Source organism: Carcharodon carcharias, chromosome 6 (assembly GCF_017639515.1).
Source record: "Carcharodon carcharias isolate sCarCar2 chromosome 6, sCarCar2.pri, whole genome shotgun sequence".
NCBI classification, from domain to species: domain Eukaryota; kingdom Metazoa; phylum Chordata; class Chondrichthyes; order Lamniformes; family Lamnidae; genus Carcharodon; species Carcharodon carcharias.
This window is the reverse complement of record NC_054472.1, coordinates 33263470-33335558: the sequence shown is the minus strand read 5'-3', so window position 1 is coordinate 33335558 and position 72089 is coordinate 33263470.

The window sequence follows — 72089 nt, the reverse complement described above, 5'->3', positions numbered from 1 at the left end:
TGTTGAATGGAGAATGGCACTCCAAAATGGCAGTGCTGGTGTCATATCAACATTGCTTGCTGATTTATCTGCTTGCTTTGCATACTTCTATGCTTCCTGTGGACATTAGGTGTCTGTGCGCTAACCTCTTACCAATATAGCACTCGGCATGCTTCACATCAGAAGTGTGTACCTGTGCAAATGTCATTTGGAACCCAAAGGGTCTTGCAATTCCCAAAAAAAGGGTGCAATCGAGTGCAATTTCCTCCCCAACATTTTCTGTGATCTGTTGATATGCTTGTCTCCTCTTTTGCATAGTTGGGGTTTGCCCTCCACACCTAAAAGGTCCACTGCAGAGTTAACAAGCATTTGCAGATCATTAAGATGTAATTTTCACTTCTGCTGTGGAGCCATTCTCTAGTTTAATTACACACCCCACAGCTAGATTAATGAACTCGCTGACATTTTCACTGGTTAAGTGGCCCACTAGCTGTTCAATTTGCAGATGTATCAAGAATGGATGCAAGTTTTTTTAATCAAAAATGCACCCTCAAGAGTCAACCTTTCAAATTATGCATCACCGAATGTTTTAGTGGCTTGTTAACTTTGATAAAAATACAGACAGTCATTTTACCTTTTGGAAACAAAAGTCGTTTCTGAGACCCTCTAATGCAGCGGTGGGCAACATGCGGCCCCCGGACCCCATCAGGGTTTTGAATGCGGCCCAAGAGGCATTTTGTTGACCATTGTCCACTCGCAGTGCTGCCAGATTCTGCTGGTTTCCATCCACGTAGTTTTTTTATGTCCACCGGTATTGCTAACGTGATATGCACGCAAAGCTAGGACACATGAAGTGAGGTGCATGCTGATTACGCACAATGTTGACTGTGACAGCCGTGTGCTCCCTATGTGTCCAATCAAAGTGCCGCTACAGTTCAGTTGGCACCTACCCCCCCACAAATCCCTATTCATGGGGCCATGATTAGTGCACATGCCCGATTTCAATCCTGCGGCCCACTGAGATGAAGGAGAGCCACTTATGCTGCCCACTCACTAGCCTAGGGTGCTCATCACCGTTCTAATGGTTAAAATTTTCCATTAACTGTGCTATTGTCGCTTCTATTGTTGTGTTTTGTACAATTATCGCACAACTTACAAGTAATTCTTGGTTTTCAAGATTGTTAAATATGCGTTCAATAATTTCTTGACAGGGAGCTGGGTAGTACCTTCAATGCATGGCTCTTGCATTTGTCTGTGGCTGCTTTTGCCTATTGACTGAATCTACTGTAATGAATTTAATCCCTACAAGGCTTGCATTCAGAATGAACTTTTTGAATCAGCATTTATGGGCGGAAACTTCCCCCCCATCGGGGGGGGTTGTGCGGGGGCAAGCCAATTAAGGCTCGTCCAGCGTGATGCGTGCCCGGAAGTGCTAATCGCTCCCTGTGCAGATTGGGGGTGGGGATGTGGATTCCCTGAATGTCTCCCTGCGCTCTTTCGCACACGTGCACTCAATGGAGTGCAGAGATCTCCCTGAGGCACCTCCGTGCTTCAGGGAGATTGCTTAACCTATGGAAATTTGAATAAAGGTGGGAAAAAAAAATTAAGGACATATTTCCTCATGAGAAACTGTCACATGAGCTGGGGCATGTCCATTACTTAGTTCAAAATTTTTTATTTAATCAATAAGCCCTTCGTGAAACCTCATCCCGCCCATGGATGAGGCTTCATGAGGAATGCAAAGACCGCCTGGGCTCCTCGCCCGCCTGCCAAACTTAAGGTTGGACGGGCAGCTCAGTTAATTGCTCTAATTACTTTTAAACAGGCCTTAATAGGTCTTTGACAGTTGACTATGCGCCCGCCGAACTGACAATCTAAATGACGCGCAGAGAAGTCGGGACGCAACCCCAACATCACCCCGCATCATTTTACGTCTCGGTGAGTGGGCCCCATCTCTCGCTCACCGACCCGAAAATTCCGCCCTATATTCTAAAGTCTCCAGTGTAACAGAGTGGTGCTTTCATAATGTCCAAAATCACAAGATGTATTACTGCTACTTGACTTATCCTCAAGATCTAATTTAATACAACCGGCTGTGTATGAATGTGCAAATAAAAATCTCTCTGCAAGGTAGTGTGCAGCAAAAATGAAAAGAGCTAAACTTAATACCTTCTTGTTCAATTATGCTTTTCTACTGGTACTCTAACACATTGTGTCATATTGATGGTATTAGTGGTGAATACAGTTGTTTGAAATTGCTTTATCATTACTTGAACAGTGACGTTTAAATTAAATCTATTAACAATAAAACCTATTTAAAATAAATAGATTTGTTCTGTCTCTGTAAAACAGTGGACAACGTTAAGCATTAGCAATCTTGAGGTAGCCCTTTAAATGATATTTACAAGGATCCTCAGTTCCTGTCAGGTAAAGCTGTACAGAGCTTCTGTAGCCATCTTCTTGCAGAAGCTTCAGGACTTAAAGAATTTGAAAGCATTTGCAGTTGCTACTCTAGACTCTGAACTGTTAAGGGACTTGTAGTATTGCAGTTTTTTCTTGCTGGTTGGAAGGATTAACCAGGGCTGCAGCTGGATGGAAAATAAATTGAAATGGTCATGCTTACAGGAATCATTACCCTCCCAACAGAGATTATAGGCCCACAGCACAGAATCTGTGTCATGTCAGGGATGTGCTTACTTACAGGTTGCTCAGGGCAATTTTCTACCTACCAGGCAAGCGAGATTGCAATCCTTAAATCTCTGGCAAATGAAATATGCCAATCCTTCACCTGGGATGCCAATTGTTAGGGAATGAATGTTCCTATATATAAACGTATAAATAATTACAGAAGATAATAGGTTTCAAAGGCATCTATTTGCAATCATAGAAATTAAATATAGCAATAATAACTATAATTTGACAGTAATTACACATACACTTTTAAGCATTACTTACAACCGTACTTTACAAGTTTGTCAAAGTCTTTACATGTTACAGTTTCTCAGCATGAGGGAGTTCATTGGTTGGTCAGGCCTCATCAAATTCTGAGGTTTCTTCCTAAACGCTCAGCTTTTAAACATTTCTTTCACTCTGGCTTCATGACAATTCAAGTGTTTCTGCATTACCTCAACCAATTAGTTGCAATAACTTCAGTTCTAACAAAAATCAGACTCCACACATTATCCTGACTTCCCCTTGACTGATCTGTCACTCAAATCATTCAACTGGAGACAGTTGGCAACGTTCATTATCAATGTTTTCACAGGAGTTGTCAGGCCAAACTATTGAAATTCTAACTTCTTGAATTGATGGTCAATCATGTCACTTACCTTCCAGCTGCAAGCTCTATGGGCTAAAGCAGCATCTCCTAATGTTTTGCCTCTGCTGTATTGAATCAACGTGTTCTATATCAGTGCAGTAACTTGTTAAAACCTCAAGCTCTCTGACTGGAATGCCTTTTTATTTAATCTGTACTTCTAACAAAAACTTAATGAGCAGACAAAAACTAAAATCAAATCTAAGCAATTACAATGACCTCAGTATGATCATCCCCGAGTGATATTACTGGCATCTCAGCCTTTGGCAGGGACACGACTCAATTGTAAAGGCTATTGAGATGAGAACCCAATACACAGTTAACTGCAGAATGTCAATGCTGTGTATCAGAACTCTACACAAAATGGTAGCAGATTCCACCATATTATTTGACTTGTTCTGGAAACTACCTGGCAGGCAGTGCAACGTAATCATCAACTGCTAGCACACAGAAATCATCTTTCTTTCAGAAGTGAAGACAGGCTTACACTTGTGAGGGTGTCTAAATCAAAGGGCCACAGATATAAAAATAGTCACCAGTGTTATACTCCACACAGAAAGGTGATGAAGGATAGAACAGGAGCCAATATTTACACACTAATATCAGTTTTTATTGACAGAGAAAAACATTGCAGACATGCAGCTCCTAACCTAGCCCCCACAGTTTCGGTCTGTTCCTATTTATAGGAGCACAAGTGAATCCCCAGTTAATGCCCACCATCTGCATGTCAATTAAAATACAATTAACAACCAATAATTTTAATTAAGCAAATTGGTTAGAATATGGAACTTTCCACTACTTGGAACAGTTGAGATAAATATCACAGATACATTTAAGGGGGAGAGAGATAAGTGCATGAGGGAGAAAATAATGTAAGGAAATAATAGTGAAGTGAAATAAAGTAGGAGGAGTCTTGAGTGGAGCATAAATACTTATATAGACCAATTGGCCTGAATGGTCAGTGCTGTAAATTCTACATTATGATATATAAGGGTTGACGACTGCCTAAAGTATCTGGGTGGAATCTTCTCACCTTAGCCCCTGCAGGATTGGTGGGACCATTTTTGGGTGAGGACCCTGACTCACTAATTTGCACATCCAGCCGTTGCTCTTTCACAGAGCGAGCTAACTCTCATGCTGCCTCAGGGCTCCATGACCAATCAGAGACACTCTATCAAGGAAGAATTTCTACTTTCTACTAAAAAGATTGTCGCAAGGGTGATAAGGGCTCACCTGTACTTGAATTTTGGAGGTTGCAGCAGCTACAGGGATGGAGGGGAGACCTGAGAAAGCTGCTCCCCAGACATCTCACTCTTATGTGAAGGTCCTACTTCAGGATCTAAGAGGCTGTAGTGAAATGATCTTTCCCAAGGACGACAGGACGAGGACAACCTTGCCAACCTGTAGACAGTGCACCAAGAGGATCTCAAACCTCAGGAAGACAATGAAAGTGAGTGGCAGAAAATGTTCAGGTGCTAAGCCATACAACCTCATTTCCTCAGCATTCTTCCACATAGAACTACTCAGAGTAACACATTTTACAGCTCTACTCATTTCCTCTTTCCAGGCACCTCACAACCTGTTCTGAACAGGGAACACTCTCACTCACTCTCAGCTTATTGCCCTTTTACACCAATGCCTCATATTCACCCTACAAAAGGAAATAGATAAGTTAGGTGAGTGGGCACAAATCTGGCAAATGATGTATAATGTGATGTTTTGGCAGGCGGATCGTAAATGCCAAACTACTCAAATCTGAGAAGGAAACTTGAAGCAGCTGCCACAACTATTTGCAATTTGCACTTATTTCGAGATGCAGGCTTTGAATTCAGGAACAGAATGGTACTAAGTCATATAGGTTTCTCACAAAACTAATTTAAACCTTTATTAATACAAGAAAAGATTTTGAGCACATACATAGATCTACAAATTACTAGTATGATAGCTTCTAAATCCCCTCATTAATCTTAACCTCAGTTACCCCTCCATTAAGGCAACAGTGAGACACATAGGTTTGAAAAGACCCAGGCAAAGTAACACACAATACCCTAAATAGTCGAATTCAAAGTGAGTTTTTCTCAATTTTAGTTCCTTGCAGACAGCAGCTTGAAGCTTAGATGCTGAAGGCTTTTCAGACTTGTGTTAGACCTTAGAATGCTTGCCCTTATAAACAACCTACGCTCCTTTATACATATTTTCCCCTTTGAGTGCAAATTCCCATTTTATAATTACGAGCAGAATTTCCTGGCTGGTGGGGGGTTGGAGCGGGAGCGGGTGTAGGCAGGTGCAGACCTGATCATTGCCCACGATCAATTCGGTGCTGCCATTTTATTCGGGTGGGCCAATTAAGGCCCACCCAGCCTGAATCACGGCTCCCGAAGACAGAGGGAGGGGGCGGGAGGCGGCGGGACTGCAATGACCACCGGGTCCAATAGTGACAGGAGGCCTGTTTTAAAAAGCTGCTGCAGCCTTTCAAAGGCTGTGAATCATGGCCAGTGGAAGGGCTTTCCAGAGCGCTGCTGGTGAGCAGGCCAGGCAGGAGGGTAGGGCAGGGGTGCATTTTGCCCCTCATTTATCGGATGATTGCCTTGCTGCCCTCCTCGAGGAGATAGCAGCACAGCAGGAGGTCCTCGTACCTCAGGATGGGAGGAGGAGGCCCCCCCCCCCACATGACAAAACCTGCCTGGGAGAAGGTGGCGGAGGTGGTGAACTCCCGTGACGTGGTGCGGCGCACCTGGGTCCAGTGTCGCAAGCGCTTCAATGACCTGTTGTGCTCAGGAAGGGTGAGCACCATGTTGGCATTGGTCACTTAACCCAGCAGGTAGGCTTTCCCCCCTGGCGCCCCTTTACTTCCCACCACCCCCAAGTCTGAGTGTAGTGACTGCACTGAATCACTGACAGCATTTGTCCTTCGCTGGGTGGGCCAGCAGATATTGCCCATGCCGAGGTCACCCTGAGAGGGTGGTGAAGAGATGGGTTCTACACCCATAGCATGTGTTACACTGAGACCCACATTACTGTTTTGGGGGAAACCTGGAGGAGCTGCACCTAGGCGCAGTGCTGGAACTCCAGGATATGTCAAAGTCAGGGTGATGACATGCTGGGAGGGGAGCTTCAAGGTGGCATTGGCACCGATTGATCTGCTGTCCTCTGCGGTCCACATGCTTGCGCCTCCTTATAATGGAAAGTTAGGCCGTGTGGCGCCTAATGTGATATAGGCAGCATTTGGCCAAGGGGGTGGGTTTGGGGTGGGGGGTGGGGGCTACAGGCCTAGCATCTTTGTGTGAGTGTTGGCAGCAGCGGGGTGAGGAGACGCTGGAGCCCTGCAATGTTCCACTCTGTGTGTGGTGGGCCGTCCGCAAAGAGAGTCCAGGTACAAGTAGCACTAATCAATGCTCTTCTCCCCTTTTCAGGAGAAGAATGCACATAATGCCACCAAGCGGGTGAGGACTGGCAGCGGGCTGGCACATTTAGCAATTCTCAGCTGGTCAAGCAGGAGGCCCTAATTTTGGAGAGGCGCCATACGACCAGGTCCGCCGGTGTCAGTGAGGCTGGGGTGCCACGGGCAGGTATGTTTGCCCAGCAGTGAGGTCACCATTGTTCTCTTGTCAGTGCCGAATGTTCAGTGATTGAAGTTTGCAACATGGCTTGACTATTGCTTATGGAAGGATGAGCACATAATGATCCAGGGGACAGGGATGCATGTGGACATTGTCTCCACGTTAACTGATCCAATGTTCTTGTTCTTCCTTTCAGCATCAGTGGAGCAGCGCCGGAAGGGGGAGCAGCAGAGGCCCCCTCTCACACCTGAAGGCCATGAAGTCTCACCAGCGTCATACCATCTCTGCCAGGCAGGCACCAACGCACCTCGGTGGGAATTAGAACATCGGCTAGTGTCCTGGAACACAGCGGTGAGGGCATTTCACAGTCGCTGGAGGAGCTGGCAGAGACAGAGAGTGCCCATGGTGCCAGCAGTCGGAGGATTGCAGGGGACCAGGCACATGCTCAATTGGTGCCTGATATTGTACTTCTGGAGTCGTCCGCAACGCAACAAGCGCAGGAAATATGGCCAGGTGTGCAGGACCATCTGGTGGAGATACATGAGGTTTTGCTTGGCTTAGCATCCGTGGCGGAGGAGTTTATGTGGACTATCGCCGAAGCAATGAGCCTCATGGCTGAGCACCATTCGTCCTCCTTGGAGAGAGTGGTGACTCTCGTGGAGAGGCTCCTCCAGGATACCCATCAGGGCTTGCTGGGGATGCGCTCGGACCAGCAAGCCCTCACATCGGCATTGACCTCAGCTGGACAGTGCCAGTGAGGGAGATGGTGTGGGCACCAAGTTTCCCAGCTCGGTGCCCATCCATCCACGGTGAGCAGGGAGGTCCAAAGTAACCTCATGTTGGTGCAGCAGCTGCCTGTCGTCTCTGCGGGCTCCTTTCAGGGGGCTCCGGATGAGGGCAATAGCTCCTCTGCGCCTTTTCCGGTGACCGTGGCATCCCCTGAGGTTGCAAAGACTGGGGAGATGCCAACTGTGGAACTGGCATCTCCCTCCGAGATGGGACCAGCGCTGGCTCTACGGGCCAGAGGACGGCCACTAAGTTCATTGAGGCCAAAAGGACAGCAGAGTCAGCAGCTGTCTCAGATGCCACTCCCAGTGAGGAGGCAGCATCAAGACATAGCACCCGGAAACGTAAGCATAAGGCACATTAGGCACACCATAGGTTTATCGCTGGTGCTTTTGAGTTGACCCACAAAGAGGTATTTATGAGCTGGTGTGATTTTTAACACATTTGCCATTTTGGTTCATCGTTTCTTTGGTTGTAATATTAAATTCAGACATGTCACCATGGCTGAGGGTGCCTCTTTTCTTCTGCAGGTGGATGTAACAATGTAATGAGTGTTTTGTGGGACATTCAGCTTTATTAATAAGGCCCTTAGTTAGTGTTCCTAACCAGGCAGATTTTGCACTTAGGTACCGAGTATGGAGCCTGCAGCCCATGCTTGTCCTGGAGATCCATATGTATTGTGCTAGCTGAAGGTTCATTGGATTGATGGCTTCCAGGTGTCCCTGCCTCCCTGGAGTATGCCCGGGTCAGCGTCTACCCTCTCAGCATTTCCCTGTGCGTGCTCATCCTCGGACTCACTGTTGGACTCATCGTGTGCAGCCACAGCCATTGCGTTGATGTCTTCATCGTCCATAGCGTCCCCCTTTCCAGCACAAGATTGTGGAGAGCGCAGCATGCAACCACTATCACCGACACATGATCTGGGGGATACTGGAGCGGTCCAGGTAACAGAAGTGCATCTTGAGAACACTGATGGCTCTCTCCATCACAGCCCTTTTGGAGGCGTGGCTCCTATTGTACCGCTGCTCAGCTTCTGTTCTTGGATGGCGGAGAAGAGTCATGAGTCACCTTCTAAGCCCTTGTCACCTAGCAGCCATCCATCCAGCCGGGCTGGAGCACTGAAGAGTCCTGGCACCTGGGAGTGTCTGAGGATGTAGGCATCATGGGAGTTGCCTGGGTACCTTGCATAGACTTGGAGAATCAGCATCCTGTGATCACAGACTATCTGCACGTTCATGGAGTGGAAACCCTTCCTGTTGACAAAAGCATTGGGTTCACCTACTGGCACCTTGATGGCCACATGTGTACAGTCTATAGCACCCTGGACATGGGGGAAGCCAGCAATGGTCGCAAAGCCTCTGGCTTGCTGAGTCTAGCTTGCTTGGTCCAACAGTTGTGGATGAAGTTCAATGCCTGAATAGGGTGTCTGTAACCTGCTTGACACATTTGCGTACAGCTGGTTGGGAGACACTGCAAAGATCACCCACCGACCCCTTGAAGGAGCCAGAGGCATAGAGGTTGAGGGCAGCTGTGACCTGTAGAGCCACTGGCATGGGGTGTCCACCCGCACAGTTCGCAGAGACCTCAGGCCTAATCATCTGACAGATATAGTTGACTGTCTTCCTTGAGAGACAGAGCCTCCTTTGGCACTGCACCTCAGACATATTGAGGTAGCTGCTTCACCGCCTGTATATCCTGGCAGCAGGATAGTGGCATCTTCTGTGGCCCCTTCCACCTTGGGCTATTTCTTGGCCCTGCACCCCTTGTGCCTGTGCCTGACCTCCCAAAGGTGGTTCCCCTGAAGGTTGAATGTGCACTCCTGGCCTCCTCCCCCTTCTAGCGCTCCCTTCCTCCTCAGAGGAGGTGCCTCCAGTGGACAGTTCAGCTGCCATTCCCAGGTTCGGGGAAGGCTTCCTGGAACCTGCAGGCCCAAAAAAGATTCCTCACTGCAGAGTGTTGACCTGAAGGTTGTGAGTCCAGACCAAGCAGCTGATTTGCGTTTTGAAGTATTGCAGATCACACAGGCAAGTATCAGTAACTTTGGAAAATCAATATCTGACAGAGCACACTTGCAACCCCACTGCGCCCTCTTATCACACCCGTGGATGAGATTTATACAAATGTGTCCTTCCCGCCTGCCTGTTGCGCCCGTGCGCCGAACCGAAGATTGCATGGACGCCGAAAAATCGCCGTCGATTGGCGCTTCAAGGGCCTTAAGTGGCCGATTAATTAAAGGTGGGTGCGCATTGGAGATCAACGCATGCCCACCCAATGAAATATTGCAATGGCGCACGGTGACATTGAGACTCTCGCCGAATGTCACTGCATGTAATTTTATATGTATGCATGCGGGGCCTGCCCCTGCTTGCCAGTGGGAAAATTCTGCACTATGTCTTTGGACTTTACTTCTCTAATAATAAAATCTATCATAGTACCAATTTTACCAGTGATCTTTGGGAAAAATAAACACACTGTTTCTTAACTTCTCCTGGCTTGGTGTAACATTTCACTGCCTCCTTTGAATTCAAACTAGTCTGGTTTATTTAAAAATGTAAATGTTCCCTTTAAGCCTTACATTCAAAAACTTCCCCTATATATACCTACTTAACATTTCAAACCTAGCTTTATCTTCTGATACATCAAAGTCTTCAGACCAGCTGCCTTTAAATAAATTAATCCACACACAAACACACATGCACACACACACACACACACACACACACACACAAACACAAACATAAGCACAGACCCCACTATTACTGTATTTTACTATAAATTCCAATAACTTTATGAAAATTATTGTATCTTCCAGACATGTGGGAAAATGTGAGGTTGCCCGTTTTGGAAGGATGAATAAAAAAGATGCATTTATCGAAGTGGTTACAGATTGCAGAGCTCTGGAATGCAAAGGGATCTGGGTGTCCAAGTGCATGAATCACAAAAAGTTGGTATGCAGGTACAGCAAGTAATTAGCAAAGCTAATAATTGTGTATTGCAAGGGGAATTGAATACAACAGTAGGGAGGTTATGCTTCAATTATACAGAGCATTGATGAGGCTACACCTGGAGTACTGTGTACAGTATTGATCTCCTTACTTAAGGAAATATATAAATGCATTAGAAGTAATTCAGAGGAGGTTTACCAGATTAACACCAGGAAGGTATTATGGGGAGGTGATGGCGTAGTGGTATTGTCGCTGGACCAGTAATCCAGAGACTCAGGGAAATGCCCTGGGGATCTGGGTTCGAATGCTGCTGGATGGTGGAATTTGAATCCAATAAGAATCTGGAATTAAAAGTCTAATGATGACCATGGAACCACTGTCGATTGTTGTAAAAACCCATCTGGTTCACTAATCCCCTTTCGGGAAGGAAATCTATCATCCTTACCTGGTCTGCTCTACATGTAACTCGAGACCCACAGCAATATGGTTCTCTTAAATGGCCTCACAAGCCACTCAACTGCTCCAAAGCCACAAAAAAGGAATGAAACCAGATTGACCTAGGCAGCAGAAATGACAGCACCAGTCTCAGCCCTGCTGACCCTGCACAATCCCCCTAACTAACATCTGGGGGCTCGTGCCAAAATTAGGAGAAATGCCTCATAGACTAGTCAAGAAACAGCCTGACATAGTCATCCTCATGGAATCTTACCTTACAGGTAATGCCCCAGACATCATCATCACCATCCCTGGGTATGTCCTGGCCCACCAGCAGGACAGACAAAGCAGAGGTGGTGGCACAGTGGTGTATAGTCGAGACAGAGTTGCTCTGGGAGTCCTCAACGTCGATTCCAGGCCCCATGATGTCTCATGGCATCAGGTCAAACATGGGCAAGGAAATCTACTGATTACCATGTACTGCCCTCCCTCAGCTGATGAATCAGTGCTCCTCTATGTTGAACATCACATGGAGGAAGCAGTGAGGGTGGCAAGTGAGGATGTACTCTTAGTGGGGGACTTCAATGTCCATCACCAAGAGAGGCTCGGTAGTACCACTGCTGGTCGAGCCCTAAATGACGTAGCTGCTAGACTGGGTCTGTAGGTGAGGGAACCAACAAGAGGAAAAAATGTACTTGACCTCTTCCTCACCAGCCTTCCTGCCACAGATGCCTCTGTCCATGACAGTATCAGCAGGAGTGACCACTGCACAGTCATTGTGCAGACAAAGTCTGGCATTCACATTGAGGATACCCTCCATTGTTTTGTGTGGCACTATCACTGTGCTAAACGGGATAGATTTCGAACAGATCCAGCAACTGAAGACTGGGCATCCTTGAGGCACTGTGGGCCATCAGCAGCAGCAGAATTGTACTCAAACACAATCTGTAACCTCATGGCCCAGCATATCCCCAAGTCCACCATCACCATCAAGCAAGGGAATCAACCCTGGTTCAATGAAGATTGCAGGAGGGCATTCCAGGAGCAGCAACAAACCTGCCTAAAAATGAGGTGTCAACCTGGTGAAGGTACAACACAGGGTTCTTGCAAGCCAAACAGTATAACAGCAAGTGATAGAGCTAAGTGATCCCATGACCAACAGATCAGATCCAAGCTCTGCAGTCCTGCCACATTCAGTCGTGAAAGGTGGTGGACAATTAAACAACTCCCTGGAGGAGGAAGCTCCACAAGTATCCCCAACCTCAATGATGGAGGAGCCCAGCACAGCAGTGCAAAAGATAAGGCTGAAGCAATCGCAACAATCTTCAGCCAGAAGTGCTGAGTGGATGTTCCATCTCGGCATCCTCCGGAGGTCCCCAGCATCACAGGTGCCAGTCTTCACTTTACGTGATATCAAGAAACGGCTGAAGGCACTGGATACTGCAAAGGCTACAGGCCCTGACAATATTCCGGCAATAGTATTGAAGACTTGTTCTCCAGAACTTGCCGCACTCCTAGTGAAACTGTTCCAGTACAACTACAACACTGGCATCTACCTGGCTATGTGGAAAATTGCCCAGTTATGTCCTGTACACAAAAAGCAGGACAAATCCAACCCGACCAATTACCACCCCATTAGTCTATTCTCAATCATCAGTAAAATAATGGAAGAAGTCATAAACAGTGCTATCAAGAGGCACCTGCTTAGCAATAACCAGCTCACTAATGCCTAGTTTGAGTTCTGCCAGAGCCACTCAGCTCTTGACCTCATTACAACCTTGGTTGAAACATGGACAAAAGAGCTGAACTCCCAAGGTGAGGTGAGTTCAAGGCAGCATTTGACTGAGTGTGGCATCAAGGAGCCCTAGCAAAACTGGCGTGAATGGGAATCGGGGGAAAACTGTCTGCTGGTTGGAGTCATACCTAGGAGAAAGGAAGATGGTTGTGGTTGTTGGAGGTCAGTCATCTCAGCTCCAGGACATCACTGTAGGAGTTCCTCACGGTAGTGTCCTAGGCCCAACCATCTACAGTTGCTTCATCAACGACCCTTCTTCCATCATGATGTTAGAAGTGGGGATGTTTGCTGATAATTGCACAATGTTCAGCACCATTCACAACTCCTCAGATACTGAAGAAGTCCATGTCCAAATGCAGCTTAACCTGGACAATATCCAGCCTTGGGCTGATAAGTGGCAAGTAACATAAGTGTCAGGCAAAGACCATCTCCAACAAGAGAGAATCCAACCATTGACCCTTGATGTTCAACTGGATTACCATCACTGAATCCCTCACTAACAACACCTTGAAGGCTACCATTGACCAGAAACTGAATTGGACTAGCCATATAAATACTGTGGCTAAAGAGCAGGTCACAGGCTAGGAATCACGTGATGAGTAACTCACCTGCTGACTCCCCAAAGCCTGTCCACCATCTACAAGGCACAAGTCAGGAGTGTAATGGAATACTCTCCACTTGCCTGGATGAGTGCAGCTCCCACAGCTCCCACTGAAGAATCTGGGCATCATTCAGGACAAAGCAGTCTGCTTGATTGGCACCAGATCTATAAACATTTACTCCCTCCACCACCACAGCACAAGAGCAGCAGTGTGTACCATCTACAAGATGCACTGCAGGAATTCACCAAGGCTCCTTAGGCAGTACCTTCCAAACACAAGACCACTACCATCTAGAAGGATAAGGGCAGCAGATGGATGGGAACACCACCACCTGGAAGTTCCCCTCCAAATCACTCACCAACCTGACTTGGAAATATATCGCCGTTCCTTCACTGTCACTGGGTCACTGTGTCAGAACCACTTCATCAGAGGACGGACTCCTCTGCCTCACGTACAATTCTGTTGAGGCCCTCTGTTGCCTCTGCCTGATATCCCCCCTCCTCTCGCTTCATCTCCAGCATCTCGCACAGGGCCAATCCCAGAGGCTCATCATCCAACTCAGATACCGCAGATGCCTCTTCCGCAGCTGTCCTCCGAGTGCCGGTGAGCTTGGCTGACCCTGCCTCCTCCTGCTGTAGACATGTGTTCATGCGGTGACCTGCAGAATGTGAGACCCGGCCTGAGCTTGGTCTAGTAACCACCGAGGTGCATGTCTCCGGACTGGTGGAGGGTGAAGATGACTGCTGTGACGTCTCTATAGGTGCACTTTCTTCCTCCTCCCCAATATCTTTAGTCCTCTTTGGGCTGGAGGTACTGCTGGACAGTGCTTCTTCTTCTGGCCTTCCCCTCTTCCTGCTAGCTGTAAGTGAAAAAGGACAGAGTGACTGCATGTGCTGCCTTCAACATGGAGGAACACATGACTCTTAGATTTCTATGTGACTATATTATGCATGGATTCTTACTGGATGGAGGCCGCCTAGTGACCTCCCCATCTGCACAGGCCCAGTCCAATTCCTCCCTTCCCAACTTGGCTGCCCACTCCTCAAACTCTGTAAGTTTCCTCAGTACAGATGCACTCCCTCCCAACTTCTCTCTCTTTCTCCTGTTGTGCTATAACTTTTCCTGCGCAAAGAGAGAAGATGGGGTTGAGAGCAACTGGGTTTCAGGTATCTCTCTCATGCTTCCAGTTTCACAAATAACCCAATGGATTGCCTGCTATGTGATTGATGCACTGCAGGTTGTCCACATGGGTCCTGGGACAGCATCCTCCAGAGCAGTGAGCCCATGCAGATAGAAGGATAAGACTCACAGAGGCATGTCATTGGCGGTGCTTGCTGGTGCCCTCAAAGCCTAGCTGCCCTGCCCCTCAACGCAAGTACTGGTGAACACACAATTGTAATCAGGAAGTATAACTATCTATCTGTTTTTTAAAGAATTCCCCCAGCCCACACAGACACACACGCAGAGACGAACAAAGGACAAACAGGTAGAGTCTCTCTGCAGAGATGGGTTTTAGAGGATGGGCATTATAAAATAAAGGTTAAAATTTGCAGGGTCTCGACACTGGCAACCTGGAGTTCCCTCATGTGAAGACGGGCTGCTGGTCCCGCTGGATGTCTGGATGTTCTTACCAACTGGTCTCAGCTTTGCAGGTCTGAATATAAAACAGTTACACTCAGATGAGGATTCTTTGCCGACAGGTTGATAGCCACACACAATTTTAGGCAAGGTAGAGAGACAGAGCCAGTCAGGATAGCCTTCCTTCCTCAGCTTGTTCCCCAATAAGACTGTCTTCAAAACCATCAGGTTCAAAACTTACTTTTTTTCCTCTTTGCCATGTGATTTCCAGCAAGTTACTAACCTTTGCTTTTCTTTAGTTTTTTTTTCCTCATCAATTAAAGTGATTGCTGTTCGAAACCAACAACCAGATCTTCCTCAAGTACTATAAAGGTCAGGTGATTTCTTGGAGGGGGCATGCTTGTTGAAAAATTCAGCGTTCAGAGATATGATTCCAACACTAGATGGACTGCAATGGGGCTATGAGACATCATGTTATTATGTTGAGTAGCTGTTTTATGAATGGATCACATGGATGGTGCCCTTGCTGCTAATTCAGTGAGATGAGTGATAGCAGTTGAGGGTTCACTTACCCTGGCGACATGGATGAGATCACTCATCTGTTTCTAGCACTGCAGGGCAGTCTTCCGGTGGACAACATGGGCACTCACCACTCTAGCGACCTCCCCCATGCAGGGTTGGTTAAATGGCTCAGCCTCCTCCTTCCATTCTTGGGGTCTCCACTGCATTGAGCAGCACGTCGAGGGAAGCGTCACTGAATCTGGGCCGGAGCTCCCTGGGATCGACGGGACACCTCCTTCTTCCATGGTGGGTTCATGACAAAGAAGTTGATGCCCGGGTGCCTTTTAAATATAGTGACCGGATATGATGATGGGGTGCATGTCATCCAGCCCATCCTGCCATGCAATACGTTGGGAAACCCCTGAATACATAATTAATGAGCCCAGCATTGCGTAGCTTGGCTCGAATTCCCACTGAGTTCCGTGGTAGGAAACATTCCCGGCTTCCACCACAGGAATTAGGCCCAGAATGGAAAATCCCAGCCATCATTTAACCCACATGGGCTATCAATTTCTATGTTGATTCTTTGTAAGTTAAGAGCAAATGTTGGTGCAACACATTCATGATTATCCTCATCATTCTTTCACACCCTTGGTACTGAGTGCTGCTCAATGTGTTCCTGTCTGAGTGGGTGCCTGAGAGAGTTGTATACGAATAATTAAAGGAGGGAAGATGCCAACAAACCTCATTTTACCAGGCCTCTCCTCCATCATCACCATCTCCAATGCTGGTTGTTGTGCGTCTTCCAGAGATGTCCATGTTGACTTCCTCCAGTAGTATCAGTGTTTGTAGTGCGGTAGCACCTCTTACTATGCTGGTTGATTTGCTCCTGCTGTGTGACCGCTGCTCTTGGAAGTGGGTTAATATGTGCCCTGGGCATCTTCCCGTAGTGTTGATGATGACAAGGAGCAGTAGCGAGTGTGTTCAAAAGGGAGAGATAATTGTGAAGGTGGTAACACCTTTGATCGGTGTGAATGCAAGCAGAAAGTGTAACAGGAAGGAAAAGATTGTTCATGCTTAGACAGACAAAAGCCCTTGGTGGGCTACTCAGAATGTAGGAGAGATGCGAAGGGGACTCTTACTGTATGGCACTCCTGGTGACATCATTAAATTTCTTTCGGCATTGCAGCCAAGGCTGGCAGAAATGCTGACATCAACTACATTTTGTGTCATCTCTTGCCAGGCCCGCTCATCAATTTACCAGCAAATCTCTCATCATCTCTGCGGAAGAAGACCCACTTTCCATTCTTCATTTGCTGCATCAAGATCTGCATAGCTATACTCTAAATCTCTGGGACCTTTGCAGAAAGGTTGCCCACAGACACTTGGTGTTGATTCCCTCTTTAATTCACAAAGTAAACCCTTTAATCTACTGCAGGCCTTTAAAAATCTACAGCAGTGTCTGATTTTGGCACCTGCTAATTGGTGAGCTGCATACGAGGATTGCATTTCAGTCTGACAGCTCACCTACACTATGCTAATGAGCGGCTGCCTGCGAAGCTGTTATGTGTCCCCCGCCAACTGTTTGTGAAGCCTTTGCTGTTGCCTGTTAAACTCCCATCCGTTTCCTGCTGGGAGGCCAAAAACGCCCCGAATTTCTTCGAAGTGGAATCTGCAAAAGTACAGCAGCAAACTGGTGCACAGAAAATGAATAAGTAAGAAATAGTTGAAAAAAAACATTAAGAAGTTGAAATATTCTTGCTTGTTTTACTGGAACAGAGACTGTTGTTGGAGGTAGATATTTTCACAATTGTGAAGTGTTTTTTTTAAATTTCTCATTAATGATTTTACAATTTTTTCTTGTTAATCCACCCACTCTACGGGATTTCACAATATCACCTTATTTCCCCTCCCATTCATTTAATTTGATGTATTTATTTGGTATTGTTCCTCATTTTTTACTCAGAGCTCTGCATCTATCCAAATTTATATCCATTTGGTCACTCTGCCGGTTTTGTGCAAACGCGTTTTTCCAGTTGTTTTATTTAATTGGAATGTCACCAGAGTAACTTTTCATCTTTAGCGCTCTAGGTGCAGAGCTTCCTGTACTCAAAGAAAATCCTGGAAAATTCAGTGCTTGCTGTCATCATTAGAAAATTTACTTCACGATTTAGCAATATCGACGTTATTGTAGCTTGATGAGATAATCCAAAGATGTTTTGCTATATTTTTCTCTGCCTAGGCTACAGTTCTCTTGCACAAAATTCATAAATATTTCAAGCCTTTATTAAAAATTGTAACCTCTAAGATGAAGTATCCTTCTCTCTAATTATTCCTAGCCCGTCTCCTGTGTGTTGTAAGATTTTCCCAATGTCCCTCCCGCTACACCATCTAAACATTGATATAAGTTCGATAAAGGTGAAGCCCATCTTTCCTGTGCTCCTTTTGTCACCCTAGAGCTCATTCCAATGTCATACAAATCTGAAATACTCCCCTCCACTTTATATGTTAATAATGCGCTAAGTGTTGAGTGTGCTTCTCTCTGACTGTTTGGCATTAGATGTAGACCCTTGTGGGAATCTGAGGTGCAATACACCTTTAAGAGAATGTGAGCAGGTTGATCACGTGACTGTATTACCCAATTGCTGTGTAGCACTGGCTACAATGTTAAACAGTAGTTTAGAATAGGGTCTGGTTAGAGAAGCACCACGTGTTGGTGCCCTGTTACTTGTGTAAATAAACATCAAATGCTTCATCTTACATTGGTCTCTGTGTCTGCAGTATCTTATTTACCAACTCACTCACCAGCAGATAGGCATGCAATTGTGTTTACTGAGCAAAGCAGCCCGATAGAAGGAACATAACAACTGGGGACAAGGCAAAACATGACCAGTCAACAGCACCAAAGAAAGCCATGAAAATTAAACAGAAGTAAATCAGCCCTACCTTGTGAGGTGATTGTAAGTACAGCCTTCATCATAGTCACCTTAAGTTATCTCCCTCCAGTATGCCACAATTTGGGCGTATTGAGCCATTTGATCAGATCACCGATGATTGGTCACATTATATTGAACGCCTTGCGTTCTTCTTTTTGGTCAACAACATAGCAGGGGAAGAGAGGAGGCGAGCACTCCTCTTATTGATGTGCGGCCATAAAACATAAGGCCTAACTCGTAGTCTAATGACACCCAATGCCCCAGATTCCAAGAGCTTTGATGAGTTGGTAAATCTTGCGAAAAGCCACTTTCAGCTGAAACCCTTGGTAACAACGCAACGTTTTAATTTAATTCTCGGTGTCACTCCCCTGGAGAGACAGTCACTTGCAATGTAGCAGCTGACAGAGCACTGTGAGTTTGAGATGTCGATTAATGGCATGTTAAGAGATCAGTTAGTGTGTAGGATTAATGAAGGTTAAAAAAGGTTGTTGTCAGAAATTAATTGAGACTTCAGCAAGGTGCTGCAGTTGGCGCTCGCAGTGGAGAGCTCAGTCAGGGACTCAGAAGCAATCGAGGGAGCACAAAATGGTGCCGTCTTTCGCATCAGGAGGGAAGTACTGGTTAGAAATGGTCAGAAGTGCTGGGCTCCGCAGAAAGGCGGGAAACGGCCACTATTGTCAGACCAGTAAAAAGAAATGGTTTAACTGAGAAAACCCACAATAATAACAGCAGAAATGGAACCGGACAGCCTCCGAACAAACAACAATTTAAAAGAACCGAATATTTGTACTGCCATCGCAATGGGCACATTATGTGATATTGTAAAGACAGATTAAGACAAAACTTTAAACAAGAAGGTAGAAATCGTGAAATCCACATAATAGAGGAACTAGAAGAAACTGAGTCAGATATTTACTCACTATACAATCTATGTGACAGTGAAAATCAACGCGGAACTCATCCGAATGGAGGTGGATATTGGAACATCCACAAGAGTTTTGGGGAACATACATCCAAATTTCTGAATGGAGGAGACCACTGAATAAATCTGGAAAACTCAGATGTTAAATTAAAGACATATACTGGTGAAGACATAAGAGTATGAAGAAATGTAAGGTTCCAGTACAAAAAAAAGTCTTTTAATTTATCCCTGATAGTGGTAGCAGGGGAGGGTCCAAGTCTACTTGGTCGGAACTGGCTTAAGGAAATAAAGTTGGAGTGGACCGATATTTTTCAACTCAGAATGAAAGATTTGCAAAAATTATTACAGAAATATGCCTCCATTTTCAGAGAAGAACTTGGGAAGATTCAGGGGCTGCAAGATAAAATCCACCTGGGCCCTGGGGCAACCCCCAGATTCTTGGAGGCGAGGCCAGTCCCCTATGCATTACAAGAATAAGTTGATGTTGAATTGGACAGGCTGGAAAGGTCGGGAGTCTTACAACCTGTACAATTTTCTGAATGGGCAGTGCCCATATTTCCAGTACTAAAGCCTGACCAGAGTATGCAAATATGTGGGGTCTACAAGTTGACCATTAACAAAGTGGACAGACTTGACAGGTACCCTATACCGAAAATTGATGAATTGTGCTCCAAGCTGGCAGGGGAAACCACATATATGAAACTTGACATGAGCCACACATACCAGCAAGTCAAGCTAGAAAAGGCCTCTCAAGATTTTGTGACTATCAACACACATCCCAATATAATAGGTTACCCTTTAGAGTCTCATCGGCATGTGCCATTTACCTATGGACAATGGAAAATTTACTTCAAGGTCTGCCCCATGTTATGGTTTATCTCGATGATATCATAGTAACAGGACTAACTGATGAAGAACAGCTGGCTAATCTGGAAGAGGTATTGAAGCATTTCTCATAAGCCAGAGTATGATTGAAAAGAGAAAAATGTATCTTCCCTGCAAAAGAAGTAGTTACATGGGACATAGGGTCGACTCACAGAGTCTTCACCCAGTAGAAGACAAGGTGAGAGCTATTCGTGAGGCACCGGCAATGAAAAGTACCACAGAACTCAAGTCCTTCTTGGGAATGATTAGACTACTATGGCCGTTTTCTACAAAATTTGTCAACAGTACTGGCTCCATTATATAATTTACTCAAGAAGAACCACAGGTGGACTTGGCAAGCTCCACAACAACAGTCTCTTACAGCAATAAAGCAATTGCTACGTTCATCATCCCTGTTGGTACATTTCGACCCAAAGAAAGAATTAGTTTTGACCTGCGATGCATTCCCTTATGGAGTAGAGTCAATAACTTCCCACTGGATGGCGGATGTCTCAGAACAGCCCATTGGTTACATCTCAAGAACAATCAGTGTGGCAGAACGAAGATATTTACAAATGGAGAAAGAAGGATTATCCTTTGTATTTGGAGTTAAGAAGTTCCACCAATACATCCATGGTCACCATTTTACCATTGTATCTGACCACAAGCCACTACTAGGCTTGTTCGAGGAAGATAAGGCAATACTCCCAGTTGCCTTGGCACGCATCTAAGCATCTAAGGGTGGGCACTGATTCTAGCTGCTTACGAATGTACTTTTATCCACTGGCCAGGAAGCCAGATTGCAAAAGCCAATGCACTGAGCAGATTACCTCTAAACTAAAAGACAGTACTGTGAACGGCCCCATTCCTCAAGAACTTGTCGTGATATTAAACTTCCTGGATTCATCATCAGTACATGCCAAACAAATAAGAAAGTGGACAGACTGTGATCCAGTTTTGTCTCATGTCAGGGATGGGATGGTCTAATGATCCAAAGTGAGACCAAATGAAGCCCTATTTTAATAGGAGATACGAGCTCACCTGCCAGGATGGCACCTTGCTGTGGGGAACGAGAGTCATTGTGCATCCGAGAGGAAGAAAGCCATTATTGACCTAATTGCAGAATGCTCACCCTGGCATCTCTCGAATGAAAATGCTGCTGCGCATTTACTTACGGTGGTCAAGGATGGATACAGAAACTGAAAACTTAGTCAAGAGCTGCATGTAGTGCCAACAGGCACAGAAATTGCCCCCTTCTACTCTATTGCATCTCTGGGAATGGCCAGGAAGGCCATGAGTCCGCCCCACCTTGACCACATGAGAGTTTTTTTGGGCACAATGTTCCTCCTAATTATAGATGCTCACTCAAAATGGATGGATGTATACAAGTGAGATGACCCACATCTGCTGCCACCATAGACAGATTGAGTCAGAGTTTCGCGATACACGGATAACCGGAGATAATGGTGTCCGATAATGGAACGGCATTCCCTAGCGGGGAATTCTAAAGATCTACAAGTCTCAATGGCACAACACATGTTAAGACCTCGCCATACCACCCTAAATCCAATGGTTTGGCTGAGAGGACAGCCCGGACCTTCAAGTTCGGAAAGAAAAACCTGGATGGAGACTCTGTTGCAACTCGATTATCACTTTTCCTAGTTAGCTATAGGATGACGCCATACGCGAGCACCATTGTTGCTCCCGCAGAGCTATTGGTGAAGAGGTGTCTCAGGACATGTTTAAGTCTCATAAGGCCAAATTTAGGGGGGAGGGTAGAGAGGAGTCAGGAGGCCCAGAAAAATGGACATAATTACCACAGTCGTGAAAGAAACTTCACTGTTGGAGACAAAGGGCGGAACTTTCCAAGCCCACTGGTGGCAGGCGTGGTAGGTGGTGTGCACGGAAAATATGCCGGGGTCCCACTTCACGACAGCATGAAGGCAGCTCGTGATCTTCCGCTCAGTCCACCCACTGTCGGTCGGCGGGGAGCTAATTGTAATACGTTAGCATATAATTGAAAGGCCACCCCGCCATGGTCTTGGAACTCCACTATATCATCCGCTCACGTCGATGGGAAAGCATGCCGACATGTTTCACAACAGCACACAGACTACGTGCAGTTGGCGGCTTTCACTTTGGGGGAACTGAGGTGAGTCAGCAGAAGCGTTCTCCACAGCTCGCCTGTTATTTACAGGTCTCAGGGGTGCTGGGTAGTAGGTCAACTGATGCCTGGCCCCACAGGTGACTGCTGAGGGTTGGGGGGGTGATGGTGTCCTGAGTAAGTGTGGGCAAGCTCGGAGGCGACTGCTGAGGGTGGGGGGGGGGGGGGGGGGGGGGGGGGGGGGGTGGGCAGGTAGGGACAGAGGGTATGGTCAAGTGCTGCCCTGGCGCTGACTCCTGTGCATAGGTGGGGGGCAGGGTAAGCGAGGGAAGTGTCAGCATTAGAGACACCTGTATAAACTGAGCATGTCTCTGCAACTGAGACAGATCAGGCGCAGCCACAGTGATATGATTGGGGTAGGGCTCCTAGCCTGCCCGCCCATGCAAGCAACATGGAGGCACCATATGGCCACCAAGCGCTCCATACCTTACCCCCACCCCCACCTCCCCCCACATCCCCCCAACCCCTGGCACAGACATCGAGTCTGCCACCACTTTATTGGACTGCAGAGCAGTTGGACTGCATACTGGCCATGTAATAGTCACTGCTGAAGGTGCTCATAGCCCCTCAGCCCCTTGCAATCTCAGCATCCCGGTTTGAACCAGTGTCCCCCATGTCACAGGTTGACAGGGCAGCCATGCAGCGCACTCACCTCTGGCCATCTGAGAGGTGACCAGCACTCTCCGAGAAGCATTTAGGAGCAGTCAAACAGGGCCAGGAAAGGTGCTAAGTACAGCCATGATAATCACGTCCCTCTCTGTTTCATGCTGCAGGAGGACCACAACAGGATCATGGATCCTGGTGACCTAGCTGTGTGCCTGATGGCCTACAGAGACTGTAGAAGACGGAGGAGAGAGTGACTGAGGTTCCTGGCTGCGCAAATGCAGGAGCAGGAATCTCATGAAGAAAGGGCAGCCGAGGCTCCCACACACACTGCCCAGGAGGGACAGCAAGCCATGGCTAGTTGGCGCCCAGCAATAACCAGACGCTGCCTGCCATTCCTGCAGATGACTGAGAACCAGTGTCGTCGATGACTGCGGATGTCTAGGGACCTGGTGGCTCACATCTGCCACTTACTGCAGGACAAGGGGACATGGAGGGCATCCACTGCCAATGGCTGTGAAAGTGACCGTGGTGCTCAATTTCTATGCCAGTGGCTCCTTTCAGGGCTCCACAGGTGACTTTTGTGGGATTTCACAATCTGCCACCCACAACTACATCTATGAGGTCACGGATGCCACCTTCTCCATGGCACAGAACTTTGTACATTTCACCCAGGACCGGGACAGCTAGGATGCAAGGGCTATTGGATTGGATTCGCCCTGATCTCAGGATTCCCACAGGTACAGGGCATGATTTACTGCACTCATGTGGCGCCTAGGTCCCCATCGCTACACGCAGTGACTTCATCAACCGCAAGGGCTTCACTCATTGAACGTGCAGCTGCAATGTGACCACCAGAAATGCATCCTGCAGGTGTGGGCACAGTTCCCAAGGACTGTGCATGATGCCTACATCCTGAGTCGCTCACAGATCCCTGTAGTCTTCCTGGGTCCACAGAGGCTCCAAGGTTGGCTCCTTGGGGACAAGGGCTTCCCGCAGAGACCGTGGCTGATGATATCCATGCGGCGGCCTCAGACTGCAGCAGAGCGACACTATAATGAGGCTCATGTAACAACTTGCAACTTGGTGGAGCAGACCATTGGGATGCTAAAGATGCAGTTCCATTGCCTGGACCGGTCTGGTGGAGCCCTGCAATACAGTCCGCAGAGGGTGTCACGCATCGTCGTCATCTGCTGCGCCCTTTACAACCTGGCGCTGCAATGGGGTGAGGGGCTGGCTGAGGAGGAGATGGCGGAGCTACATGTCTCCTCCAATGAGGAGGATGCCGACGGGGATGAGGGTAAGGGGGTCCTCGGTGGTGACGATGATGAGGATGAGGCTCTCGCACTGGCTAGACAAGGCAGGTGCACTTGGGAGACCATCATAGTTGCCAGATTTGTGGGGGGTGATGATGATATGCAGTGAGGTGTCCCCATAGATCCTCATATCGCAGTTGTGAACTTTTGACTCCACTTTGGCTTATCGTAATGCCAATACTCTCTGTGAGGATGCTTCTGTCATGGAGATGCAGTGTAGGCCCTAATAGTCACTCAATCGCAGGAGGATGATGACGACATGCAGTGAGGACACTCAATAGATCTTCATATAGCCTCTGAGAATGTCTGACTCCTGTCTGGCTGAGGGCAGCTCACTTTCGCTCCATGATCAGGGCCATCTCAGATGCAGCCAGTTTCATTTAGACGCCTCTGATGTTGTGTCTGCCTTTAGCGCCTCAGCCCTTCCGGAGCTGGTCACAGATGCTGGTGTGATGAGGGCCAGCCCCACCTTAAAAGGTGCTGAGAGCACACAGAGAGAATGAGAGAACTCTGTGGTGCCTGCCCTCTACATTCTGGCAGCAATGACCAGCACTGCCAAGGTGCGGGCATCAGTAATGTTTCCAGGGAGTGTGAGGCTGGACCTTCACTGTGGTCAGAAGGCTGCACAAAACATAGGGAAGGGGCCCTGGACTGAGACACCTGCCTTTTATCTTGTGCAGAAGGTTTTACATCTGAGTGACAAGAACACTGCTCATCAGAACAAGGAGCCATATGCAGGGAGACATCCTTGGGAGATCATTGACAGTTGTGAACATTATGTAGAAGTGATTAACACGCATGCCCAGGCTGTGCAACTAATTCTCCTTAACGTTCCTAACCCTGCTGCTACATCTTGCTGCTCCCTGGACATCACAGTGGAGATGGAGGCAGCCTGCTGACTGTGACATCCTGTCTGTGATGACTTTGGTAGGTGTTCTCGGAGGGCCAAGACTTGGAGGGCCCCGGCCTGCTTTCAGGATCCTGCTGTGTGCCAGTGGCACCCTCCTCAGCCTGTGAAGCTGGAGCTGCGAGGGTCACAGGAAGAGCGGAGTCAGATGGGCTGGTCACTCCCAGAGGCACCTGGGTGGATGGCCCTGGAGTATGCACCTGCTGATCCTCCTCCCTATATATGCCCGACTGCCCCTAGCTGACTCCGTGAACTTGGTTTGGAAGTACTTGTAGGATCTGTTGAGCCTGAGAGAGTTGAAGAGACCAACTTACAGGTTCCTCCTGGAGGCCTAGTGGACCACCCGAAGTTGTAGAGCTATGAATGCGACACGTTTGAAGAAGCCACCAGAGACACTGAATTGTAAATAGTTTATTTATGTAAATATTTGTTATATTGTAAAGATTGTAAATTGAGTAAAGGGGGAGGGTTGTGGTAATCTGAGGTGCAACACACCTTTAAGAGAATGTGAGCAGATTGACCTTGTGCCTGTATTACCCAATGGCTGTGTGGCACAGGCTACAATGTTAATCAGTAGTTTAGAATCGGGTCTGGTTGGAGAAGCACACATGTGTTAGTGCTCTGTTACTTGTGTTAATAAACAGCATGTGCTTCATCTTACATTGGTCTCTGCGTCTGCAGTACATTGTTTGCCAACTCACTCACCGGTAGATAGACATGCAACCATGTTCGCTGAGCAAAGTGACCCGATAGAAGGAACATTACCCAGAGGATCTGCTTTTTAATCCAACACCTGACTTTCAAACTCACTTTTCAAGTTCTCCATCCTTCTCTTGCTCATGCCAAAGGTTCCCATGTGAACCAAAATGTTGGCTCCTCACCATCCCCTGTTTTCCAGGTCTGCATCACCTGGTCCAGTAAATCTTTATCTCGCAACTAAGAAGCAGCAGATCATCTGGAACTCCTAAGGCTGCTGAAAAGGCAATCCATCCCGAAGAAAGAATACCTCAACACTAACGCTTGATGTTTCCTGACATTAACATTTATCTTCCCCTGAATAGTCACATGCTTCTTGGTGCTGTGACAATGCTTCCTAGTTAGTGTCTTTAACTGCCTTATACTCATCCAACACTAAATACTTATCAGACCACCAGAAATTACCTGGACTGAATCTACGTGAATTCTCCCTCATCCGTGGTAGATGCTTACCCACTTTCTTCAATGTACCTTACTGTTCCTGCCTTGTCCTAGCATTGCATATTGAAGGAAATCTTCTTCCTATATAGTGCAGTGTGGTTCCATCTCTTTCCATGTTCGGCCCATCTAGAAGCACTTGTGACCTAAATGGCTGCCAGGAGCCGAGAGTTTCCAATTACTGATCATCTGTCTTTTGTATCACCTTTAATTATGTAATCTGTAGTAAGAAATAGACAGAACCTTCATTTAAACAAGTATTTGGAGGCATCTCTATGCTGCAGCTCATTTCTTTTTACATGTATGCTAACAATACCTAACTCTAGCACTCCATTATCTCTTGAGCCTCTATGTTTTCAAATTGCTTTCTCACACCCTCCAGCTTAGATCAAAACCACCAGCTTTGGCCCACCACAAGACTCATAGTCTAGCCACTGTCTTAGGTTGAAACAGTTTGTAAACTCCACACCCTATTTGACCCTAAGCTGAGATTGTGACTCCGTACTCTCTCCATCACAAATACCATTACCTCCAACTCCATAACAGTGTCTACGTCCATGCCAATCTCACTTGCTCATGCATACCTTTATCACTTCCTGACCTCACTATCCTAAAGCTTCCCTGGTTGTCCTCATGTGCCTCCTATCTCCTTTCACCTCACCATTGGTGGCCAGGTCTTCAGTTGCCCCGCTCAATGTTCTGAAATCCTTCCCTAAACCTCTCCTCCTTCCCATAAAGCCCATCTTTTGGATCAAACGTTTGGTTACCTCACTCTTTGGCTCAGCACCCATTCTATAATGACGCTCCTGTCAAGTATCTTGAGGCATTTTTCAACATAAAAGGTACTATATAAATGTTTGCGGTTGATGTTGTTCCTGTCTCTGTTAGTTCTGACCTTAAGAAGCAGAATCACACCACACAAACCTGACAACTACAACTGCTAAGTTCAAACCAACAAAGTCATTTCAGCTAAATAATTGAAATGTCCAAGTGCACTGATTCAAACCCCTGTCTAATATCTAGAGATTTAAGCACCATCCTCCTGTTGGAAAACAAACAGAAGGCACTTAAAATAAGGACAGCATTTTACTCCTCCTCAGGATTTTCCATGCTGCCTCCCTGAAAGATTATGAATTAATCTGCTGTTCTCAGCAGGCACACATGACACCTGTAGGAAGAAAGCAGGGTGTTGTGTTATTATAATGATATAATAACATGAGTTTATTTACTGTACGAGACACAAGGCACTAATTGCTTATAAAGGAGTGGGTAAATGTGTTGTGGGTTCACTTATTAACACTAGGTACATGAGAACAGTTACACATTGGTATAAAGCACAAAGACATCAGAGCTGTGTGGAAGCTCTGTTCAAAGCAAAAGTGAAACCAAGATTGGATCACATGACACATTACCTTTCTCGTGATGTCATGCTGATATCTCTTAAAGACATATTGCAACACAGGGTCCTGCTTTAACTATGCAGATTAGGTACCAATGACATTGTTGTTCAACTGCAATTTTAGCCTGAGGCCTGAGCGGCTGAACAGTGGTGACTTTCCTGCCTTTAATGTGAACATGGTGTAAAGTTGGAAATACGTTCATTCCCAAATAAAACCAAGACGAATCCCAGGACTCCTAATATCGGAAATGTATATACAGTATGGAATGTCACCTTTGTATCCTGGGTGTGGCTGTAAACACACTTTGTTTTGTATGTTCAAAAATAAGATTTGCTGCGTATGTTTAAAATAAAGTCCTGTTATGAAATAAATTCAGCCTAGGCATTGTAAATTGCAAATCTGAACAGAGTTCGATTGCTGTATTAAATATAACCTTTAAATAGAATTGTAAAACCGTAAACGTCTCGTAAAATTCTTCATTGAGAAGTAAGTATTACTTAGCACTTCTTCTGGAGCAGTGCCTTGTGTGAGCAGAACAAATATTGGGAATTTGAGTTCAGAGGTTGACACTGCACAATTTATATCTATTCATTTTAATGGGTGAAAATACAGCAACTGGCATGTAAATCTCGGAACAGGGATCTCAGGTTCATAAATTTTACTTCAAAATAAACTCACGAACCAATGCGCACAATAAGACCAGAAGAGACAATTGTAGTCCAACTGGCCATGCTCAGTGACAGGTGTTGTGTTTGTTGGGAAATTGGGCCCCAATCACATATTGTTTATTTGCAGCAGAGCCTTCCAGGCACAGATTGGACTGAGCAGTCATCAGTGTTCCTACCAGAATACTAGCATACACTCCAGATGATGAACATGGCCATCTTTGTCTCGAAGTATGAACAAGACCAAGAACCATATCAGATAGTGACGGTCGTGAATCACAGAAGCACAGAATTGTTACAGTGCATAAGAGGCCACCTGCTCTCTGAATGAGTAATTCATCTAGTGTGATTCCTTCACATTTTTCCCTTAACCCTGTTTGTTCTTCCTTTTTAGATAACAATCTAATTCCCTTTTGAATGCCTCATTTGAACCTGCCTCAACCATTCTCTCAGATAGTGCATTCCAGACCTTAACTACTCACTATATGAAAAAGTTTTTCTCATGTCGTCTTTACTTCTTTTGCCAATTAATTTAAATCTTGAGTATTGTTGAAAAAAGAGACATGTTGTCATAGGGAAAATGTTAGAAGCTATTATTAAAAAAGGTATAGCAGGGCACTTGGATAAGTTCAAGGTAAACCTTCTCAGAACTGCTTCCAATGCATCTACATTCTTCCTTAAATAAGTGACCAATACTGTACATAGTCCTCCAGATATGGTCTCACTAGTGCATAACCTCCTTACTTTTGTGTTCAATTCCCCTTGCAATAAATGATAACATTCTATTAGCTTTCCTAATTACTTGCTGTATCTGCATACTAGCCTTTTGCGATTCATGCACTAGAACACCCAGATTCCACTGCGCCTCATGTTTAGCTGACTTATTGGAGTTCTTTGAGGAAGTAACATGCTGTGGATAAAGGAGAACCAGTGGATGTACTGTACTTAGATTTCCGGAAGGCTCTTGATAAAGTGCCACCTCGGAGGTTATTGCGTAAAACAAAAGCTCATGGTATAGAGGGCAAATTGGCATAGACATTGGATTGACATATTGGATAGACATTTGGCTGGCTAACAGGAAACAGAGAGTAGGCATAAATAGATCTTTTTCAGATTGGCAAGGTGTAATGAGTGATGTGCCACAGGGATCAGTGCTGGGACCTCAACTGTTTACAATTTATATAAATGACTTGGGTGAAGGGAAGGATGGGATGGTTGCCAACTTTGCTGATGATACAAAGACAGGTAGCAAAGTAAGTTGTGAAGAGAATATAAGGAGGTTACAAAGATATCTGGCGAATGGAGTATAATGTGGGGAAATGTGAAATTGTCCATTTTTACAAGAAAAATAAAAGAGAGACATATTATCTAAATGGTGAGAGCTTGCAGAGCTCTGAGGCGCAGAGGAATCTGGGTGTTCTAGTGCATGAATCGCAAAAGGCTAGTATGCAGATACAGCAAGTAATTAGGAAGGCTAACAGAATGTTATCATTTATTGCAAGGGGAATTGAACACAAAAGTAAGGAGGTTATGCACTAGTGAGACCATATCTGGAGGACTATGTACAGTATTGGTCACCTTATTTAAGGAAGAATGTAGATGCATTGGAAGCAGTTCTGAGAAGGTTTACCAGACTAATACCTGAAATGGGCAGGTTGTCTTATGAGGAAAGGTTGGACAGGCTAGGCTTGTATCTGCTGGAGTTTAGAAGAGTAAGAGGCGACTTGATTGAAACGTATAAGATCCTGAGGGGTCTTGACAGGGTGGATGTGGAGAAAAAAAAATACAGAGATAAAAACAAAAAACTGCTGATGCTGGAAATCCAAAACAAAAACAGAATTACCTGGAAAAACTCAGCAGCTCTGGCAGCATCGGCGGAGATGTCAACTCTTTTCTTCTGCCAGACCTGCTGAGTTTTTCCAGGCAATTCTGTTTTTGTTTTGGATGTGGAGAAGATGTTTCTTCTTGTGGGAGAATCTAGAACTAGGGGCCACTGTTTAAAAATAAGAGGTTGCCTATTTAAAATGGAGGTGAGGCGAATTTATTTCTCTCAGAGGGCTGTCAGCCTTTGAAACTCTCTTCTTGAAATAACGGCAGAAGCAGAGTCTTTGAATATTTTTAAGGCAGAGGTGGATAGATTCTTGGTAAGCAAAGGGGTGATAGGTCATCAGGGGTAGGCAGGATGCAGATTTGAGGTTATTATCAAATCAGCCATGATCTTATTGAATGGCAGAGTAGGCTCGAGGAGCCGAATGGCTTACTCCTGCTCCTTGTTCATACATTCGTAGAAAGCATTTTTCTTGCATTCATCAAGGCAGATTCGCAAGAATACCAAATCTCAAAGGGAACAACAATTTATACTACACGAGGAGAGAGTGCTGATTGGTTGGCAAGTGGACTTTGACATGTAACGGTGTTGTCATGGAGAATGCACCAGGGAACAGTTTACTGCCAAACTTTTGTTTAAATTCTGTTAAATTCAATTCTCCAGTTGTTAGAATGTGCAGCCAACATACCTGATATCACACCAACAATAAAATTCATTTCTCACATTATTCATTTGTGTAGTAGGCAGAATTACCACACTTTTTGGCTTGGCAGTAGCATCCTGTAGTGGAGAATTTTCCGTTAATACTGCATAGCAGCATCGTGAAATGGCTAGCTTCACCAGTTGCTCAAATGTTTTGAAACACTTTAATCTTTCAGGGTTACCTGAGGTAGACTGGGCACTTTTCAGGACCAAGATTGGCAGCTTTAGGCCCATTCATGAAACCCATCCAATTGTGCAAACAGAAATGAATTAATCACCACTTTGCCTGTGGTGATTAAGGTACCTTAGTGCTTGTCTTGCAGGTGTCTTTACCAGTCCTAGTGCTCCAACACACTGTTATCCAAATGGCTGTATCACGACTGGTGGAAGGCAGCTCACTTTCAGCAAGGGAGATTGCAGATTGTCTTCAGAACAGCCTTGAGCTGCTCTGGGCCTTAAGGGCTCGACTTCAAACTCCACCACCTCAGTACTGGCTAACTGTCTGAGAAGCAATGGCAAGGTCATTGGTGGAGTGGCAGTGATAGGAGCACAAATGCTTTCACCCTCAGAGAGGTCAGTAAGTTTGGGTGCAAATGACATTGGACAGATGCATCACCAATCCTAGTAATCCATTGGAGGACAGCTTGCTATCAGAGCCTGCATGCCCCTCTGAGCACTAAGAGCCACAGCCCAGAGATCTGCAGCCATGGTGGCAGCAGTTTGAGCTTCATGGCATCTCGTATAGATTTCATGATGCTTCTGCCTGTGTTGTACTAAAAGCTGAAATGGCAGCCTTTAGACATTTCTTCATGGCCACGCCAGCAATGTTCTCATGGAATTGGCCACTACTTCCACGGTGGAAAGGATGGGCTCTAAGGCCTATGTAGTGCTCACTGCCATGCTGGAGTTGGACTCCTCCATGCTGCTGAACAGTGGCAAGAGGCTGTCTTGAAGGCACCCGAGAATCAATGTGTGATTCTTCATCGGCGGAGGCCACCCCATCAAAGTTCTCATTGCAGATGAACTCATCTGCAATCTCACTTTCCAGAGTGCTGGCACAGAAACTAACCTTCCTCCCTGACCTGGCTGCAGCCCACTCGTGCCCAGTGACTCATCACATGCTGACCCTTGACTCTATACTAGCTTTTAAATTTCACACTGTTGCTGCATCTGAGTTGGTGACTGCGAGTATCAGATCAATTGATGGTGCTTCATCATCAGTGCTGTGTTCTCTCTTTCTTTTTCTTGGAGCTGCTATGGCTGGTCGGGCAGCTGTTGTTGACTTTATGTTAGTAGAAAATCAGAAGGAGAGGATCAGGTTGAGGGAATGAAGGGAGGCGAGTGGGATGTGAACCAAGAGGTCCATGGTTGCATTATTTGTTGCTTAAACATCATGCCAGAAACCAGGCTGAGGGTGAGGTGTGATTACCAAAGGGTTATAAGGCAGTAACATACCATCATCCTGAATTCTCTTGCCAACATCTGATGCTGCGTATAGATTCTCTCGCAGTCACACATGATGCATGTCACCGTCTCCTGAGTCGGGCTCAGGGAATGAAGGTGTGACTGTCCCCAACCAGTGTGGTTTTGCTTCCTTTCATTGTGGGCAAACTAGTCCAGTAAGAAAGAAGGTAAAATGATGGTGTTTCACTGTGTTTGAGTGATGTGCCTGCCAGAAGCTGAATAGCTGGGAGCAGTGGGAGGTTTTTGAATCCTGTGTACTACAGAATGTTAATGGGTGAGTGACGGGGCTGTGCCGCAGCATGAGCAGCTGGTGGTGTAATGACTGACAGATGTCCTTTGAAGGTGCATTCATTGGAGTGAGGTTATCAAACCTCTCCCACTACTGCTGCCGGGTGCTTGGGGCCAGATTTTGAGGGTTGACCTGAATCCATGGCCACCTGCCCCCACCCCTTTTGGAGAGAGTTTCTTGAGGGCCTCCAGGCCCAATGCAGAACCATGACATCACTCTCCATGTCAAACTCCAAGACTAAAACCTCCAGCAACACATCAGTGAACTGCAGAGCCCTGTCTCTTTCTCTCTCTCTCTTTCTCTCTCTGCTGGTGCTCCATTTCTCTCATCTCTCCAATCACAGCACTGACAGTCAGCAGCAGCAGCTTGTTTTTATTCAAGGTAGCTTCCCTTTAAGAAGGACTACCGTTAGGAGCTGGAGGCTAGAAGATAGAACATGGGCTCGCATGCTGTTAAGTCCGTTGTTGAGCATACACCCAGCCAGAAATGTGGGTCAGACCAGGCTGAATGCTACAATTAGACAAATGAGGAAGCAGCACAAAGTTTATATAATGCCTACCTCAACAGGATTGGTCATAGGCAGATTGAAAATAGTGATGCCCAAGCCCAAAGCAGATGAGAATGAAGTTTTAGCCACTTGACTTGTGTAAAACGAGCAATAGTGAATCGACATCACCTATCGTATCTCAGTGATTTTTATTTCCATTGCTGTAAGACTTATGATCTGGTTAAATTTTAAATCCAATGTAATCACATGTCACATGACACTGACCTTCTTAGGACAGGATTAGAGTCATGGTAGAGAGGGAGAGGTGTAGTCTAAAACAGTTCTGACACAAATGCAGAGATGAAAAGCTACGCAACTAACAGATGCAACCTGTATTGAAACAAGACATAATGGCCCCTGGTGGAGGAGGAGGGGGGTGGGGAGGGTGAGTTGGCAGGCAGGTAGGCATAAAGTTGGGTGCCATTGGCAGCGATGCCATACCCACCACTGATCTATCTATCTGTCTGCCCCCAGCCTACAGTTATTTTATCCATGGCCATTAAGAGACTCGTCCCCAATCGCTGAAACTTTACCATGTCGGGGGATGCCAATGCCAAATGTCCAGGCTGCCCAATAAAGCTCATGTGCCCAACAGAGCCCCAACCCCCTCCCAAGCTATTTCACCCCCTGCATTTTCTCTCTCTTTGCCATATCAATCCCAGCACCCTCCACATCCTTGCCTGGACCTTGGAGCCAGGCCCAGCAAGACCCCAGGTTTACCTATAGCACCTAGCACTGCTGAGGCAAAGCAGCTGCTGGCCATTTGATTGATGGCAGCTCTCAAAAGTGTGTCTTCCTCCCCGATGGGGCAGAAGGTCTGTCTCAAGCCAAATAGAGACCTGGTGGCCTTTAAATGGTTGCGGAGAGAGCCAGCCAAGGTCAGGGGGGCCTGCCACTGATTTTTACACTGTGGAGCCAATGACCCTGCTCCCCGGAATAAAATGCAGACCCATGAGCTCAACACAGGCAAAATAATTAGAAGCAAAAGTGATCCTCCTGTGATAAATCAGTCTGATGACACTTAGGGCCAAACTTTGGTTACCGAGGCATGTAGCTTGCATTGGGAAATTTCCTTACTCAGCAAAAAGTGCCTCGAAACACCCAATTTTCATTCCAGGGTTGGAGGTTGTGGAACACATTGGGCTTGTCGGCCTTGGAAGTAGAGTGTGGTAATTATGGTTTTATGTAACATGTAGAATACCTTTAAGAAGGATGTTATAAAGGAAGATAACATGATCTTATGTAACCAATAGAGGACTAGCATGGGCTACCATTTGTAGTCAGTAGTTTGTAGTTAGTATGGAGACAGGGTTGAAGGCACAAAGTGTAGCTGCTGAGTACCTTTGTAAGTAAACAGAATGTTCCATCTAAGAAGAGCCTGTTGATCAACTCTGTCTATTGTACCAACTCAGCCACCCCACAACAAGCATGCATTCAGGATCCATAATGAGCAACAAACTGGTGACTAGGATCCAACATCAGGTGATGAGGAAAAAGCAAGAAAAAAATCAAGGATAAAGCGAAGATACAGTGAATTGGCTTCGAGAATAAAAAAAGTTAATGGAAGGAATCAAGAGAAATGAAATCAGGCTGTATCTTGCACGGTAATTGTAAGTAGAATTTCCACCCTCATCTTCGAAGCAATCCCCTCGCAGAATACTGCAAATCGGAAGAATTGATCCTTTAGATCCAGCCACGGACGGTTGGTCTCATTATATTGAACGGCTCACGTTCTTTTTCCAAGTGAGCGACATTACGGGGGAAGAGAAGAGGCTAGCAATCCTCTTTTCTACATGTGGGAGTAAAGCCTGTGGCTTGATTCGAAGTTTGATGGCACCCAGTGCCCCAGATTTGAAAAGTTTTATTGAATTGGTGGACCTCGTGAAGGGTCATTACCAGCCCAGGCCCTTGGTAAAGATGCAATGGTTCAAATTTAACTCAAGAAACAGAGCCCCTGGGTAGACAATTGCTTGTTATGTGGCAAGTTTGAAACAGTTAACAGAATATTGTGAGTTTGGTACATCTTTAAATGACATGCTCTGAGTTCGTTTAGTGTGTGGTGTGAATGAGGACAAGATTCAGAAGAGATTAGTGTCTGAAACAAATTTGGATTTTAAGAAGGTGCTAAAGATAGCACTGGAATGCGCAGCAAGGGATTTGAAAGCCATACAGGGAGTGCAAAATGGCACCGTCCTCCACAATGGGCGGGAAACCCCAGTCAAAAAGGGCGCAAAAATGCAAGACTCTGTCGAGAAGCGGGAAATAGCCACTGCTAGCAAAAAGAAAAGAAACGATTTAGCAGCAAAAACAAGGAGTAATTACAACAGAGGTGGAAATAATCAACCTTATAACGATTGGCAGTTTAAAAAACTCAAATGTTTTTATTGTCATTGAAATGGACACATAATGAGACAGTGCAAGGAAAGAATCAGGCAGACTTTCAAACAAAAGCAAAAACCCTGTGAGGTCTCCAAAGTAGAAGAGCCTGAAGCAACAGATTCAGATATTTATTCGTTATTTAATTTGAAGGTTGGCAAAACAGAACCAATACATGTAACACTGATGGTAAATGGCAGACCTATTAGAATGGAAGCGGACACAGGAGCTTCTACTACAGTAATTGGTGAACATACCTTCAAATATCTGAATTATGGTGAGAATAAACTAAATTTGGAAGAAACTGATGCCAAACTAAAAACTTAGACCGGTGAAGACATCCAAGTCAAAGGCATAAGCAGAGTTACTGCCCCTTACGGAAGCCAATCAGTGGAACTACCCACAATGGTGGCAGCAGGTGAGGGGCCAAGCCTCCTTGGACAAAACTGGCTAAAGGAGATTAAGTTAGAATGGGCTGAAATTTTCCAGCTGAGAGCAAGTGGGTCACCAAAGCTACTACAAACATACACCTCAGTTTTCAAGGGCGAACTTGGAAAAATCCAGTGGCTGCAAACAAAAATTCATGTGGATCCAGAGGCAACCCCCTGATTCATGAAGGCAAGATTAGTGTCTTATGCGCTGCGGGAAAAAGTCAACACTGACCTGGACAGATTAGAGAAACTGGGCGTTATACAACCTGTGCAGTTGTCAGAATAAGCAGCACCAATAGTCCCCGTCCTTAAACCCAACCAAAGCATTCAAATTTGTGGCTAAGCTGGACACACACCCCATACCAAGAATCAAAGATCTGTATGCTAATCTGGCAGGTGGAACCACCTACATGAAGCTTGATACGAATCATGTTTATCAACAATTAGAGTTGGAGAAGGCCTCCCAGGACTTTGTCACAATTAATACACACAAAGGGTTGTACCAATATACCCATTTGCCTTTCAGTGTCTCCTCAGCTTGCGCCATATTCCAGAGAATAATGGAAAGTTTACAGCAGGGACTGCCCCACATTATGGTTTATTTAGATAATGTTCTGGTGATGGGATTCACTGAAAAGGAGCATTTAACGAGCTTAGAAGAAGTCTTAAAACATTTCTTGCAGGCTGGAGTGCATTTAAAAAGAGAAAAGTGCACGTTCCAAGAGAGGGATGTAATCTATTTGGGTCATGGGTAGATTCACAGGCCCTCCACCCAATTGAGGAAAAAGTGAGAGACATAAGAGAGGCACCTGCGTCAAAGAACATCTCCGAGCTCAAATCATTCTTAGGTATGACCGATTATTATGGGCGGTTCTTACCCAAGTTGTCTACAGAACTGGTCCCCCTCATTAGTTACTCAAAAAAAACGAACATTGGTCTTGGGAGACACCACAGAAAGAAGCTTTCATAAAGGTGAAACAGTTGTTGCACTCATCTAACCTATTAGCACATTATGACCAGAGGAAAGAATTGGTGTTGACATGTGACACATCTCCCTACGAAGTGGGAACAGTGCTCTCTCATCAAATGGACGATGTCATGGAACGGCCTACAGGGTATGTATCACAGCGGAAAAGGGATATTCACAGATAGAAAAAGGCCTGTCAATCACCTTTGATGTCAAGAAATTTCACCAGTACATACAAGGCTGTCATCTTATTATCATTTCAGACCACAAGCCATTGCCAGGGTTGTTCAGCAAGGACAAAGCTATACCACCCATAGCCTTAGCAAGAATACAGTGATGGGCCCTGATCCTGGAAGCTTACGAGTATACCTTCATCCATAGGCCTGGAAATCAAATTGCAAACACTGATGCACTGAGTTGTTTGTCCTTACAAGAAAAATATGAAGATATCCCAATTTCACCAGGACTAGTTTTATTGTTGAATTTCTTAGATTCCTCGCCAGTATGTGCTAGACAGATCAGAGCTGGACAAGTCGAGACCCAGTCTTATCCAAAGTATGAGAACAAGTACTTCATGGTTGATCACAAGAGCAGGTATCTGATGAAATGAAACTGTACTTTAACAGAAGACACGAAATAACCAACCAAGATGATATCTTATTGTGGGGAGCACAAGTGATTGTTCCTCCAAATGGAAGAAAGCCATTGTTAATTGAACTACACAGTGCACATCCAGAAATTTCCTGAATGAAGACCATAGCACGTTACTTTCTATGGCGGCCTGGGATGGATGGAGAAATAGAGAGTTTAGTGAAGAATTGTGTGTAATGTCAGCAACTGCAAAAGCTACATTCAACTCTATGACACCCTTAGGAGGGGCCGGGAAGGCCATGGGTGTGGTTACACATTGACTATGTGGGACCTTTCATGGGGATAATGTTTCTGCTCATCGTTGATCCCCACTCAAAATGGATGGACATATTTGAGGTGAAGCCACCAATGTCTTCTGCTACAATTGAGAAGCTAGGTCAAAGCTTGACCATTCATAGACGACCAGAAGTGGTCATGTCTGATAATGGCACGGCATTTACAAGTGCTGACTTTCAACGGTTTATCAGCCTCAATGTTATCACTCATGTAAAAACTTCACGGTACCACCTTCCTCAAATGGACTCTCCAAAGGAGTGGTTCAAACGTTCAAGCCAGGCATGAAAAACTTAAGTGGAGATTCCTTAGCCACAAGCTAGCATGTTTTCTTTTTCATTATAGGACCGCCCCTCATACAACAGGTGCCACACCTGTGGAGTTATTGATGAAACACCATCTCAGGACGAGATTAAGTTCATTAATGCTGAATTTAGGGAAGGTGGAAAGGAGTCAGGGAAGTCAGAAAGCTAGACATGACTGACATAGTCATGACAGGAAGTTTACCATGGGAGAGACGGTATATGTGAAGAACTTTTGAAGAAGGACCAAAATGGTTACCGGGTGAAATAAGTGCAGCGACTGGACCTCTATCTTACCACGTGAAGGTGGAAGGCTGAATCATACGGAGACATGTGGATCATCTAAGGAAGAGAGAAGTAAATCACCAAGAAGTGCTTCCACCAGTGCTCAGAACCGGGTTAACATTTCCTGTTGAGAGAACTCAACCTATTACAGATATGTCTGACGTGTCTGTTGTACCTGCAATTGTTGAAGAAACAGATTTGCAGCTGCCCACTAAAGAACCTGATGTTCTGGCAACTCCAGAAAAGGAGGTTCCTGACAAAGCATCTGAAGTTCTAGAGCTGAGATGTTCTACATGCATAAGGAAACCCCCAGAAAGACTGAATTTTTAAATTACTTATCTGTGTAAATAAGTTGTTATTTTGAGAAAATTGTGCTTGTAAATGTAAAATGTGTTTCCGAGTAAAGGGGGAGGGATGTGGTAATTATGGTTTTATGTAATGTGTAGTATACCTTTAAGAAGGATGTTATAAAGGAAGATCACATGATTTTATGCAACCAATAGGGGAGCGGGCTACCTTTGTAGTCAGTAGTTTGTAGTTAGTAGTCAGTAATATGGAGACATGGTTGGATTTGAAAGTACACATAAGTAGCTGCTGTGTACCTTTGTGAATAAACAGAATGTGTTCCACCTAAGAAGTGTCAACTCTGTCTATTGTACCAACTCGGCCATCCCGCAACAAGTGTGCAATCAGGATCCATAAGTCCCAACAAACAGGTGACTAGGATCCAACAACAACATTGTGCATAGATGACCATAGTGTTGGGCGAGTTGGTGGGCTGATTATTAGATCAGCCTTGGCTCTGTGGGACTTCACCCCATTTGTTTTAGAAATGGTTAGGCCCTCTAACTCTGCTGATAGCTGGAGCATGTATTTTTTTTAAAGTTTAAGGAGCAACGTATTTTAAAAACTTCAGCTCATGACAGTTATACAGTCCTTATCCACCTTTCAAGTGTGCTTCCGTCTACTCCATCAATTACGATTTCCACACTGCGCGTTAAGGTCCTTGGACCAACCAAAATGGGGTCTGTTTGAACTCAGTGTTCAAATGGCCCTGCTGAGTTTGGGTTTTCCTGTCCATGTGAATGATGCCCCACCCCCTTTCCCCTACCAGCAAAAACTGGATCTGTTGGAAATGGGAGTGCGACTTCCACATCTGGGTTTCGCCCAACTTTTTTAAAGGTCTGCAGAGTCTTCCCAACTCTGCAAAAATCTGGCTTTTCTTGTCAATGTCTGGATATAAATAATGACAGTTTCAGCAAGAGGGTGCCCAGCACTCAAGGTGCTGTGACCCAGTAAGGAGTCAATGACTTTAGGAGGGCAGGGTGGAATATTAACCAAGATAGGAAATGGCAAAAAATAAACACAACACCTCGGCCTTGTTAAAATGTAAAACGAGATACATTTATAATTTCTTCCTGCTTTTAGACAACATCAGGAATAACTATGATTATCATGCAATGCGGTACTTTTAGGGTGACCTGTAAGTCTAAGCTCCATGAATATTTTAAAAATTGCCCTAGAAATGGGAGTAGGTAAGTGAATAATTTCTATTTTTGTGCAAAAGGTGTCTATTATGGTTGCTTCTAAGCTCCGTCTTACATATAAAACTATGGGCAGAATTTTCCTGCCGGCACGTGCAGCCTGACATGCCTTCACATAAAATGATGCGCGATGAGCTCGGGCATGCATCCCGATGTCATCGTGATATTTCGCTCGGTGGGCGCACGCCGGAGTCGGTCGCGGGCCCGCCGAAATGTAACCGGCCTATCAAGGCCATTAAGAAACTAATTTAACCACTTGTGAATGCTGCCCATCCGAACTTAAAGTTGGCGGGCAGGCAAAAATCCCAAGTGGCCTTTGCGTTTTTCAGGAAACCTCATCCACGAGCGGGATGAGGTATAAATAAATTTTCATAAATATAAAAACATGTCCCCTTTCACTTGACACAGTCACACGAGGGGACATGTTTAAATACATTTTTTAATTGTTTCTTTAATTATTTTAATATACATTCAATTTCCCTGAGGCAGCTCTGCGCTGCCATAGGAAAAATCCTGCCCTAGATCTTTTTACCTGTCTCCACGCTTGTGTTATCTGAGGCAATAGACTTTTTTTTTTCTCTTTACCTTTGTTCGCATCAGTAGCTGTGATTTAATTCAAGTGAACTCGTTCCCTCAATTCAACATTCAACACGTGACCACTCATTAGCCAATTTGTGCAGTTACCAGGCAACCCACGCTTCTTCAGTTGAATCTAAAATTGAGCTAACACGTCATCAGGATCATGGTGGATGATGAGGAGCAGAGTGCGAGTCACTATGAAGTAATCAACTTAAAATCTCTGAAGTAAAATTCTTTCGGATGAAATTGTGCGATTGATTCGCTCTTGGGGAGAAAAGCCAGATCTCAATGGCCAGCGTTGTGTGACTTCTTCTGTTGCAGTGTCAACAGCAAAGTTATTTAAAATGTTGAGGATTGCTCTTCACCATCACAATCACTTAAGAAAATGTAAAGAAGCACCTGAATGCGGGAAAAAGAAATATTCTCAATGGAAGACTATTTTCATTGAGCAATCGATAAACCTGACAAAGTGAGTCTTAAGCAGGGTCCTCAGGTTCCATAATTTCACTATCATCACGGAGAAATTTGGCATGGGTTATGCAGTTTCCCCCATATAAAATTCTTCCCTTGTTTTCCTTCTCCAAAATGGTTGTTTTCCATTCTAACTGCGTTGAAACCAGGGCCTGAATTTTTCAGATTGTGGGGTCTTTCTTCCCTCCATCCGGTGAATTGGTGGGGAGCACATCCGTACTGACTCCAAGTGCCCCGCAGCCACTTTATACTCAAATGAGTGCCAATTAGCTGCAGGAGGGTCTTCTGCCCCTCACTTGGGAGGAAACCCCACCTTAGAGAGCTGCTAGGCAATCTGATTGGCTAGCAGCTGCCTAGTCCCTGCAGTGACAGCGTGACAGTGAACAGAAGAGGAAGTTCAGGAAGATGTTGGAGTCTAAGTGCAGGGAGCAGGAGCCAAGATAAGTTTAAGTGGTCCTACGGTAGGGAGGATAGGGAAGACCTGGGTGTGGGCATAAAGGGGGCATTCAGGGTGTTGGAGGAGATGCCGAGGTGGAGAGGAAGGTCCAGAGGTCACCGACCCTTGAGTGCGGGGATGCTCCCTCAGTCAGAAAGGGGCTTCTGATGGAGGCCCTCCTTCTGTCCTGCCTGAGATCTTGGCCCGTTGATTTTCAACCCCACACCAGGTTAATCCTTCCACCAGCCTAATAATTGAGGCTTGATGGGAAACAGCCCTTAAGTGGCTAATAATTGGTCACTTAGGGGCCTCAGTTGGGGAAAGGACAGGCTTTCCATCCATGGCCTTGCCTGCCCCAGCATAAAATTGCTGCAAGGTCGGGATGGGACATGGGAATCCCATTCCTTCAATTTCACGCTCCCCCCACCTAAAAACCCGTCGGTAGGGGAGCTTAAAATTCTGGTCTAGCACTCATTGCACCATACCAGCACCTGAGGTTAGAATTTCCATGATTACTACCATATATTTGTTCGAGCATCGGTGGAAATGCTTGAGAAATTGCATAAAATGTTGTTCCTGCCAATTAACAGGCTGCTGCTGGAACTGCTATCAAATTGAGGATGGCAGCCACTGCTGAGGCTGCAGGACAAGGGAGTTTTGCTGAGGCACCCTGAAAGGCTTGCCCTTGCAATCAGGTGGGCGGGTGGGGGGTGGGGGAGGCGGAGAAGGCCAGGCATCACATTCAAGCAGTGGCACTTTAACCGTGGGCTTGTCCCCTGCTGTTGGGGGCTCTTCCATGGGCCATGGAGCAGCCAGAAAGGAGGGGTCCTCCTAGGGCATGGACTGGGAGGCTGGCAGGGTTTATCTCCCAGAAGGAAAATAACGGTGAAACATGGGAAATAAGAATGCTGGTCCAAACTGGTCTTGTATACTTTAAAATGAAACTCCAGTAAAAACTGGGAAATAAGATTACTGGTCCAAACTGTTCTTTCCTTCTCCCCATGTGGCGGTGACCTCTCCTGGAGCTGGTAAAATGCAAACGAGGGTAAGAGGTGCCCCTTAAGTGAGCGTTTAAGTGGTTCAATTGACCGCCCAGTAAGGGGGTGGGGGAGGTGCGGGGGGGATTTGGGGTGGGGGACGGTGAAGCTAAGGTTTTGGACATTGGAATATGCCAGGGCACCAGAAGACATTATGCTCTCCTCCCTATGCCTTCCTCCACCATATTACCAGCCCTCCCACCTCCCAGCCAATCTCCAAATGGCTGATAAAATTCAGTTCAAAGAGACAAGTCAGGTGCCAGCAATTATTTGCTCAGAGAGTTACCACACTCTGAAATAGGTTGCTGACAGATATGGAAAGTATGGGACTTGAGAGAAAGAAGGTGATAGATGTTAGATGTGTGGGTCATTTAAGTTTATTTAAAGGTTTTCATGGTACTTGTGGTCTCGGAGAGCCTGGTTGATTCCTCGCCACCTTTCAGGTAATACATTGAAATGAGGTCCAGTCTGGCCTCTCAGTTGAACATAAAATATCTCATTGCAGTATTGTGAAGATCCCCCCATTTCCTGCTCATTATAGCCAACACCATTAAATGAATAGATTTTCTAGTCATTATCTCATTGCTGCTTGTAGTAGCTTGCTGTGTGAAAATTGATTCTGTGTTTTCAACATTACAGCAATTACTACATTCTAAAAGTACTTCCTTGGCTGTAAAATGCTTTGGAACATCCTGAGTCTTAAAAGGCACTGTATAGATTAAACATCTTTCTTTCATATGGAGTCAGCAAGGAATTTCTCAGGATTTGTCCTGAAATTTACTACATTTTTTTCCTCAACCTGGAGCTAGCATAGGAGGCCAGTAGACGAAATTGTAGCAGTTAATGTGTAGGGTGAGGATTATAGAGTCTTATGGAATTATCTCAACCTTTTAGGCAATAATGAGGTGAGGTTCCTCAGAATATTGCCTGAAGACTCACCTATGGACATAAAAAGGATTTCTGCCACACCTCTGAGAAACCCCTAAATGTTATTAAGTATAATTTCTAACTGCATCCAAACTAGCCTGGATATTCTTCATTGCTGAACATGTTTCCTTACCGCAAAACTGTCCAACAGTTTCAATGCTCCAGAGCAAAAACATTACGGGCAGAATATTGCCGTCAGCATGCAGGGGCAAGTTCAACACGCCGACATGTAAAATGACACGAGATGACATCGGATGTGTGTCCCAACATCAGCGCGCATCATTTCGATATTTCGCTTGGCGGGTGCGCAGCCCATATTGTGTGATGGTGCGAAGGATTCTCATCTGGATGTGTTGAAGATTCATTGGTGAGGATAAAAAGCTTCAACTTCTATGTTATTCGTACAGATGGAAGTTAGGATTAATACTCACTAAAACTGAATCCAATCACTGTCAGAATTTTCAACAACAAAAGATAGAAAACCATCACAAGGTTTCTGGACTTGCGTTTGAGTGAGTCGTGCATAACAGAGGGTATTTTTCTCGTTGCATATAATCATCTCCGGAGGTATCTACTTCGCGAAGCTCTTTAGTAGTCCTCCCAATCAGCTGACAAAAGATCAATGAAATCATGGCGTTTCTGCTGAACTCCCGCCAATGATTATGGAAGTTGATCGTGACTACCCCGGAGAAAATTTCCAGCACACAATGGTTTTCACAGCACAAGCCACATATGCTTTAGTGCAGATGGTACTATTGCAAGTACTTCAACAAGACCTTGTATAACATGTCTGAGAGAAATTACAGTGATTTGTGCTAGGACAACCATGCTTTATTGTACACAGTTCTTCTGAAAAAGAGCATTCTACCATATATTCGGTTGCTATATTTGATGTGAAAAATATAATGGCAGATCTATATTTACTGGTTCATAAATTCACAACCTGAAAAGTCCTTCATGAATAGGTTTTGTGACATTGAATGAAAAACGTCATTAAACACATTGATGCTTGATATTTGATTTAGAAGCTTTATATCAACTTAATTTTGGAAGTTATGGAGATTTTAATTCTACCATTTGCTTAAAATAAAATTTCAGTTCATTTCAAAAGGTAGCAAAAAATAGTTTCAATCATCTTACAGATATTTATTTTGTGCTCTTCCAGGCTACAGTGTCCTTATTTTCTCCTTCATAAATGGCTCTGAAGGGGGTGTGCCCAGTATTCATTTTCATTATGAACTTGTGCAGACTCCAGAAAATTTTCAAGTAGGTTTGCAAATAACAATATACTTTTGATTGATGGGATCATTATAAGGGTGATTTAGCTATCGATTCTCAACTAGAAAAGGCAGAACTCTGCCTTTGGTTTTCGACCAAGCAATTCACTGCTAATATGAGACATGGGGCAAATTTTCAGTTTACGACCCAAGTGTAAAATTGGAGGTGCGACTTAGCCACTGTTTGTAGAACTCAATGGAAATGAAAATTGTCAGGTTTTAATAATAATCCACTTTGCCAATCAAACAATCAAGCCATCAAGGTGAAAGCTACTCACATGATCTATCAGTCTTTTGGATGCTTAGGAAGAGAATCAGATCAGCAAATACAAGGCAGAAAATTATTAAGCAAGTATGCAAGCTCAAGGAAATAAAGGCTTACAAATAGACAACAAGGGATTTGTGGAATGATTAGTGGCATATACTTCATCGCAAGGAGTCAAGTGAATAAAGTAGATATCGTGGCTATTACTGAAGTGTGGATGAAGGAGGGCAGGGATAGCAACTCAGCATTCCTGTTTACAAGGATTTCAGATGGGATAGAGAGAGGTATAAAAAGGATGGGGGTCATAATATTGGTGAAAAAAAATCATAAATGTGGTGAGACATGATATTCTTGAATGAGCATCAAATGAGGCCATATGAGTTAAGCTGGGGAATGAAGAAAAAAGAGCAATCACACTCTGGGGGCAGTGGTTCGGTCCCCTTTTGTAAAAGTCAGGAGCAAACCCATATCATCTTCGCTGGCTTGTCCACAGCCATTAAGCAGCTGACATTTCTTCAATTGCCTTGAGGCTGGACATTCGCCCCTCACCAAAAGGGAGCCCCACCCTGGAGTGCTGCCAGCCAATTGGAGAGGCCAACAGCTCTCATGTCCCAGCAGCAGCACCACCAGGATCGATGGTGGTCACTGCTAGACTGACTGAGATGGAGCCAGGGGCCTGAATTTTTCCCTTGGTGAGCGCGCATGATCGGCGGGCCCGGGACTGGTCGGGAAACGATCCCCCGACCACAATCGGTCTCCAGCCACGATTTCATACGCAATTAAGGCCCACTCAGTGTGAAATACGTCTCTCCAAAGGTCAGGAAGGGCTGGGAGGGGATGGGGCCTTGTCCAGCATAGGGACCAATGGCGACCCGGCAGGAGGTTTAAAAACAGCACAGGCAGCTCCCTGAAGGCTGCCAGGGGAAAATCATATTCATCAGTCTGGAGACTGGATCAACGGCCTCAACAGTGAGTGGAGACATCAGATGGGAGGGCAGGCCGGGTGGGCACTCAGTCCCCACCAACCCCTGTTTTTTGCAAAACCACCTCACAGTCTTCGTGGAAGAGGTGGGTTTCAGGTGGGACAGCCCTGTTCCCAGGGATGGCAGGAGGAGGCCACCGCATCAGAAAGCTTGGGAGGAGGTGGCAGCCAAGGTCAGTGGTCACTGCATCATGAGGCACACATGGGTACAGTGCTGCAAAAGGCTCAACAACCTGCTGCGGTCGGCAAGGTGAGTATCTGTTGGCCTGGATCAGTGTGGAGAAGTGTTAAAGGCTGGTCATCCCCCTGTGGAGCTCAGGGATGTTAGAGTCTGAGTGCCGACTGTCAATGACGCTGCAGCTGGCAAAGTGGGTGAGCCCTGGCTGCTTGGACTGAGTGCCTTGTGGCTTGAAGGCCACAACTCAGATCTGTCCTGCAAGGTGCTCCTCAGGTGGGGTTGGCCAGGCTGCAATGGCGCTGCAAGTAGAGAGTGGATTAAGAGTGGGAGCAGCAACATTACGCTTGCAGGAGAATGGAAGTCAACTCATTGATCTACCAGACTCCACTTACATGACAAATTGAAGGTTAAACTAGACAATATGGAGAAAGACCAAGTCATTAGAAGAGTACAAGAGTGCACAGATGGTACAGCTCAACTACATGTGTCACAAAGAAGAACAGATCATTGAGAGTATGCCTTAATCCATGATGTTTAAGCATAGCTTTGAAACTTTGTGCTTACAAAATACTTACATTAGAAGAGTTAAACCCAAGATTTGCAACTGCAAAATTCTTCTTGAAGCTTGATGCTAAACATAGCTACTGGTCAGTACATTCTGAAGAGAAGTCCAAGGAGCTTACTACATTTCGTACCCATTTGGATGATACAATTTTCAATTACTTCCTTTTTGACTGTTAGCCAGGATCCTTTTCAAGCTCACATGGACCGCATTACTTGCACCATGCCAGGATGCATCTGGATCACCGATGACATTGCTTGTTGAACAAGACCATAATGTGTAAATATTGATGCAAGTGGCACATAACAAAGGATTGGTGTTCAACAGTTTGAAATGTGCCATCAACGTGCAGCAGATCAATTTCTTTGGTTCTATTTATTCCAGTTCTGGCATATGTCCTGATCCAAGTAAAATAGAGAATGTTAAAGCCATGCTACCTGCTCAAGATAAGGCTGATCTTCAAAGATGACGAGGTCTCTTTAGTTTCTTAACTTCATGCATTCCCAATTTCATTGAAAAATCATCATCACTAAGGGAATTGCTGAGAAAGGATGTGCCTTTCCTTTGGCACAGGACCACCAATACCTCTTCAAACCATCGAAACAGTGATTATCAGAAGCATCAACATTATAATTTAATGATCATAGGGAGACAATGGCCCTGGAGATAGATTCCTCATAGAAAAGTCTGGGAGCATACATACAACAAAGAGGCAAACCGATTGCATTTGCTTCAAAATTTCTGTCCATTACACAATCCAACTAATCCAACATCAAGCAGGAAACATTAGTTTTAGTGTTTGCGATCATGTGTTTACATAAAATTTGTGGCACTGGCTGATCGCAAACCACTGGAGGGGATTTGGTGAAAACCATTGACCAGTGCACCACCAAGATTGCACTATCCCTTGATAAAGATTCAAGGTTACGACTGTGAGATTCGGTACAATCCAGGTAACCTGATGGTCATATCAGATACACTGAGCAGCTTTGCCTAACCCAGCCCAAACGGAAGGTGTATCCTTGAATTTGCAATTTGACTTTACTGACATCAGACTGGAAGACGTTGTCCAAATTGACCTGGTACATTTTGTGCAACTCAAATGCCAGCAGCTACAAGAAGAAACAGCAAAAGATTCTACACTACAGAAACTGTGGAAAACCATCATTGATTGACGGCCTGTTTCACTCTTACATGTCCACAAATACGTGAGACCATTTTGGCCTGACTGGGATGAGATAAGCATCTCCCCGGGAGTCACTTTTAAAGGCCACCATACCTGAATCTTTGCGACCTGATATTCTTCAACAACTTCATCACTCACACAAGATTTATAGAACAGACAAGGTGACATGCAAGAGAGACAGCCTATTGGCCATGTATGGACAATGATGTTGAAGTCATTATCAAGAAGTTTGAGGCATGTTTTTAAAATTTATTTATGGGATGTGGGCATCGCTGGCTAGGGCAGCGTTTATTGTTCATCCCTAATCTTTCTTGAGAAGGTGGTGGTGAGCTCCCTTCTTGAACTGCTGCAGTCCCTGTGGTGTAGGTACACCCACAGTGCTGTTAGGAAGGGTGTTCCAGGATTTGGATCCATCAGCAGTGAGGGAATGGTGGTATATTTCCAAGTCAGGGTGGTGAGTAGCTTGGAGGGGAGCTTCCAGGTGGTGGTGTTCCCATGTATCTGCTGTTTCTGTCCTTCTAGATAGTAGTGGTTGTGGGTTTGGAAGTTGCTGTCTAAGGAGCCTTGGTAACTTTCTGCTGTGCATCTTGTAGATGGTACACACTGCTGCCACTGTTCATTGGTGGTGGAGGGAGTAAATGTTTGCGGACGGGGTGCCAATCAAGCAGGTTGCTTTGTCCTAGATGGTGTCAGGCCTCTTGAGTGTTATTGGAGCTGTATTCACTCAGGCTCCTGACTTGTGCCCTGTAGATTGTGGACAGGCTTTGGAGAGACAGGAAGTGAGTTACACACTGCAGGATTCCTAGCCTCTAACCTGCTCTTGTAGCCACAGTATTTATATGGCTAGTCCAGTTCTGTTCCTGGTCAATGGTAACCCCCAGAATGTTGCTAGTGGAGGATTCAGTGATAGTAATGCCATTGAATGACAAGGGGCGATGGTAAGATTCTCTCTTGTTGGAGATGGTCATTGCCTGACACTTGTGTGGCACAAATCTTACTTTCACTTGTCAGCCCAAGCATGGATATTGTCCAGGTCTTGCTGAATTTGGACCTGTGTTGCTTTAGTATCTGAGGAGTCGTGAATGGTGCTGAACATTGTGCAATTATCAGTGAACATCCCCACTCCTGGCCATATGATGGAAGAAAGGTAATTGATGAAGTAGCTGAAGATGATTGGGTCTAGGGCACTAAGACCTGAGGAACTCCTGCAGTGATGTTCAGGAACTGAAATGATTGACCTCCAACAATCACAACCATATTCCTTTGTATTAGGTATGACCCCAACCAGTGGAGAGTTTTCCCCCTGATTCCCATTGTTTTGCTAGGGCTACTTGCTGCCACACTCGGTCAAATTCTCCCTTGATGTCAAGAGCAGTCACTCTCACCTCACCTCTGGAGTTCAACTCTTTCTCCATGTTTGAACCAAGTCTGTAATGAGGTCAGAGGCTGCGTGACCGGCAGAACCCAAACTGAACATCAATGAGCATATTATTACTAAGCAAGTGGCACTCGATTGTATTGTTGATGATCCCTTCTGCCACTGTTCTGGAGATCAAGAGGTGGTAATTGGCCGGGTTTGATTTGTTCTGCTTTTAGTGTACTTGGTCAATTTTCCATATTGTCGGGTAGGTGCAAGTGTTGTAGGAGCAGATGCCAACTCTGCACAAAGAACCATTTATCCCACATGAAGTTCCTACACATTCTTGGTCCAAAATTGCACCCTACCTCTTTCATGTCCATGGCACTGACTTCATTGTCATCGTTGACTACTTTACCAAGCACCCCATTATTCTGCAATTGCACAATACATCAAGCACAGCTGTCGCATGCACTCTAAATGTTATTTTCAGTTTATTTTGTATGCCTAGAGAGCTCATTACAGATAACGGTCTGCTATTTATTGGTAAGCCATTTCAGGATATGTATGAGAAGTGGAATAATGATCGCACTACTTCTGACTCATATCTGGATCTAAAAGCCTTGCTGAATGAATAATTTTCTTGATGAAATTCCTAATTCTCAAATGTAGACTGACCAAGCAATATCTACGCATTGCAATTACATCTGAGAGCGATTTTAAGTGCAACTATTCCATCACTGGCAGAACTCATATTTAGCAGACCTTTGCGTAAAAATTTACCTACCCTTCCCATTCTACTCTCTTGGAAACGAGAGAACAATTTTCAAAATTCTAAGAGAAGATGGCCAACATGCACGATAAAAATGTGTGTATGGAATTGCCAAGTTTACTGTTGGGACTACAAGTTTGCATCCAGGGTCCCATAGAAGATATCTGGCAACCAGCCGAGGTGATAAAGATTTGTTTGGAAATAAGATTCTATGAAGTCATTACACACAAAAGTGCAACAGTGAAGTCCTCAATCACCGTGCAGTCCCAATATCCAAGAATGACAATTCCACAGGTCACTGTGAGCAATTAAAGAAACCACCAAACACAGTTACCATCATAAGATCTGGGCGTGTCAGCAGATTGCCTTTAACTTAACAGGCTCGTCAATGCATCTGTTCTATATGCTTATGCAATGTCTTGTAAATTGTTCTACTTCTTTGGAAGAGGGAGAAGTATCTTTAAAAAGAAAGGGTGATGTTTTAAAATGCCTTTAAGGGGTAGGAGCATGACATCACTAGAAAGGAAATGTGTCATGCGATCCAGTTCAGTTTCATTTTTGCTTTTAATCAAAGAATATAGCACACAGCTCTGCTGCTGGTGCTTTTAAGCTTTATTCCCATATATATCTGTTCTCATATTTCTAATCTTAATAAATGAACCCACAATGTGTTTACCCGGACCCTTATGAGTGATTGTTGCCGTTTATATCATTATAACACACAAGGTAATATTAACTGGGATAAATTCAATGCAAAGAGATGTAGAGAGAAAATAATTATTTAAATGCATTCAGGAGAACATTTTTTAGCACGTCATAGCAAAAGCAACAAAAGAAGGAACTGTTCTGAACTTAGTTTTAAGGAATAAATCTGGGCAGGTGGAAGGGTTGTCAGTGGGAGAGCAATTTAATGATGGTGGTAATAATTAAATTAGATTTTGATTCATTATGGAAGAGAATAAAGATAGACCAAGAGAATAAGTTTTATACTGGGGAGAAGCCAATTTTCCTAAGCTGAGATATGACTTGGCGAAAGTGGATTGGAAACAGCTACTTGAAAGTGAAATAAGTATTAGAGCAGTGGGAGGCATTTAAGAAGGAGGTAAAGAGGATGCAGAACAAGTATGTACCAGAGAGAAAAAAGGCGGTTTTCCCAAATCTAGAACCAAAAAGCATTCAGAGTAGGAAAAAGAGAAAAAGGAAAGCTTATGTCAGATACTAAAAGCTCAATACTGCACGAAGTCTATGGGACTATAGAAAGTGCATGGGTGAAAATAAAAATAAAATTTAGAAAGCAAACATGAGACAAAAAAGAAATTGGCAAGTAAATTCATGGAAAGCCCAAGGATGTTTAATAAATAAATAAAGGGCAAGAGGATAACAAAGGAAAGAATAGGACCTATTAGAGACCAAAAGCAACTTATGTGTGGACGCAGAAGATTTGGGTAGGTTTCTGAATGAATAACTTGCATCTGCTTTCACAAAAGAAGGGGATGAAGTAGACATTGTAGTTAAGGAGGAGAGTGAAATATTGGATGGTTTAAACATAGTGAGGAGGTATTAAGCTGTTAGCTTCCTTGAAAGTGGACAAATCACCAGATCCAGGTGGAACTGTAGCATAAAGGGTTAATGATTATGTTAATTAGACAATGATGTTAATGATGATGTAAGCTTGACATCAGGAACGGATGATCAGGAGGCTCCAAGAGAGCAAGACACAGGACAGTTTGTGTTCAGAGAATAATGTACTCACCACAAGTTCTTGAATCTAAATAGTTCTAAATAAATTAGTTTCAGGAAAAAATAAATACTGACCATCTAACTCCTAGAGTAAGTGAAATCTCATTGAGCTAGGAGACCAACCAAATAAAGGGAAACAAGCCAAACCATTGTGGTGACAGCCCGAAACAGAAATAAATCCCAAGCTGCTATCTGGCTACCAGCATGGCACTGAAAGACAGCTAAGATTTACTGTTGTTTAAAAAGGGAGTAAGAAATAGCTTGAGCAATTATAGGCCAGCCAGTCTAACCGCAGTGATGGGCAAATTATTGGGAAAATTTCTGAGCAACCATACAGTTCAGATCAGAGGTGGCTGGGCCCATGATTTTGCGTCTCTGGCTGTTGTGCCAGTTTGGCTCTGTGATCCCAACCCAGGGCTCTTTATATATTTGCCGGATCGGGACCGGAATGGCTATGCCTCCACAAGTTGTGGGTAGCCAATTATGGAATCGACCAATGTCTCATTCCCATGCAGACTGTTATTTCAAGTTGGCATGAAGACCTTGCACATTGAACCAAAACACACCAGTACAGCAAGGTGGTTCTATGGTGGGAAGGTGGGGGCCTGTCAATAACTCTGGGAGAGACCACCATACCTGCAACCATCTTGGTCACCAGGCTGCATATGCGGCTGCTGGCCATTCCGTGGAGGGGTTGTCCATCCAGTATCATCAGGCGGCTGTGACCATTTTAATTTTTTTTAAAAATCTGATCTTTTCTTCAGAGGGCGACTCCATGTCGAGGCATGCTCTCTCTATCATAAATTGGCAGCTCCCACTTTGGCCAGTGGGCCTGCCAGTATGTAAGCGCTGGAAGGGCTCCCATTGGCACTCAGGACATTCCCTTTGTATTCAATTAGAAGGCAAGCCTGCTCCTTGGTCATTAATTGGCTCCCACAATAAAAATTGAGGTGTGTGTGTCAGGAACATGCTGTGCGGGGTTGCGGCCAAGAATGGGTCCTTGATATCAGGTTCTGATCCTGGAATGGAAATCCCAATGTATAAATCATAATTTCCAAAGGCATGGTTTAATTAAGGAAAGTCAGCATGGATCAGTCAAGGACCATCAGCACAGATTTATTAAGCAAAGGTTGCATCTTATTAATTTGAATGAGGGTGATGAAGATGTTGAATTTAAGTCTACATACATTTTAGCAAAGCTTTTAACAAGGTCCCACATGGTAGACCGATCAGAGAATTAAAAACTCATGGGATCCAAGGAAGAGTGACAGGTTGGACCCAAAATTGACTCAGTGACAGGAGATAAAGGGTTATGGTTGATGAGTCTTTTTATTGCTGGAAAGCTGTTTCCAGTGGGGTCACAAGGTTCAGAACTGGGCCCCTTGTTGTTTGTGATATATATATATATATCAATGATCTAGACTCAAATGTAGGGGACATGTTTAAAAAGTTTACAAATGATTTGAAAATTGGTTGTATGGTTAATACTGAGGAAGAAAACTGTAGACCATAGGAAGATATCAGTGGGTCAGGTAGGGTCAATGGTCAGGTGTGCAGAAAAATGGCAAATGAAATTCAATCTGGCGAAATGTAAGGTAATGTATTTGGGGAGGACAACCAAGGAAATGTGCAATGAATAGGAGGATTCTGAGAAATGTACAGGAACAGAGGGACGTTAGAGTGTATGCCCACAGACCCCCAAATGTAGAGGGGCAGGTAGATAAGAGATCAAGAAGGCATACAGCATACTTTTCTTTATTGATTGAGACCTACAGTATAGGAGCTGGGAGGATATGCTAGAACTGCTTAAAACATTATTAGACCACAACTAGAGTACTGCACGCAGTCTGGTCACCACATTACAGGAAACATGTAATAAGGGGCTGGAAAGGAGATTTGTGAGGATGCTGCCAGGAATGGAGAAAATTATTTATGAAGCACGGTTTGATAGGTTGGGATTGTTTTCTTTGGAACAGTGGAGGTTAAGATATTTAATTGAGACATATAAAATGATCAGGTGTCTAGATAGGGTGGATAGGAAGGATCTATTTAAGCCAGGAGAAAGGCTAATAACAGGGACTTGGGTTTCAAATAAGAGGATTAGAGGAGAGTTGATGAGGAAACTTTTCACCCAGAGAATGGTAGGGGTCTAGAACTCACTTCCGGAAAAGTGGTAGGGGCAGAATCCCTCAAATACATAAAAAAAAACACTGGATATGCACTAGAGGTATCACAACCAATAAGACTATGGACCAGGAGCTGGAAGGTGGGAATAGACTGGACAGTTCTTTTTCAGTCAGCACAGAAATGATGACTTCCTTCTGTGCTGTTACAAATACTCTTCAATCAGGATATAGAACATTAGTCATTTGGGAGTACAGAACTAGAGTATTGCTAAAAAAATAAGGTATGTCAAAGCTTTTTGTCTTGCACTCATCAGGACACTTTGCAAGGATACCAATATAAAGGGAAAACAACAATTGATACTGTGTGAGAAATGAGTGCTTATTGGTTGGCAAAACAAAATAAGTGACAACCATTCACTGACTCATTCCATCAGGGTCAAGCTGCCTGGTTTAAATTTAAAATAATGCTTGACAATTAGCCATCAGTCACCATCACTGGTGCATTCTCTGTGGCAATGCCTCTACCAATCAGAACCCATTTGCCAACCGATCAGCACTCTCTTCTCATACTGTATAAATTGTTGTTTTCCTCTTATATTGATATTCTTGCAGTGTTCTGATGAGTGTGAGAAGCTTTGACATGCCTCTTTTTCAGCAACATAGAACATGCTTAGAGGAAACAACAATAAATGAATCTTACTCTTTAGGATGAAGTTAAGTGATTTGTTAGCATACAGGATGAAAGCACAGTTGAAACATAAGAAACATTTGACCACACAACTTTACGGATTTGAAATGGTTTGAAATAATTAGTCTCAAATCCAGTAATGAGGAAAAGGAAATTGAGGGACTGTGGTTTGATACTACAAACTATGATGGAGTAAAATTCTTCTCAACATTGTCTAAAGTAGCTTAACTTGTTCTCTCTTATATTAATGTAGAGGAAGAAGTGTTTTTTTCAGTTTCATTAAGAATGGTGAAACTGACTTCAGATGAAATATGACAGGATGGAGTCTTAACTTAGAGATTTTGTACCATGTTAACCTTTATGTGGACTGAAATTCTTTAACGTCAAACTTGGCAAGCAAAGAAAATGTTGAAGAGAGGAAAAATGGTGAGAAAAAAGTACAACAGTACACTTCCTAAGAAAGAAAAATGACCTAAACATTCATGTACACATGGAACTTAGCTGATGGGGCTTGCATGAGCACCTGGTATTGGGCAATGAGAGCCAGTGAGCTACAGATTAGGCATGCACTTCACAGCAAAGTGGAATAGAACACCAACAGTGGCCCTCAGATAATTCATTAAAGTGGTCGGGAATTTGGGTGTTGATAGGTTGGACAGCAAGGAGTGTTCATGATGAAAAGGGGATGCAGTCGGGTCAAGAGGTAACAGTGAGTGATTAATTTGTGAGGTAGCGATGTTTAGGATGCTTATGGGGCAGTAGTGTAGCATTAGCGATAGGGGTATGTGCTTGCTGACCACCAATTTGTTTGGAGAGGCCATCTAGCACCAAAAAAATGTGGTTGAACATCTTGCAAATAACTGACTGACTCAGATCTAGAAAAGAAAACCTGACTTTTTTAGAGAACCATTTTCAGGACTATCTTACCTTTTACACCTTTATCCTTTATGCTTTAGAAAGTGTTAATTTTAAGTTATTTCTCTTATTATCCCTTCATGGAATGTGAATATTGCTGGCTAGACCACCATTTGTTGCCCTTCCCTAGTTGCCCTTGAGAAGGTGGTGGTGAGCTGCCTTCTTGAACTACTGCAGTCCATATAGTGCAGGTACACCCACAGTGCTGTTAGGAAGGGAGTTCCAGGATTTTGACTCACTGACAGCGAAGGAACTGTGATATATTTCCAGATCAGAATAGTATGTGGCTTGGAGGGAGACTTGCAGCTGGTGGTGTTCCCATGTATCTGCTGACCTTGCTTTTAGGTGATAGAGGTTATATGTTTGGAAGATGCTGCCAAAGAAGCGTAGGTGTTGCTGCAGTGCATCTTGCATGTGATATACGCTGCTGCCACTGTGCTTCAATGGTGGGGGGAGTGAATGTTTAAGGTGGTGGATGGATGCTGAACCAGCAGGTTGCTTTGTCCTGGATGCTGTTGAGCTACATGAATGGAGCCGTACTAGGAGAGTATTCCATCACACTGCTAACTTGTCTCATGAAGAGATATTAATATATATAATGTTATTGGAAATTATTTAAAATTGGACTTGTAATGGGGTCTGTGTCTGTGGGTGTGTGTCTGTTTGGCTTAATTGGGTGAAAGTCAGAAAATCTGGGTGTGTTGATGTATAGTAGTTTGAGATGTTAATTTGGTGAACAGTGAATTAAAAGGTAAAGAGTACATTTGCATTTTGTTGAATAAACCATTTAAAGACTGGTGGTGAAATCTTGTACCTAGCTAGGAGACACCTAGCAATATGTTTATAATACTAATAAAAGGGATTTTATTGCTAAAAGAGGTGGAATTCAAAGGGCCTGGAGATACAATAAGAATTTTCATTCAAAGGGAAGGCTAGTTATATACAGAAGAGTTTTGTGCGTAGAAGTTAGAAGCATGTGATATCTAAGTGACTGTACCCATACAGCTGTCTGCAAAGGAAAAAAAATGAAAGGAACCCCATTTTGAATCTGTAAGATAAAATGTGCTTTGCCTGGTGTCTGTTCAAAGTCTATGAGCATAATTTCACCTTTGACGTGTAGGATCGGGAGACGGGGGTGGGGGGTGGGGAGGTGAGGGCAGTCAGGAAGCCAACTGCCACCTGTGATCGACAGCACACTGAGGCTTCATGCTGGTGGGCCAAATAAGGCCCACCCTGCGTGATACGTGAGCAGCAGCTCTGAGCGCTTCCTATGTGGGCGGGGGAAGAGCGCGAGCAGGCTGAGCATGAACTGCTCACATACGCACAAGAGAGCACTGAATAATTTCCCTGAAGCATGGAGCTGCCTCAGGAAGATGAAGAGATATTGAAAAAAATAATGAACAAAAGAAAAATGTAATAAAACGTGTCCCCTCATGTGACTCTGTCACATGAGTAGGTACATGTTTTTAATTAAAAAGTAAAGTTTTTATTTTATTTGTATTTGCTTTTGGAAGCCCGTGGATGAGGGTTCCATAAAAATGCTAAGACCACTGGGCCTTTTCGCCTGCCCGCCAACCATTAGGTTGAACAGTCAGCGAAAAAATTAATGTCAGTTGATAACTTAATGGCCTTAATAGGCCTTTTAATTGTCGATGGGCATGCTGCCTACTCTGGTGTGTGCCCGCCAACTGAAATATCGCCCAACTGCACATTGGCATCAGCACACTTGGCTGACATCACTGTGCGTCATTTCACGTTCGGTTTGGTTGGGCCCGCTGAGCTAAAAATTTTACCCTATGGGTTATTGTTGCCTTGCTGAAGATTTTAAGAGTGATTAATTTGGGGATTTGTTTAATAGTTATTATGGTAGTAATTTATTGATGTGTATGTGTTTAATACCTCATAAAATTAATAAATGTTTAGTTTAGTTTGTGTAAAAAAGCCTTTGGAAGCTTTATGGCTTCATTTCTGAATTCAGAGTTGCCTCTCAAACATACCATTTGAAAATATAGGTTATGACAATTGTTTAAAGTTTCCCCCTGGGATGTTAAATAATTCAGCCTTTACCAACTGCTGTGTCATAACACTTGTAGATGGTGGACAGGTTTTGGGGAGTCAGTCCTTCCCAAACTGTCATGTACCGATGCATCCACAACAGGCAGATTGGTGAGGATGAGGTTGAGGATGGTTTTCCCTCTCTTTCCCTCACCGTCTGTCACAGGTGCAGTCTGACAGATACGTCCTTCAGGACTCAGTCAGCTCTGTCAGCAGTGGTGCTGTGCCACTCTTGATGATGGGCATTGAAGTGTTCATTCTGTGTCCTTTCTACCCTCAGTGCTTCTTTCAAGAGGTGTTCAAAATGGAGGAACACTAATTCATCAGCTGAGGGAAGGTGGTAAGTGGTATTAAAGCATGAAGAACTGATCTGTAAAAGGAACGAAAATCTTTTCATTTGTTCTGATATTTAGGAGAGATTGAATATTAGAAACGTCACAAGATGTCTTTGCATTGCCAATCAACACTATAAATTGATACTATCCAAGGAATACTTATTTTCTGCCTCGTCATTCATTAGTATGAACTAGGAATCATATGAAGGAAGCCTTTTTCTGTTTATTGGTTCTTGAACTATGAAAAGCATCTCCATATGAATTATTTTTCTTTACTGAAGACTGATTGAAATAGCATTGTACCAAAGCATTGGCATCACTTCAAGATATTAACTGGCATTAAATAGGGTAGTGTAGTGATTAAGTTACTAGACTAGCAATCCAAAGAATGCAGTTTTAAATTCTACAATGACAATTTGGAAACTTGAATTCAGTATTTTTTTAAACATCGTACCAGTAAAAGTGATCGTGAAGCAGCTGGTGTGTCGTGAAAACCCAACTGATGCACTAATGTTTTTTAAAGGAAGAAAGACATGCTGTCCTTACGCTGACTGGCCTAAATGTGATTGCAGTCCCATATGAATGTGGCTGACTCTCAACTGTCCTTAGAGGTGGCCCAACGAGCCACTCAGTTATATTGAACAGTGAGAAAGAAACAAAATAATTAAACCTGATGGACCTTTCAGCTGTGATCTTAGCATTGAATCAAGGCAAGATAAAGGCACATCTAGCCCGGGACATTGCACTGGCAGATATCCAATCACTGCTGAAAACTGTTTACTATATACCTACTTATTAAGAACCTTTGCTTATTTAATTGAATTGCTATTGATTCAGAACTTGCTCATTTTATACCTCTTCCAATAAAGAATTCTTGACCTCTTAAAAAAAACAAAGCTCTGCAACATTCCCTCCAATTATTTTTTGGAGTGCATGGTGATTTATTTAAGTGGGTAGCCCCTTTAACTGTGTTTGCATGGCCGAGCATGTGCCGTACCTTTCGGGTCTGACTTGTGCACGGCCTACACAGTGACTTTTGGGTAGTCTTGTGGCTTACAGAGTGACTTTTGCAGTCAGTGTAATCCTGTACATTTAAACTTGAATTAGAAAAGAAAGGCCCCAAAAGCCTAATTCAATCTCACACAGAAAACTGCTATTCACCAGGCTAACACCAACTAATTAACTCCAGCCTAGGTCTTAAGTGAAAATTACAAACTTTCATATTGTCAGAAAAATGTTAATGAAAGTTCAATGTGGCAGATTGCAATGTCATGAAAGTTGTTGGTGAAATTTAACCAGGGCTTTGGAAATGACCTGGAAGTTCGGAGGGGTGGTAAAATGGTGGGGAGCCTGACAAGTTTCTGCCACCATGGGAAATTACCGGAGGCAGGGATATTGATGACCATTTTAGGTCCCTGTTTTTATATTACCAGCATCAGGACAGTCATCAGCCATGTGAGGTGACCACCAGGTACGTCGAGGTGGCTTCCTGGGGCCAGGGCAGCTTTCCTTTCTGGCTACTCCATAGCTCACTGGCCTACAGAGTGGCCTATCAGCGGCTGTGGCCGATCCCACAGGAGTGAAAGTTCTTAGTTATCTGCAAGGGTCCCAAGATGCTGGCACCCTCACTTTCCCCTTGCTGCCTCAAGAGTGACCACCTCTATTGGTGGCGCTGCCGAGGCTGCAGGATTGCTGATCCTCCAGCTGGCAGCTCAGGGAAACAGGCCATCATCCTTATTGGTGGTCTGGCTCCAGCCTCTTAATTGGCTGCCACTGGTAAAATAGCCACCGTTGTCCCACTGCCCTCTGGCATGGGCACAGGAAATGCAGTTGGCAACTTGATTGTGAGGGCAAGGACCAATTTCAGTGGTTGGTTTCAATCTTCGGTTCCATATTTCCTGAGGAAGCCATTTGTTGTAGAAGCATTTAAAGGAATGACAGCTTATATACTTCAGTCAGAATGCTTATATATGGACAGAAGGTAGTCCTCTAAAAAGCATATCTGTTGGGCTGAACAATTCAACATGTGACCCAAACAATCATTAGTTAATCTACATTCTGGGTGGATTCATGTGTCCTCCCTCGTGATGAGTTTGGGCATTTAATAAGATGGGAGGGTGATTGGTGTGTCCACTGCCACCTTCCTGCTTCCACTCTGATTAATTCCGTAGCAGGTAGGCATGTAGACGGCCTTTTCATCCCACCACCAATTGAGGCCTTAATGCCCACTTAAAGGCCTCATCCCACTGCCACTGGTATTAACCCAGCAGCAGATGGGGTCTCGCCATGTGGGCGAGCATGACAAGCAAATACATGTGGGGTTTCTTGTGGGCTCCGGGGCTGTGAAGGGGAGAAGTCCTCATCCAAAGACAGTTATTACTTGATCGAGGGACCCAGCATCTAGAAGTGGGGGCCCACTGAGAGTCGCACCCCCAATCCCCCCTGCCCTTGCTGCTGACCTGCCTTCCCTGCAACCTTAAACCCTTAACACTGTGACCCCCCCTACCACACCCCCCTCCCCCCATCACCACCCGCATTGGCATTCATCTCTTACCTAGGATCCAGTGATAATCCTATGCCTCAGGTGGGTGTTGTACCAGGGCCAGCCATTCAATAGTACTGTTGGCCCCTGATTGACCAGCAGCTCTTGGCCGGTGGGGCTTCCACCCCCCCAAGGCCCTTCATCCTGGGGAAGGTCCACTGTTGTGTCAGGCCTTCCTGAAAATGGCGATGTTGGGCTCTTGCTGATTCTCCAGCCTGTGACCAGTGCCTCCATTAGATTCCTCCCTTTATTTCCAACACCATTTCATAGTAGCATAGTTTTATAAGGACACAGAGATCAAACCTCTCTGTGGCAGCCTTCTATCTTGTGAGATGACAGTTTGCGTCTTGGTGTCAACTCTGTGTTAAACATCGCTTGGTGCAGCTCAGGAACTCCACCCTTGCATTGTAGTCTCTGCTGCACTTGCTACAGATGAAGACAGTGGACTAAGAAGATGGACAATTTGCTAGCCTCTGTTTTCTATGGACTCCTTTTGCAGCCAGCTGAGATTTTACCTCGTCTCTTTCAACGCCCTGCTGACTAGTTAGCTTCCAGAGTTCCCAGCCATGACTATCTCCCAGTTGTCCATGCCAATCTTCATATCTTGCTTGCAGGTCATCTTCTAGTGGAGGTATGGCTGTCCAGCAGGTCGTGATCTAGTGGACTGTTCACCATTTAGAAGGTCTTTGAGTTTATGGCCATCATCCAACCAAAGAGCATGGTGAGACAATGCAGATTTCAGTGCCTTAGCAATAAACATATGCTCCAGGATCTGAATTAGTAACCTTGTCCTGCCAAAAAAATGCTAAAGATAAGTCTGAGACAGTGAAGGTGGAAAATATTCAGCCTTTATAAAATTCTTTCATGGATGTGTGAGTCACTGGCTAGGCCAACGTTTTTATTGTCCAACCTTAATTGCCCTTGAGAAGGTGGTGGTGAGCCCCCTCTTTGAACTACAGTGGTCCACGTGGTGTAGGTACACCCACAGTGCTGTTGGGGAGGGAATTCCAGGATTTTGACCCAGGTGATATAATTCCAAGTCAGTATGGTGAGTGGCTTGGGGAGAAACTTTTCTCCTGCCTAGTATATGTTGTCCAAACCTCATTACTGTAAAAGAGTGCAGGCTTGGTAGACTCGCAGTTAGGTGTTCAGTTTGGCAATAAACGTACAACTTTTGCAATGTGCATGTTGATTTCAGCTTCAAGTGACAGATTGCGGTGATTATGGAACCGAGATATGTGCAGCTATCAGCAACCTCCAGCGTCACATTGTCAATGCTGATACATGGCAGTATAGCAATATCCTGGAGCATGACATTTGGCTTCCATTATACTGATGGTCAAACCAAACTTTTTACATGCGTGAGCGAGTCTGTCCATTTGCTGCTGAAGGTGTTCCTTGATGTGAAATGCTACTTCGGCATCATCAGTGGAACACTCTGATGAGGACTTGGCACACTTTTGCCTTGGATTTCAGGCAGGGGAGGTCATCACCGGCAATAAACAGAGGTGTAACATGAACTTGAGTTATATTTCAGGGGAAAGGCTGTTACTGACACCAGAGAGAGCCTGCTGTCATGGAGCAGCTAAATATCAAACCAACAGTGGAGGAACTTAGCAAAGCTATTGACTCATTTGCCATTGGCACAGTTCCAGGTAACGAGGCTATACTGCATGAATTCATCAAGCATGGGAAATGGTCACTCCTGCAGGATCTGCACATACTTCTTCATCTCTGATCGAGGGAGGGGGCAAGTGCCCCAGGATATCTGAGATACAAAGAATGTGAAATACAAAAACAGAGACAATCGCAGTGATTGAAACAACTATTGAAGCATCTCCCCGCTAAACATCATAAGAAAACTATTTGCTCATGTTGCCCTTGTCAGACTGCAGACCTTGTCTGAACTATCCTGAATCCTAAGGCAACATTTGCCCCCTGTTGGGGAGGGGTGAGTTGGGGGGGGTGGTGGGGTGTGTGGGGAGCGGGCATGGGCGGGCGGCCTTCCGATCAGTGCCCACCGATTGGTGGGGGGGGCGGGGGCAGCTCCGCCATTTTGCATGATGTCCACCAGGAAGTGCTGTGTGCTCCCTGTTCGGTGGGGGGGGTTGGGGGATGGGGAGGGTGGATTTCCCCCAGCCGGGAGTGCGTTCTTTCGTGCACACAGATCTCCCTGAGGCAAAATGCTGCATCAGGGAGATCAGCTCCAATTGAAAACTTTAAATAGAAGTGATAAAAAAATTTCCCTGCCATGCCCCCTCATATGACACTGTCACATGATTCGCCACATGTCCATAACTTTTATTGAAACATTGTATAAAAGCTTAAATACCCTCATGAAACCTCATCCTGCCCGTGGATGAGGTTTCATGTTTTTTCCGAAGCCCGCCTTAAGATTGGATGGGCAGGTCTATTAATCATCTTAATTAGTTTTTAATGGCCATAATAGGCCATTGACAGAATTGAGAATCTAAATGACGTGGGGTGGCGCTGGGACGCACACCCAACATATCCCCTCGTCATTTTACGTGTCGGCGAGCGGGCCCCGCCCCTCCTCACCAGCCGGAAGATGCTGCTCCTGGTGGGGATTCAGAACCAGAAGATCCACAATTGACATGATCTTCAGAGCTGAAGGAGAAATGCTGTGAACAGAGAAGACCACTATATATTGCTTCATGATCTCACCACAGCATTCAACCCTATGAGCAGAGGCTGTTTATTTAAGCTGCTGAAGAAAATTGGCTTCCTTCTAAAGCTGCTCAGTGTGATCTCCTTTATCCATGAAAACATGATGGGTAAGGTCAGCTATGACGGAACAACATCGGAACTGTTTGAGATCTGCAGTGGGGTCAAACAGGGTTGTGTTCTGGTATATTCTTCTCTTTGCTGCTGTTATATGCCTTCAGCTTACTATTGAGGGTGGCTAATTACAGAGACAATGCAGTATGATATTAGACAGCATAGATTTATAATTTGTTTCATTCTTTGGCATCAAACGATTGTATTAAAAGAAGAATTGTTTGACACTTTGGGATGCATCTTAAACTCCCAAAAGCAGGTGGATTGGGGTTGGGTCAAAGATTAAAATTCAAAAGATCTGAAACAGGAATGCAACTCACCTCAAAGCTGTTCTACTTCTTGTTTTAACAGAGGCAGAGTGAGGGGTCAGCCATCTAACCTGCTCACAAGAGGGGTTGAGGTTATTTAAATATTATAATGAAGTTGTGTGCCTTTATTTTAAGAATCATTCTATTTTTAAGTCATGTCAAGTGAGTTTTCCAGGGCTCAGGAACTCCTGCAGGTGAAACAAAAGGTGAGAAGGGCTAAATCCAGGTGCTAAGTGCCTCAACAGCACTGCTTGTGGGCCAGGAGAATCAGGATGTATCCTCCCAGCCCAACAAGTGATCAAAGAAAGTCCTATGCAATTTATCTGCTTTCCCCTCCCAAACATAGGACCCCCTGATGATCATCGGACCACCTGACTAACAATGATTACCCTAACATCGGACTAGCCCTGACCACCAACAAACCCTTTGACCAGCATTGGACCTCCTCCAACCACCAACAGACCCTGCCTGACCGCCATTGGGCACCAGAACCACACCCCCCCACCACTCACCACTCCCCATCCTGGCACAGGACACATCTGCCATCGGACCACCCCTACATCACATGATCTCTCCCACCTCCAATTCCCCACCCAACTAGACTCACCTGCACTCTATCCAGCTCAGGTGTGGCCTTGCACCATAGGTGTCCCTATCCAACAGGCTGATTGTGGGCTGTACACCTACGGAAAAGAATTTCAAGATTGCAAAGTATTTGAAAAAACCTGTACTCAAAACATCGTCCATTACATGTCACCACCCTCTCAACCCATTACCCACACTGATCCTGCCCCACTACAAGCTAAAATTAAGGCCTTAATTCTTTGTAAGATAATCAGCCAAATTCCACTCAGAGGATTATGGATCATTGGAATTCCCTATCCTAGTGGGCTGTGGATGTTAAATTGTTGAATCACGGCTAAGATTTTTTTTTGGATTCTAAGGGAATCAAAGGATATGGGGATCAGACAGGAAAGTAGAGTGGAGCTTAAGGATCAGCTGTGATCTTATTAAATAGCAAAGCATGCCTGAGGAGCCATTTGGCCTACTCCTGCTCCAATTTCTTACATTCTTAAGATTTCATGTTCTTAACATAACTTCCTCATTTTTCAATTATATCCCGTAAGAAATGAACTGTAGTGCTTTGGTTGTTTTATCACCTTATCAACCTACATTGCTACTCTTAATGATTTTCATATTTGTACACCTAGATCCTTTGGCTTCTATGCTTTATTTTGATTATAATTTTCAAAGCAGTATGTTGTCTCCTTATACGTCAAATCAAAATGTGTCACCTGACTTCAATTATCTATTACTCACCCATTCTGCATATTTATTAATGTCTTGTATTTTGTCATGGTCTTCAATAATCCCCTTCCTCAATGTTAACTATACCACCGATTTTGAAACTGTACTTCTGATTCCCAAGTCCAAATTATTTATGGAAATGGTGAACAACAGTGTTCCCAGCACAAATGTTTATAGAACACCATTTACCACCCTTTGCCAGTCTGAGTAACTAACCTTAATACTACTTCTTGTCTTATTTTTGTTTTTGTTTTATTACCAGTTTTCTGTCCATTCTGCTACCCGTTCCCTGAGTTCACATGTTCTAACCTTCATGTTGAGTCTACAGTGCAGTACCTCCTTGAAAGCCTTGAAAATCCAAATAGATTACCACTATTATATGACCCTTGTCTACTTTTTCTATGTTACAAAGAATTCACTAAGGTTCATCCAGCATGAACGCCGCTTTTAAAATCTGTGTCAAAACATTCTGGGTGGGATTTTCCGGTCCCTGGAAATTCCTGACCGAAGTCAACTGATCTTTTGCTGGTACATCAAATTTTCCGTGCTGCCCACGATGATTCCTGTGGTGGGTGGGACCGGAAAATCCTGCAGTCTGTTATATTTTGATTTATGGATGTTTTTCCATTACATTTTTTTGGTAAATATTCTATCACCTTTCCTACCACTGATCATTAACACTGGTTAACTGGTCTTTAGTTCCTATGGGTCCTTGACCTGAAACAAGTATGGCATTTCTTAACAGCAAAGGTGGGGGAAGGGATGGGGGGTAGTGGGGTTAACTTATCTGCTGAGTTTAGGCCTAAACCTGATTTTTGCTGACAAAAAAAATGGGTTCTTATACATGAGGTCAACTTATACCCTGTGATCTACAGTAATACAGTGCCTCTACTACCTCTTCCTTTGTTTCAATATATGTGAATACAATCCATGACCAGGGGTTTCATCCACTCTGGTTTTGATTACTTTATCAATTTCGCTGTTAGCTGACCCTGAGTAGATTTTTTTAAAAAGGGCATAATTTTCAATGTCACTGCCTGGCCAGGAGACTGGTGGAGCACTATTAATACCCTAGGGTTATCACTGGCTAGAAACTGACCTGAATCAGTCATATAAATACTGTGGCTAAAAGAACAGGTCAGAAGCTGGGAATTCTGCGGCAAGTAACTCATCTTCTGACTCCCCAAAATCTGTCCACCATCTATGGGGCACAAGTCAGGAGTGTGGTGGAATACTCTCCCCCTGCTTGGATGAGTGCAGTTCCAACAATACTCAAGAGGCTTGACACCATCCAGGTCAAAGCAGCCTGCTTGACTGGCAGCCCATCCACCATCTTAAACATTCACTCCCCCCACCATCAATGCACAGTGGTAGCTGTGAGTAAGATCTACAAGATGCATTGCAGTGATTCATGAAGGCTTCTTCGACAGCACCTCCCAACCCATGAGCTCTATCACCTAGGACAAGTCAGCAGATGAATATGAACATCAGCATCTGCAAGTTCCCCTCAAAGCCGCACACCATCTTGACTTGGAACTATATTCCATTTCTTTAGTCACTGAATCAAAATTCTGGAACTCCCTTCCAAATGACTCTGTGGGTGTGCCTACACCACATAGGCTGCAGTGGTTTAAGCAGATGGCTCAACACCATCATCTCAAGGGCAATTATGGACAGGCAATAAACGCTAGCCTAGCTAATGATGTCCACATCTCAGGAAATAACAATAAGAGAATTTTTGTCTGTTACAGAACCCACTCAATTTTCAATGGAACAAAAATTGTGTGGATGCTACAATAGGCTCTGATTTGTTCTGCCATGCTACCATTCAAGGAGCGAAGTTCAAAAGTACATCCAGTGTTGGCAAGATAGCCAATTTCGAAAGATATTGCAGTCAAATTTAATTCTGCCCTCCCTCACAACAATGCATGTACACATTTAAGCATGTGTCATTGGATAGTGATCACACACAGGAACTCTGCTTGTGGTTTATTTTTCCCACTCACAGGTGCACTAACTGAGATTAGCTAACTTTAACTGGGATCTCCTAGCCTCTGACACACTTCTACATTAGGCAGATGCCATGTCCAGCTGAAATAAGGAAATCACATTTTACCTTTCATTTTCAACATTCTTTACCAGCAGAGCCATAGATGGATCTGTCCAACAAAACATTTTTGTCACACTTTGCTGCAAATACAAATGAGCTTAGATATATCAAAAGCTGTAAGGCACATATAGTCTTTGAATGATTAAATGTTTTCCCATGCTAAAAACACATAAAGGAATTTAAGCTATTTTTTGCTGAAACCACAATTTTCACTTTTTTTTATTTATCAGCTATTACAATCTTCTATTTTTTTCATGATTTTTGGGCCAATATCTATTAGGAGTAAACACACAGGCTGAAAGCAATTTTAACCAAGGCTGATCTAAAGTTCATGGCCACTGCAAAGGTTCCTGGATTTCAATTTGCACCACTAAGTTTTTATTTCTGTAATCCACCTCTGGTATAGTTCTTTAGGATTTATTGAAGAAATCAGTATCCCCAGATTCCCAGTCTCTAGGTTTAGCACTGCAGTTAATCATTCCTAAGTAGAGCATGTCTTAAGAGATGGTACAGTTGTGAGAACTGAGCTGCATTAAATTCCCTGGATTTCACCTCAATTTTTTTCCATGGACACACCTGCTCTCGATGGCTGGCATCTGTTTTTGCACTGTCCCCATGACTTCCTATTTTGCATAAGTTGGCAGGCAATATTTAAGTAAGACTCATCAGGTGTTAATATAACCTTTTTTCTTAGAGAGGATGAGTTTTAACCAAAATCAAAACTCACCTAATATAAACCAAACCCCAGCCACAACCCCCCACCCCCCACCCCTCCACCCCTCCCACATTAAAATCAGAGCCTTAGGCTTGGCATTTGGTGACATTTTCAGCTGGAATAATGAAACCAAGTTTTGCATTTCCTTTTCAGCATCCTTGAAATAAAGCAATTTGATCTTTACTGAGCCTCCTATCATCACCTCTGCTAACAGTATACACTATTTTAGTAGCCTCTGGAGGACAGTCTTATTCTGTTTAGCATTACCCTTGCTGAACGTTTGCGTGAGGCTCCTTTTAACAGCAGCAGTAATTTGAGTGGAAGACTGGCAGAAACCGTTTGGTTGCACGTGTAAATGGGGCTTCTGCTATTGTTATGGAGGCTGATTAGGAAAGTCCCCAAGGAACATCCTGCCAATTGTCTAATTTCGTTCATCTTCTATTCCGATCAGTGGAACTGGACGAACGAGCAGAAAACAGGATCTCAGTATAAACGAGAGAAGATGAATGAAAATACCTCAGATGTATTTATATTTTCACCATGGGCATTAGGGTTTCAATGAAAATAAGCCAGAATAGCTCAAAAGATGGTACTTTACTATGGGGAATTCTCCAGGAGATAGGGGGAAGGGCTAAAGTAAAGGCTTTGTAATATTTCCTCGGAAAACTTCATGAGTTGAATTACTGTTTGACATAATGACCTTGCTGCCACTTATTTCCCTGGCATCCTTTTACTGGTGACTGGACCAATAAATGCATATTCAGAGGTTAATGGGGGTAAACCATTCCCGCAGATTAAGTCTCAATAACTCTTAAGACATTTTAAAAGTTGTTGGCACTTAAAAACTTTTAATTCACAAAGTGGCATTGTTCATGGTCATTCAGAGGATATACTAACAGAAGAGTTTCACCGTTTATGCATGATGTGTTATTATATAATAACCACTTATATACATTATGATAGGCTTTTTCCAATAGGCTGGCAGGAATTGCCTTGAGCTTTGGCAGTGTGAGTGGGACTCGCTAAGACAAATTGTCTATTGAGTGAAAAACTGAAATCTGATCTTCTTACACCCAATGTTGAAGGGCTCTAAATATGCAAATACAGAGATTGGTGAGAGGTTAATTGCTGAAGGAAACTTAGGTGAAAGAAGAAGCCTCTGAAGCAACAAAGGTTGCTTCATTTCAATTCATTTGCAATTCATTTCCTGAATTGCTGCAGAGAACAATTGATGCATTATTGATGCTTTAGATTGGCAGCTGTCTCCTTCTTTGAGAGAGGGCGGAAACATCAGGAAATGACTGGCTTACTTCATCTGCTTTTAAGTTTTTTTTAAAGGGTGTTCAGGTGCTGCTGTTTGAGCCAATCAGTGGTTGTCAGGGTGACATATACTTTGCACATACAACACAACTCAAGTGCAGCACATTGTGGATTTTTGAGGCGTAAAGACTTCTGTGTTAATGCTTCAGTTGTAAAGCTGTGATTAATGTAGCTCTACTATTTTACTGTAATATTACCATATTTTTAGCTCCAAAAGCTGAAGCCTTAACAAATCTGTCCAGGATAAAGGAAGTTCTTAGGATTTGACAACAATTTTGGAGTTAATGGCCGTACTTATATAAGCTTTAAATGTTTAACCTGCGCTGGGTTCTCTCTACATAGCCCAGATGGTTTTGCAATATTTGTGCTGACCTTTCTAGACAAAGATTTGCTTCAGAAAGATAAAATATGCAGTGTGGAAACTATAAAGAAATCTCCATATATCCTCCCTGTCCTTACAAAATACAATTTAAATAATGAAGATTGCAAGCAGAATTTCTACCTTTGTATTCTGTTAAGTGTATATTCATCTTTGGAGCAAATAAGGTATTAAAGTAACAGACCTAAATGGAGTCGGGTGTCATATGTATTGTACTTAAAATGGTAAAAGGCTATTTAAAATAAGTAGTTATATTTAATAAAATCTGCAGTATTATGCCTTGCACTCTGTAAATCCATATGTAATAATGGGAATAGCCTAAGAATGCTTTGCATATTTAATGCAATGGAACTCAGTAGAATATTTTGAGATCCTTTGCTGTTTAAAATGAGCAGATGAAGTTACTGTTTTCCTACTTCAACAAAGGGAAGATATTAAATCTACAGAATTATTCCATGATTTCCAAATTTCTTTCAGCTGATGAGATCAATTATGATTAATGCTGTTATATTGCATCTGGAGACTAGGCACTTTCAATAAAGATTCAATTTGGACTCAATAAATTGAATGCCTGTTCTCACTGCGGAGAAATTACTCCTGATAATAGAAAACAATCTCCAGTTAGGGCTACACAAATGGCTTTATTTACTCTGTGGTTCATGCTGAAATTTCAAATCTGCAAATGTTAGTATACGTGTCCTTTGGGAATATAATCTCATCCAAAGTGTCAGCAATAAATCTTTAACAATCTCCCTGCACCTGCCCGAATATCTGTGGGTAGAATTATTCCAATTGTTATGGTATTTTGTTCCCTTTGCTGCTGAAAATTAAGGGTATTCAAGAACATCTGCTTCAATGGCCATCTTATTATTCAGGCCTCAGTGGAAGCAATCCTTATAGTGTGCCAACTCCAGAGAAAAAAAAATTGACAAACCCTGTACATTTTATTGGGTGGGTGGATGGGGCAGGTAGTGGTGGTGGTGAAGTGAATGGATGTGATATAAGGAGAAACAAATCTACATGCTTTTATGCAACAGGGGCAGTCTTTACTCTTACTGCCAATGTGCATGGGTATTTTTGTACCTTGAGCCTTGTCATTCTGCTAGCAAGATATTCCTACTAGGTCAAATATGTTCTCAAAATTTTAAGTCCAGCCACATACCCCTGTGTCACATCACTGTGTGACAGGAAAAGACTTCTGAACATCCATTAACTCAACGCTGATCACACCAGGTATCATGGGGATGCCTCATTTAAATATTGCTGGCCATTACAAAGGTTCATGCCCTATGAGTAACTTGGCCTGGTAGACCCATAACTTCGGGTGAGACCACAGGCTGCAGGATTTAAAGTTGGATTGCACCAGCAGGCAGCAAGCTGAAGATATGGCTCAAAAAGGACAACTAAGGCCCGGATTTTCATGAAGGTGGAAGGAAGTCTCTGACTTAGCCAAAATGGTGCCAGAGCCCCAATTCCAAAAGTATTGCCCCCAAACCTGGCACTAGCGATTTTTGACAGGGGATGGGTGGGGGGGTGGGTGTGGAGAAGAGCGGTTTATAGTTGCACGTCCTTGGTTCACAGAGGCAGCTGTACATGTAATCATGCAGCTGCCTTCAACCAGATGCAATTTTCATTAGTGGGAGATGCAAAACATAATTTGTGAGCTTTAGATATTTGAACAAAAGGTCCAAAGTTGCCAGAGTCATTTGGAGAGATAGGGTACACTTTTGGAGAGGTAAGGGGCCCTTTTGGATAGGTCCAAGTATCTCTTTGGGAAATGTAAGATGCCCTTTTAGAGAGTTCAAGTGCCCTTTGGGATTGTTAAAAATATACATGAATGTGTGTAAAAGGTGGATAAACTAAGCAATTAATGCATTTAAATCCCCAAGCCCTTTAAATTTAATAAAACAGCCTGCTGTGACTGTTTGCAATTTGCTATGTCTGTTGACAAAAGTCTGAGGGTCATCATTATAGGATTAGTGCTGCATGACTGATTCTACAGCCTATCATTATTATATTGGAGGCCTGTAAGCTCTCAGTTTGATTGACAGCTCTAAGCAGTTGTCAAGTCTTCTATGTCGGGCTATGGTTACAATTTTTTTATTTTATAAGGGGATTAAGTACTTTAATGAAATGTTTGTTTTCATAAAGGAGTAAATAGTTGGAGAAATTTAATTGTATTGAATAGGTTTTTATTAATGAAAATGTTTCATTTAATAGCAAAGTCATAAACAGACACTTAGAACTTTATTTTATTTCAGCTCAGCAAAGCTCCTCAGGTCTGTCCATGGTGGATATTGGATGAGTTTGCATGGAGGGTGTAAGAGGGTGGTGGATGGGGGTATGGGTTGGTAATAAGTTGACATAGGGGCTATAAAGTTCCATAAGGGTGGGTAGAAGGACATGGCTTGGCATGGAGAGTATGGGGGCAATGTGAGGAGTTGGTGGGGGCATGAGGTGGCATGAAATGGCATGGATGGGATGGGGGAGTGTATAGGAGGTGACGGCTAGAGGGCTGTTTTGGATTGTTTTATTTAAAGCTGGCATAAAGTCGCAGAGAACCAAGCTGGACCTTTTAAACAATTTGCCTCAG